A 69,752-nucleotide genomic window follows, 5' to 3' on the forward strand; every position below is an offset into this window, starting at 1 on the left:
ATTGTTTTCTCATGCAGCAAAAAGGTTGACTTTTTAAATATTTCACCACATTACGACAATGACGCACCCTTTACGGAAGATGACGGCTTTAATTAATTTATGTAATGGACCGGGCAGCACGGTTGGAGTGCTTGTGGTAAACATCCCCGTATCAAAGTGATTTCTAGCATTTAAACTTTGAAGAGGGGTCTCGGCAACATTTCTTGTGTTTTAATAACACGGAACGATGCAATCCTCCCTCATAAAAAAAACCTCACTTTTGTTCTAATTGAAATTTTTAATTTGGAAGCAATATTGCAATAATTTTTAATTTTTTTGTTAAGATACCTAAGACTAAGACCAACTAAACCATATAATAACTTGTACTTTGTTTCCGAATCTAAAATGATTTTCAAAAGAAAGATACTCTCAACGAATACGTTGTCCCCTTTTAGAGAAAATGTGCTGATAATTTTATTAAACCTACAGTCTTTCTTGTCCATTGTTTTTGAAGCGTCACTTTTAAGGTCGGTAGTGCTTAAGATACATTGTAAATCCACTATTGATTATATGGGCCCCTAGCAAAAATTTCCGAGAGCACGAAACGGAAGGCGATATTTTAATAGATGAAACCAATCTCTTTATTGTATACGTAATGCGAATAACCTGCAAATCGCATCAAATCAGAGGGACGAATAGCCATTATACCTTCCGACCAATTGAATTCTAATATCGAATTTTAGATTAACGCCGAGTCCAATTTCCTGCGCCCTTTGGATTTCTGTTTTATTAAAGTAGGTACAATTGTAATATCCGAAGGAAATAGGAAGTGTTCCTAAGAAATTCATAAGCTAAATCCCGTCAGTCGTTCCGAATGATTTATTACTTTTTAATGGCAATTTAGCTCGTCGTGTAACAGACGTGGGACGATTTTGATGTGATTCAGAGCAAAAGGTGAGGTACCTACATCTAAATAAAATTTAATTTGTCGTAACGTGATACTATTTCATAATACCGGAATTTAGTTATCCTGAACCGGATGCTAGTAATTTAATCCTATTGTTGGATTTTTAACTCTTGCGGTGCGAGGGTTATCGATTCAATCTCTTGTTCCAGATTTCATTCATAGGTAATTCGAATTCGCCTACTAGAAGCCGCATCAAGGGTTAACTTTCAAAAAGTTAAATATTATCATAATCTAAACTCTTTTTACAGAAATACACACAAAATCAAATTTGGATGGTTTGGTTATGCCTTAATTTAAAAAAAAAAGACCTAAAAAGCCTAGGGATATAATTCCCCTGTCAAATTTCCTTCTAGGAATATCTCTATTTCTGCGGAAATTGGGTGCGATCTTTTCGAAACAAGTGTGGATTTTCTCTCAATTTTTCCTTGAACTGAAAATCTAAAGACACAAACGTAACGAATATTGCAATAATTAAACAAAAATGATAGGTGTCTTTAGTAGAGAAGCAATCTATAGTTAGATGAAAGGTATAGTGCGCTTCACATGAAACGTTTAGAAGAGGACGACTGAATTTTTCTTGGACACCGACACGTGCAAAACCTCAAGTTATATTTAAATATCTGTTGACTTCTAAAATTATGTATTATGAAGGAACGTAATACGAGGACTTGTCGCTTCATAAGCACTAGATCTATTTAAACACATCGCGCGTTTCTTTGGACGGTTTGACTAGTATTTCTTTAATTAAGTTGAAACGCACTTAAAAAACAACAACTGCTAGAACGAAAATAGAACTTCCCAAATTTCCGGGTATCTAGTCCGCTAGGTCATTTATCAGAATGACAAGTAAATAGGATACATATACTCCGTTCACTAGTTATTGTCCAAGTAGTAGGCCATGTTAGGTTGATGAAATTCACTGTGTATATGTGCTGTCACTCATTAGGTTATGTCCATTTTATACAAAATGACAATTTCCTGTCAATGTGCAAAACGTAGTTGCCAGATTTAGTTTTGGATTTTATGGTAATTTTGTTATAGGTTAATACGTATAAATTTCATAAGAAACAACTTGCTCAATACGTTTCATACTTTATTGAGTAGGCAAATGGCTCTAATGAACATTATTAATTACAAAAGGCTGTTGTATATTTACAATTATATGCTTAGTAATAGCTAGATACCTAACTGCGCTTGAGTGTAGTTCTTGCTTCTACGGTGCCATTGGAATGTTCTTCCTTGGGTCTTTTGTTTTCCGTCTGTGCTGTTTGATGATTAGTACATTTCTGTTAATCTTATTTACGGCGGGTAGCTTCCTATTCTTTGGGGAACTTTTTAGTCTTAGAGCAGCTGCCTTACGGAAGTAATTGATTAACCACCCAAAGGGCTGTAACTTTTGAACTAGTAGCCCAATTTTGGAACTGTTTGAAATTATGGATTCTACAGGCCACATTCTATAAGAAAATTTTTTTTCCGGGTCGATCTGAGACAATTTTTTTTTCGGGGCTCAAAAAAAGGCAGTTATAACCTTCCTTTTTTACCAAAAATCGACTGCACCAAAATTTCTCGGGAAAACACTTTTTCTTATTAATTTTGGTGCGTAGAATCCAAAACAATTCGTACTTTTTTCGATCAGACTTCTCAATCAAAAGTTATAGTCTAGAAACCAATTTCGAAAAAAAATTCAAAGGGCTGTAACTTTTGAACTAGTAGCCAATCTTGGAACTGTTTGAAATTATGGATTCTACAGGCCACATTCTATAAGAAAATTTTTTTTCCGGGTCGATCTGAGATAATTTTTTTTTCGGGGCTCAAAAAAAGGCAGTGTATAACCTTCCTTTTTTACCAAAAATCGACTACACCAAAATTTCTCGGGAAAACACTTTTTCTTTTTAATTTTGGTGCGTAGAATCCAAATCAATTCGTACTTTTTCGATCAGACTTCTCAATCAAAAGTTATAGAATAGAAACCAATTTCGGAAAAAAATTCAAAGGGCTGTAACTTTTGAACTAGTAACCCAATCTTGGAACTGTTTGAAATTAGTGATTCACAGGTTATGTTACCTCCAAATTTCAAACCCCTCCGACATTTTTTCGCAAAAATAAGAATAAAAAACGAAAAAAACAGTTTTTCCGGTTTTTCTAGGAAAATTGGAGGTTATGTGAAAATAGTGTAGATACAAAAGTTGCTCATTTTTTTAATCTCTATAACTTTTACATTTAACATTTTCGTCTAAAATCAATAGTTTTACCACAATTTGCAAAATACCACTTTCCACCCCTTTCAACCCCCGTGATTTCACCCGCGGACAAATTCAGCTGTTTTAATTATTTTTTCCCAAATTCTATGAAAAACCCGGTTTCGCCCGGTAACTAATTTTTTCATACAAAAATATTATATAGCCTGGACTAAAAACAAACATTCAGGGGCGGACTGGCCCGGGGGGGGGCGGGTGGCGATTGCCGCCTGGTCTGTACGTCATAATGGCCCGTTAGAAATTTATAAGTATGTGCTGTATTTAGTTTCTTGCACTATTAATAAATTATATTAACACGTTTCTCTAATTGGGGTTGATGTTAGGTTGTTAAAAAATTTAAAAATTCTGTTTTAATTGAAGTGTTTTACAATGAATTTATCATTTTTTGTCGTAGCATGAAAGTGCTGAAATACAATGATAGGCGACGCGCCTCGTTTGGATTGTATATTTTGTTACTTTTAATTATCAGCTGCAATTTAAAAAAAAACTGTATTGTAATTGATTTCCGAAAAAGGAGTACCTTAAAATGAAGCAAAAAATGTTTTTGTGGTGCACCGCAGAGCTACCCCCGCCACCTTCATTACTACACTAATACTTTAATGGCCCGTAACCTATGCAATTCCACCTGGCCCGCCCCTGACTAGAAACCAATTTCGAAAGAAAATTCAAAGGGCTGTAACTTTTGAACTAGAAGCCCAATCTTGGAACTGTTGGAAATTATGGATTCTACAGGCCACATTCTATAAAAAAAATTTTTTCCGGGTCGATCTGAGACAATTTTTTTTTCGGGCTCAAAAAAATGCAGTGTTAATAACCTTCCTTTTTTACAAAAAATCAACTGCACCAAAATTTCTCGGGAAAACACTTTTTCTTATTAATTTTGGTGCGTAGAATCCAAAACAATTCGTACTTTTTCGATCAGACTTCTCAATCAAAAGTTATGGACTAGAAACCAATTTCGAAAGAAAATTCAAAGAGCTGTAACTTTTGAACTAGTAGCCCAATCTTGGAACTGTTTGAAATTATGGATTCTACAGGCCACATTCTATAAGAAAATTTTTTTTCCGGGTCGATCTGAGACAATTTTTTTTCGGGGCTCAAAAAAAGGCAGTGTATAACCTTCCTTTTTTACCAAAAATCGACTGCACCAAATTTCTCGGGAAAACACTTTTTCGTATTAATTTGGGTGCGTAGATCCAAATCAATTCGTACTTTTTCGATCAGACTTCTCAATCAAAAGTTATAGACTAGAAACCAATTTCGAAAGAAAATTCAAAGGGCTGTAACTTTTGAAATGGTAGCCCAATCTTGGAACTGTTTGAAATTATGGATTCTACAGGCCACATTCCATACGACAATTTTTTTCGGGGTCGATCTGAAACAATATTTTTTTAGGGGCTCAAAGAAAGGCAGTGTATAACCTTCCCTTTTTACCAAAAATCGACCAAACCAAAATTTCTCGGGAAAACACTTTGTCTTATTAATTTTGGTGCGTAGAATCCAAAACAAATCGTACTTTTTCGATCGGACTTCTCAATGAAAAGTTATGGACTAGAAACCAATTTCGAAAGAAAATTCAAAGGGCTGTAACTTTTGAACTAGTAGCCCAATCTTTGAACTGTTTGAAATTATGGATTCTACAGGCCACATTCCATACGACAATTTTTTTCGGGGTCGATCTGAAACAATATTTTTTTAGGGGCTCAAAAAAAGACAGTGTATAACCTTCCCTTTTTACCAAAAATCGACCAAACCAAAATTTCTCGGGAAAACACTTTGTCTTATTAATTTTGGTGCGTAGAATCCAAAACAAATCGTACTTTTTCGATCGGACTTCTCAATCAAAAGTTATGGACTAGAAACCAATTTCGAAAGAAATTTCAAAGGGCTGTAACTTTTGAACTAGTAGCCCAATCTTGGAACTGTTTGAAATTATGGATTCTACAGGCCACATTCCATAAGAAAATTTTTTTTCGGGTCGATCTGAGACAATTTTTTTTTCGGGGCTCAAAAAAAGGCAGTGTATAACCTTCCTTTTTTACCAAAAATCGACTGCACCAAAATTTCTCGGGAAAACACTTTTTCTTATTAATTTTGGTGCGTAGAATCCAAAACAATTCGTACTTTTTCGATCGGACTTCTCAATCAAAAGTTATGGACTAGAAACCAATTTCGAAAGAAAATTCAAAGGGCTGTAACTTTTGAACTAGTAGCCCAATCTTGGAACTGTTTGAAATTATGGATTATGGGGGTCATTGTATACATAAATGCAGTACCTCCCTTACTAACGCGCGGGTGGGAAAAAATCGATGACCATTGTTACTGCTGAGGGGTATTCCATAACAACAAGACCTACCGGTGGTATGTTCTATGCAATACTTCTTTGGAGAAGAGGATGTGATAATTTCTTTAAAAAAAAGCATTATGAGAGTCCTGAAAGCGAAACGTTTTGTGGGGGAAGTGTTACCGAGGGGTCTGGGTGGTATGGAAAACCCCCCACCCCCCGTATGCGATATTTCGATTGTCATTTACTGAAAACCCCCATAAGAGTACAAAGGGATCGATGGTGAGGAGTTATCGAGTCGTACTGTGTCGAATACTCTTTCTGCTGGGGGGGGGGGGGTATTCCATACCCCCCAGACCCCTCGGTATTATGTTCTATGTAATACTTGTTTGCATAACGGGATCCGATCATTTTTCAAAAAACTGTTGTGAGAGTCCTGAGGGCTAAACGTTTTACAAGCGAAAGTGTTACCGGGGGACCCGGGGGGTATGGAATACTCCCTCAATATGTACTGGCTCTATTGACATTTCCAGAACCCATGAGACTACCGAGGGTTAGAGAGAAAATGTTTATCTAGTCGTCCCTTTTCGAAGGCTCTCATCGGGGGGGTACACCATACCCCCAGACCCCCCCCCCCCCGTACTGTGATCTATGCAGAGAGAGTCCTTTACAGAAGAGAATGTGATAATTTTTTTTTGCAAACAAACTATGGCGCATGACGAGTCTTAAAAGCTAAACGTTTTGTGAGCAAAAGAGTTACCGAGGGGTCTGGGGGGGGGGGGGAGCACTAAGAGCGCTCGGAAAGGAACCACTAGATAAATCTTTTCCCGTAACCCTCGGTATGGAATTGGTATTGTCACTTCCAGAACCCATGAAGGCTACCAAGTGTGAGAGGGAAAAGATTTATCTAGTGGTCCTTTGCCTGGGGGCTATTCCACAACCCCTCCACGGTCGCCGGTACGATGTCCGATGCAATGCTTCTTTCACCAGAGCTTTGTAGGAACTTCAGGAAATCTTCCAGAGATACAAAGTGATTTTGCACCTTTTTAAAGACGTTCAGCACTAGAACTCAAGAAAATCTCTCAAGGAACGATTAAAACCCCCTCCAACCCTTTAAATTTTCATGAGGTTATTAAGCTCTCAAAACCTTGGGATCCCGTTCATAATTTTTGGCAGATTTTTTAGAAATATTCCCGAAATTCCCCCGAAACCGTGGAACTTTCGAAACTTTTGGAAATTTGGAACCTTAATTTCCTGGAATCCCTCTCTTGAGAAACCCGTGAAGTTCTTGTGACGCTCTAAACCTCTCTTGATACCTTTAAAATTATTTCGAAGATTCCTGCTTTACCGACACGTGCACTTGTGTCGCCAACTACCGGGAAAACGAACAACTCATCAAGTAATAAGATTTACTAAATCAGCTTTAATTACAGAACAAAGGCGCATTGTACCAAAAATGTTTCTCTTCCGCAACCGTTAAAAAGTGAACACAGCAATTTCTAGAGAGATTTGAAGAACAAATTCCCCTACGTCAATTTATTGTTACTTAATTTTCTAATATTATATCCATCGCTATTCGTTCAAAAGTACGAAAAAACGGTCTTGCTAACAATACTTCTCGGTGCAATTAATTTACATTGTGTCAAAAGTAAATTTGATTTAATTACCTAATTAATTATTAAAAGTATCACATGAGTGCACTCTGCTACTAAAAATTACTAATAATTATCAACGTTAAAACGTAATCCGATCCTATTCGCTATTGTTCACCTCGTCGTACTGCGCGAACTTGAGGAAGACCTGCTCCAAGGTGGTCTGGCTGAAGCAGTACTCCTCAACGTCGAGCTCGGTTTTGACTGCAATAGAGGAGTGAGGGTGAGAGTGGATTCGCGGAGTAGCTTACCTTGCTCTAACTCCGAAAAGCAGTTTGCTAAAGAAGGAACACTTTGTTGTGGAACACTGAAGACCAAGCGATCGATGAAGCTCTCCTGGAGCACCGCCGAGGGGAAGAGGCCGTAAACGAACTGCTTCAGGCTCTTCAGGCGGTCGACGGACGAGGAGGTCGGCGTCCGATCGCCTCCCTTCAACTTCATTTCCAAGGTGTAACCGGCACCGTAGAGGTTCTTCAAGTGTTGCGTCGAGCCCAAGCATCTCAGCTCGCCCTTGACCATGATCCCGACGCGTGAACACAACGCATCCGCCTCCTCCATTGAGTGCGTGGTTAGAATCGCACCTCTGCTCCCCTTTAAACCAATCAGTGAAGCCTACCACCTTGAAGATCGCACCTACCTGGAAGCTGGCCAGGATTGTGTCCCACAGGAACCGCTTGCTGCGCGGGTCCATCCCCGTACTGGGCTCGTCTAGGAGGACGATCTTGGGATTGCCCACCATCGCCATGGCGAAGGATAGCTTGCGTCTGGTGCCTCCAGAGCAGTGCTGCGTTTGCTTGGACGCGTGCTCTTCGATCTGCAAGCCGGCGAGGTAGAGCTCGACGACTCTGGGTATGTCCTTGAAGGGCACGCCGCGTATCGCCGCGTAGCACTCGAGGTGCTCGCGCACCGTTATGTTCTTCCATAAGGCGTCGTGCTGCGGGCAGTAGCCGAGGAGTTGAAAGGCGTTGTCTAAGCTGCACGTTATGTTATGGCCTCCAATTTGGACCTGTCAACGATATAATTACTTAAGGTCGAACTGGGAAAAGGTAGAGAGCTATGAAGATTCGGAAGCATCCGAAGAAACCGAGGGAGCACGTCAGAAGCACTAAGAGTTTCTAAAAATCACGAGCTCCTAGAACCAAAGTACAAGAACCGGAGGGAGTATAAGGAGCCGAGGTCGTACAGCTAATCGAGCAAAAGAAAATGAATAAGCAAATAATGACGTGAGCCTTAAGGTTTGAAAATCGAAATCCAAGCCTAAAGGCTCAATTCCAATGTCAGCAATTGAAGAATGAACCTTTCGATTTTCGATTTCGGGCTTGGAAATTTGAACTAGGTCAGTTAAGGTTCGAATTTAACGTTTTATGTTTGAAATTAATGACGGAACAATTGGAATTATAATTGCCAAGTCAAAATCGAAGGTTCAAGGCCTCTATTTAAAAAAGGCCCAGTTTTTTTCGTTTTTTCCAATGTCTGCAATTGGAAGAATGAACCTTCCGATTTTCGATTTCAGGCTTGGAAATTTGAAATAGTTCAGTTAAAGTTCGAATTTAACGTTTTATGTTTGAAATTAATGACGGAACAATTGGAATTATATAATTGCCAAGTCAAAATCGAAGGTTCAAGGCCTCTATTTAAAAAAGGCCCAGTTTTTTTCGTTTTGAGTTCAGAATTACAATTCTGTCATTGAAACGTGACCTTTAAGGTTTGAAAATCGAAATCCAAGCATAAAGGCTCATTTCCAATTACTGCAATTGAAGAATGAACCTTCCGAATTTCGATTTCGGACTTGGAAATTTGAACTAGGTCAGTAAAGGTTCGAATTAACGTTTTATGGTTGAAATTAAAGACGGAACAATTGGATTTAAAATTGCAAAGTCAAAATCGAAAGTTCAAAGCCTCTACTTCAAAAAAACGCCAGTTTTTTTCGTTTTGAATTCAGAATTACAATTCTGTCACTAAAAAACGTTACTTTTAAGGTTTTGAAAATCGAAAGCCAAGCCTAAAGGCTCAATTCCGTCTGCAATTGAAGAATGAATCTTCCGATTTTCGATTTCGAGCTTGGAAATTTGAACTAGGTCAGTTAAGGTTCGAATTAACCATTTTAGGTTTGAAATTGAAGACGGAACAATTGGATTTAAAAATTGCAAAGGTCAAAATAGAGGGTTCAAGGCCTCTACTCCTAGAAAGGCTCAGTTTTTTTTTTGAATACAGAATTACAATTCTGTCATTAAAACGTGACTTTTAAGATTTGAAAATCGAAATCCAAGCCTAAAGGCTCAATTCCAATGTCTGCAATTGAAGAATGAACCTTCCGATTTTCGATTTCGAGCTTGGAAATTTGAACTAGGTCAGTTAAGGTTCGAATTTAACGTTTTATGGTTGAAATTAAAGATAGAACAATTAGATTTAAAATTGCACAGTCAAAATCGAAGGTTCAACACCTGTGCTCCAAAAAAAGGCTCAGTTTTTTTCATTGTGAATTCAGAATTTCAATTTTGTCATTAAAACGTGACCTTTAATGTTTCAAAATCAAAATCCAAGCCTAAAGGCTCAATTCCAATGTCAGTTAAGGTTCGAATTTAACGTTTCATATTTGGAATTGAAGACGAAACAATTTGATTTAAAATTGCAAAGTCAAAGTCCAAGGTTCAAGGCCTGTACTCCAAAAAAAGGCTCAGTGTTTTCATTTTGAATTCAGAATTTCAATTTTGTCATTAAAACGTGACCTTTAGGGTTTCAAAATCAAAATCCAAGCCTAAAGGCTCAATTCCAATGTCTGCAATTGAAGAATGAACCTACCGATTTTCGATTTCGGGCTTGAAAATTTGAACTAGGACAGTTAAGGTTCGAATTTAACGTTTTGTGTTTGAAATTGAAGAAGGAACAATTGAATTTAAAATTGCAAAGTCAAAATCGAAGGTTCAAGGCCTCTACCCCAAAAAAGGTTTCATTTTGAATTCAGAATTACGATTCTGTGATTAAAATGTGACTTTTAAGATTTGAAAAACGAAATCCAAACCTAAAGGCTCAATTCCAATGCCTGAAATTGGAGAATGAACCTTCCGATTTCCGATTTCGGGATTGGAAATTTGAACTAGGTCAGTTAAGGTTCGAATTTAACGTTTTAGATCTGAAATTAAAGACGGAACAATTGGATTTAAAATTGCAGAGTCAAAATCGAAAGTTCAATGCTTCTATTCCAAAAAAGGTTTCGTTTTGAAATCAGAATTACGATTCTGTCATTAAAACGTGACCTTTAAGGTTTCAAAATCATCCAAGCCTAAAGGCTCAATTCCAATGTCTACAATTGAAGAATGAACCTTCCGATTTCGGATTTTGGGCTTGAAAATATGAATTAGGTCAGATAAGGTTCGAATTTAACGTTTTATGGTTGAAATTGAAGACGGACTAATTGGATTTATAATTGCAAAGTAAAAAATCGAAGGTTCAAGACCTCTGCTCCAAAAAAGGCTCAGTTTTTTTCGTTTTGAGTTCAGAATTACAATTCTGTCATTAGGTAAAACGTGGCCTTTAAAGTGTGAAAATCGAAATCCAAGCCTAAAGGCTCAATTTCAATGTCTGCAATTGATGAATGAACCTTCAGATTTTCGGTTTCGGGCTTGAAAATATGAACTAGGTCAGTTAAGGTTCGAATTAAACGTTTTATGGTTGAAATTAAAGACGGAACAATTAGATTTAAAATTTCATTTTTTCATTTTGAATTCAGAATTTCAATTTTGTCATTAAAACGTGACCTTTAAGGTTTCCAAATCAAAATCCAAGCCTAAAGGCTCAATTCCAATGTCAGTTAAGGTTCGAATTTAACGTTTTATGGTTGAAATTAAAGACGGAACAATTGGATTTAAAATTGCAAAGTCAAAATCGAAGGTTCAAGGCCTGTACTCCAAAAAATGACTACGTCTCTTTCGTATGCATTTAAAATTACAATTATGTCATTAAAACGCGACCTTTAAGGTTTCAAAATCGAAATCCAAGCCTAAAGGCTGAATTCCAATGTCTGCAATTGAAGAATGAACCTTCCAATTCCGATTACGGGCTTGGAAATTTGAACTAGGTCAGTTAAGGTTCGAATTTAACGTGTTATGTTTGAGATTGATGACGGAAGAATTGGATTTATAATTGCAAAGTCAAAATCGAAGGCCTCTACTCCAAAAAAGGCTCAGTTTTTTTCGTTTTGAATTCAGAATTGCAATTTTCTCCTTAAAACGTGACCTTTAAGGTTTGAAAATTGAAATCCAAGCGTAAAGGTTCAATTACCAAGGTCTGCGATTGAAGATTGAACCTTTTTATATCCGCATTTCCAGTTTCTAATTGAATTTGGGAGGATTGGATTTAAAATTTTAGAAATCAAAATTTCAAATTTAAAAACCCTCCATTTTGAATTTAAAGTTGTAGAAATAGAACCTTTTTGATAATTATTAATTAATTACAGAATGCACACTTGATTCTAATTATGTATATAAATTAGTAAGGAGGGGGAAGTTTCCTTACCCTTCCTCTCGTCGGCGCTTCTTCCGCAATAATAATCTTCATCGTCGTCGTCTTTCCCGCACCGTTATGGCCGAGCAGCCCGAAGACCTCCCCCGCGTCGACCGCCAGCGACAAACTCTTGACGGCCACCTTCGTCTTGCACTCCTCGTCGTTATTGCAAAATCTCGCGCAGATCTTCGACTGCCTCCTCTTGTACTCCTTGTGCAAATTTTGCACGACGATAACCGGAGGACTCTGCGTCGTGTTCCCGATCAGCTCCTTCACCTTTTGCCTTTCGATCTTGACGTCGTCGTCCTCGTTCTCGCCGATGTCGCTCAGCTCGCGTAGGTCGTCGTACCTCTCCTTCTTTTTCGTCTTGAAGACCTGGAACGCGTCGGAGACCTTGCCGCCGTTCTTCACGATGTCGACGACCAGAAGGACGAAGAACCAGATCGGGAGGTGGAGGATGATGCCGACTATCATCACGATGATTTCGTGCGTCATGTAGTCGGCGAGGCTGATGTTCGTGCAGCCTCGGTACTCGGTGCACATCTGGTAGACCCGCTGGATGTAGTAGACTGCCCCGTATGGTATGTACATTGTGTTAATCAGGGAGAAGAAGATGTGAAGGATGTAGGCCGATTTTCCTCCTGGAATGTTGGGATATTACGCGAGTCTGCGAGTAGAGACTTACCGATGCCGAACATGTCCAAGCCGAACACGAGGAAGAATGGTACCATTCCGAAGAGCGTGGCGATGTTGGGCAGGATGGAGAGGGCCGAGTCCATCTTGTCGAAGATGTAGCTGATGCAGGTGACGAAGAGAATTGAGGCGGGGCAGTGGAGCAGGAGGAGGATGGCAAGGATGCTCAACGCGGGTAGACCCCTGAGCGAGGGGATGTCGAAGATTAGTATGATCAGGAGGAGCGCGGCGCATATCAAGAGCATCAGCGCGACCAGCACGACGAAGTACGTGACGAAGTACATCGAGAACGTCAGACCGTTGACGCGTAGCTGGTTTTTGGCCTTGATCTACGAACGAGGGGGATCAGCGGAAGTCTGTGGGGTTCGCACGTACCTCTCGGTCGTAAACCATGTCGACCGCCAAGCTCACGGGGACCAACACGAACATCATGCCTAAGAAGATGGAGGTCGAGAATACCCCGATGTTGAACTCTTCGGGCTGGCTCGTCTGCTGGAAGGGGTAGACGCCGATCTCGATCGGTCGCCACCTCATGTGCTGCCCTCTCATGAGATATCTGCGGAGATCTGGATGAGTAAAGGTGGCAGTTAGTGTTTTGAGTTACCTGTAGATGGTGTTGTCCACCAGGTTGATGATGATCGGTAGACTGTGCTGAAGGGTGTCGTTGTAGATCACAGTTATGTTAACGTTCGGCAAATCCAATTGGTTAATATTTAAGGCCGCCATATTGGGCGCGATATTTAAAAGTAGCGAGAAGTTACCGTCGTACATGCTAACCCTCCCGTGACTGACCTGGCGTAACGTGTCGATGAAGAGGTCAATGTTGCCGTCGGTGCCGTTATAGACGAGGATGGTGGTTTCGTTGCCGTAAGTCCTCGAGTTTAGGTACAGCACGTTCATTTTGCTGTGCGTGCTCTGTATACTATTTAAATATAGGCCAATGGCGGCGAGTCCTAGCGGTAGCATTATCATAAAATATAATTTCTGTATGTCGCGTATTAAGCGAAGTAATCTTAGGCTAAGTAAAGCTATGAACGTTTGCGGTATGTTCGGTTTCGTTTCGATCTTTTCTAATCCTAAACCTATTATTGGCGATTTGGTCTCACATATCACCTCCAGGCCGTGAAGTTGAAGGTCTCCACCACCTGAAAGAAGTTGGAATTTCACATTCAAGTAGTAGATTATGTTTTCCATTTGATATTTGGTATTACGAGAGAGGAATTTAATTAAATCGTTTTGAGCCGTCATAGAGCTCAGGTCGGGGCAATTCACATTTTGAAATTTGTTACAGCGCAAGTCGAAACTGTAATTAAGATTAGCGCTCAATCAGTCCAAATTCGAAGGACTGAAAGTAAGCAAATTCAAAAAATTCCTCGAGTTCTCAGTACGAAGGTGTTGCGGATTAAATTAAAATTCGAGACTTTATGTAAAATACATCCACCAAAAAATGGCAGTAAGTAATCCCTATGTGGACAGGTAAATTAAGTGCACGTGCAAATTCGTACTCAAAAGTACTGAACAATTATAAAGTTACCCCCCCCCCTCCTACCTCTCAGTCCCTCAACCCCATCCTCAGAGTATACTTTGGTTTTACGTGCAGATGCTGATCCCAATTGAAAGGTGGTGACCAATTTCATGTTATTACCTTAAAGTTCACGCAAAAATCCCTGTCCCTTCCAATGGAGAAATAAAAAACTTCTCCCCCCCCTCCTCCTTAACACTTCCATAATTCTTTCACTGTTCGTGGTGTAGCCAAAGCGCAACACAGATGGGTGACCTTTGGAAGTGTTTAAGAAGGTTTCAATCGTAACAGTTACAGATCCCCCCCCCCCCTTTCAGAACGAAAGAAATATAAATGGAACGTTAGAGTTCTGCAGTGACAAGCCACTTTCGAAAGACAGTACTTAACTAAAGTTCAATGCCGTGGCTCCTTCACCCCCCCCTTCCTTCTCCCCCCGGTTCCTGTTTGGTTTACCCTTGTTCTTTTAGCGCTTGACACGAACAGTCTCAAGCGCCTCTCGTTTTTTTGCTGAGCTGAAAACAAAAGGTGTGGGACTCAGTGTCCTTAGAACTTATGCTTAAGCCTTACTGTAGCCTCCCTCCTCAAAATATATTTTGGGTGCCGATACCCATCGCAGTTCCAACCTTATCTTATTCCCAGAAAGTTTGCTCAAGGGTCCCTACCCCTCTCTATACGACCCCCCCCCCATTTTCTTTGGGATAAAATGTGTAACAGAACGGTAAATGCAACGTTGGCGGCCTTTTCACCTCCATCTAGTGATAATTCATTTATGGTGAACGACCCACGATGTGTTCTCGATCCTAAAAAACTGAAGGGAAGGGAGGTGGAGTAGATTAAATGACATCGACGTACGGTACGACCTCCGCCCCTGGGACCACGGAATTGTTATGCAGCTTCCTAAAGCAAACATTAAAACGATGTTTCGCACACTCTTTGCTGTATGCGGGATTTGTGTTATTCCCCTAAATTCCCATGAAGCATAACTGCCCCCACCCCCCTGCATAGATTTTGTGTGATTTAAAAAGTTCATCAAGGTTGGCACGAGTCATCGTAGGGGAATAAGTCATGCACAGGCACACCCGCCACCCCACCCCCTCCCAAACACAATTTTTCCATACCAAAGCTCATAATATACCATTCAATGTATCGTCGTGTCCAGAGTTGTCTCCAATCCCCCCCGCCCCTTTAAGCCTATTAATGGACTTCACGCGTTCAGACTCGCACTCGCACTGTCATCAATGTCAATAAGATTCGTTGTAAGGAAATTCAACTGCCGTTATTCAACAGCCCCCCCCCCCCCACATACCACAAGTGCCACCTTAGTGCGTATTTTTAATTAAAGATGAATTAAGAAAATGCCGCCCATATCGTGTGAGGTCGGCATCCGCTTTAGTTCCTTGTCACCAACTTTGGTGAGCTGCCATTTTTGAGCTTTTATAAATCTTTCTACCCACATACCCACCAGCACCAGCAGCCGCCCCGATTACCATCCCCCCCCCCCCCGAATCGATATTTTCTTTTTGTAATACTTTCATTATAGGTTCACCAATTCATGAGAGACCAATACATTTCACTCCCCCCCCCACACACACACCATACTGCAACTGGAATCGAGTGGGAACAAAAAGCACGTTGAAAGAAAGACTGAACAAAAAGGAGAACGAAAAGAAAGAAACGAGCCGGAAATGCGAAAGAAAGAGTATCAAAAGGAAGTTTGACATGAACCACATGGCTCAGAGAAGCGAAGAAAGATGGAGAAACGAAAAGATCTGAAACGACGTGTTGAAAAAACAAAACTAGGAAAAAGATGTAAGTGAACATTGTCAACGGTCTGAGATACAGAGAAAGAGAGAGAGAGAGGAACAAAAATATTTGAGGAACAAGATCAGAAAGAGCGAGAAGATTGGGAAAAACGGGGAAAGTGACGAAGAAAAGAGGGTTGTGTGAGAAAAGAAGGGTGGAGAAAGTGCAAAGGAGGGAAAGGAGCAACAGAAGCGATTGAAAAACACGGAAAGAGAGAAGACCAAGGAAAGAACGCAACAAAAGTAAATAGCGGAAAGGAAGAAAAACGATGAAAATAAATATAGCGAGGAAACAAGATAGCAATTAGATAAAGCAAGAACCAAAAGACGCAAGAGCGAGAGAACGATTGAAGAAGGGAAAGAAACGGAAACATTAAAAATACTAATGGGAAAGAAGCAAAAATGAGAGAACGGAAAATCGAGAAGTGACAAAAAGCAAGAAAAGCGGACAAAAATGTAAAGAAAAAGGAGAAAAACGACTGGACGAGAACAAGAGAAATGGTAAGATCCAGAAGAACCAGTAAGAAGTACATGTAAATCAGGAATAGCAATTAAATATGCGCCAGAAGAAAGGGCATAACGCTAACGATCAATAATATAAAGAAACGACTCATAGAAGGGAAAATGGCAAAAAAAAGAAAAGCGAGGACAATGAAAACGAGACCAGTGAGGGCTGTGGAGCAAGCAATACGAGAGAGAACAAGAGATGATCGTAATGAAAGGAAGGCGCAGGAAGAGCAACAAGGACGAATACACCTAAACAGAAGTACGAGTTACAAAAAAAAAACGATAAAGACGACAAAGTGTGGGAATATCCACAAGTGCAAGAAAAGCAGGAAGAGCAAAGAAAAGAATGCGAAGTGAAAAAAACCAGAAGAACTGGTAGAGCAATAGCAGTGAAAAAATGGGTAACACGCGAAATATTGGAAGAGCATGATAAATAGAAAAATGACAAGCATAAATAAGGATAAACAGGAAAAATATAGGACAAAAACAAAAATATAAAACAAAAATCGAAATAGGTTAGAAGAGATTAGAGACGAAAAAAATAGGAACAAAGGACGAAAATAGAAAAAGGAAACTAATGAAAAACAGAACAATGGAGACGGTATGGTAAAGTTGAGAACCAAAAAGAGACCAAAAATAAAACAAAAAAAAAGAAGAGGCTGAAATAGAGGAGACACATGCGCACAACAAGAAAGAAGGAAAATACAGAAACAAAAAACGGTACAATAAAAGATAAAAAAGACAAATATGAATAGGTAGGGTACAAGAAAGAGAAATGCGAAATGGACTTGAACGTTTTGGGTGATGGTAACCAAATCTCTCTTTTCCTGGGGGGAATTCCCTTACCTCTCGCATCCTGATGGTTCGCGTTATTTTCGTTCTGCAACGACTGATAGCTCGTGCTCTTGCTCTGCAAGCTTAAACTTCTACTAAGCGCCCGACTACGCACCATCTTCTTCGACAAATTCTCGACGGAATCTTCGACTTCCTCGTCTCTCTCCAGGTGCAGGAACACCTCCTCCAAGGTCGTCATCGACACCCCATAACTGGATATGCCTGAAACTCCGAGTTGATGGACGTAATCGGCGAATCGGTCTACGTACCCAGCTTGCCGCAGCTGTTGATCTCGTGCTCTATGGCGGAGAACAGCGGAGCGAAGCTGGTGACTGCGTTGTGGGGTAGGATGAAGCTGAGCTCGCGCCCGTGACGTCGCGCCTTTTCCGCTTTGGGCACGTGGGACATCACGAGCTTCGCGATCGCGTGCTCTCGACTTATGCCTACAAAATGGCGTGTCAGCCATCGGCCATCATTTTGGAAACTTACCGTCCAAGACCAGCGTCAAGTGGTAACCGATCCCGAACTTGTTCTTCAAGAAGAGCGAGCTCCCGCAGCAGCGCAATTTGCCTTTGGAGACCACCGCCTTTCTGTCGGCTGAACGAAGGTTTTTAATTTTATCAGCTCGCCGTTGGTTACATACCTAAGATGTCCGCCTCGTCCATGAAGTGCGTGGTCAGCAAGATCACCTTGCCGTGCCTTCGGTTTTGCAAGACAGACCACATGTGGCGTCGCGAGTAGGGGTCGACGCCCGCCGTCGGTTCGTCTAGAATGATTATCTGAAACAGACAGAGGTTCGATGACGACGCCGACGGCGACGGTCTCACCTTGGGATCGCCGATCACCGCGATGCCAACGGACAGCTTCCTCTTTTGCCCACCGCTCAGATGCTTGGCGAAGCTGTCCGCCTTGTCGCTCAGGTCGATGTCCTTCAAAGTGCGCGTCACCTCGTAGTCCCTGATATTGGCCGGGATACCTTTCACCGACGCGAAGAACTCCAGGTGCTCTTTCGGCGTCAAGTTATCGAAGAGTATGTCGTGCTGCGGGCAGACGCCCGTCATCCGGCGGATCTGGTCCAGGTCCTCAGCGTCCCTAGAATGTTCCCGCCGTGAGTCTCCGCCGGCATTACGTGGTGCGCTCTCACCTTATGTCGTAACCGAAAACGTAAGCGGTGCCCGACGACGGCGCCGTGAGGCCTGTCAGTATGTTGAACAGGGTCGTCTTTCCGGCACCGTTGTGACCCAAAATTGCCGTTATTTGGCCCTCGTAGATCGTTAGATTGATCCCATTCACAGCCTTTATTTCCGGTTTTCGGCAGTGCTAAAATTCAAAAATGTGATACAATGACATAGGTGGCGCGCTATCGCGATTTCTTGAATTCCATTCTCCGAATTTTTGAGTGTCCCCCGAAACTGTCCCAACCCCTTGAATTTTCAGTCTTTAGAACAATATACATTTATGTTTAACAACACCCTGTATATAAATCTTGTTAGACGAATCAGCACTGTTTCAAGTAACTTTGCAATTTTTGATTTTATACAGGGTCCTGCAATAGTGTGTCGGACTTTCCTGGCTCATACCTGGTAAAAAATTAAAAAAATACAGATGTCTGCGCATCTACAGAAACTATTTTTGAATACAGGGTGTCCCACTATTATCGTGTATTCGTGTCACCAAAAATCGACTGCACCAAAATTTCTCGGGAAAACACTTTTTTTATTAATTTTGGTGCGTAGAATCCAAAACAATTCGTACCTTTTCGATCAGACTTCTCAATCAAAAGTTATGGACTAGAAACCAATTTCGACAAAAAATTCAAAGGGCTGTAACTTTTGAACTAGTACCCTTCGTATTTTTAGAGTCAAAGGTGCATTTTACCCTTTTTATGTGCAAGCGTTTCATACATTTGTTTAGAACTCAAGGGCTGTTTTCACCCTTTTAGGCCATTTTTTGAAGTTATAGAACCCGAAGCTTTTCGGTCTTATCTTATCGTATGGGTGGTGTTTGATGAATTTTTTTAAAACTTAAGAGCGGATTTGACCCATTTAGATATTTTTAGACATTAGCATTCGAAACTATCTGTTGCAAATGTTTTGTGCATTTTTTTAGACCTCAAGGGCGGATTTTTTTAGTCACTAGAATTTGAAACCTTTTTGGGCAAGTTTTACATGTACTTTTTTATACTTCAAGGGCGGATTTGGCCCCTTTAGACATTTTTTAAAAGACATCAGAATGTGCAACTTTTTTGCGAAAGTGAATTTTTTAGACCTCAAGGGCGAGTTTTACCCCTTTAGACATTTTTTTAAAAGGTAACAGACTTTGAAATTTTTTTGAGCAAGGGTTTCATAAATTTTTTTAGACTTCAAGGGCGGATTTCACCCCTCTAGGTATTTTTAAAAGTTATTAGCATTCGAAACATTTTTGGGCATGTGTTTCATGAATATTTTTAGGCTACAAGGGCGGATTTCACCCCTTTAAATATTTTTAGATATTAGAATTCGAAACTTTCTTGTGCAAAATGTTTCATGAATTTTTTTAGACCCCAAGGGCGGATTTTTTAGAGGCACTAGAATTTGAAACCTTTACCCCTTTACCCCTTTGTTACAAATGCCATTTGAATTTGAAACTCTTTGTGCAAGTGCTTGTGAATAGTTTTAATGCTCAACAGCGGATTTTACCCTTTTAGACGTGTTATAAAATTTCACCCCTTTAAACCTTTTTTAAAAGGCAACAGCATTTAACACTTTTTTGAACAAGTGTTTTATGAATTTTTCTAGACCTCAAGGGCGTATCTCACCTCTTCAGACCGTTTTTAAGAGGCAACAGAATTTGAAACTTTTTGATAAAGGATTCCATGAATTTTTTTAGACCTCAAGTGCGGGTTTCACCCCTTTACCCCTTTGTTACAGAAGCCATTTGAATTTTAAACTCTTTGTGCAAGTGTGAATAGTTTTAATCCTCAAGGGCGTATTTCACCCCTTTAGACATGTTACAAAAGCCATTAGAATATGAAACTTTTTGTACAAGTGTTTATTTCACCCCTTAAGATATTTTTAGACATTGGAATTCGAAACTTTCTTGTGCAAGTGTTTCATGAATTCTTTTAGACCTCAAGGTCGGATTTCACCCCATTTGAATTCGAAACTTCCTTGTGTAGGTGTTTCATGCATTTTTTAAACCTCTAGGGCGCATCTCACCGCTTCAGGCCTTTTTTAAAAGGCAAAAGAATTTGAAATTATTTTGATCAAGTGTTTCATGAATATTTTAAGACCTCGAGGGCGGATTCCATCCCTTTAGGCATGTTAGAAGAGCCATTTGAAATTTTTTGTGCAAGAGTTTTATGAATATTTTTAGATCTCAAGGGTTAATTTCACCCCTTAAGATATTTTTAGACTTTGGAATTCGAAACTTTCTTGTGCAAGTGTTTCATGAATTTTTTTAAGCCTCAAGGCTGTATTTCACCCCTTTAGAAATGTTTAAAAGATATTAGATGTTGAAACCTTTTTGTGCAAGTGTTACATGAATATTTTTAGACGTCAAGGGAGGATTTTACCCCTTTAGACATTTTTTGTTGGCACTAGAATTGGAAACTTTATTGTGCAAGTGTTTCATGAATTTCTTTAGAGCTCAAGGGCGGATTTCACTCTTTTAGATATTTTTAAAGGACATTACAATTCGAAACTTTCTTGTGTAGGTGTTTCCTGAATTGAATTTTTTTAGACCTCTATGGCGGATCTCACCCCTTCGCACCTTTTTTAAAAGGCAACAGAATATGAAACCTTTTTGTGCAAGGGTTTCATAAACATTTTAAGAACTCGAGGGCGGATTCCACCCCTTGAACCGTGTTAGAAGAGCCATTAAACTTTGAAAAATTATGTACAAGAGTTTCACGAATATTTTTAGATCTCAAGAGCTGATTTCTCCCCGTAAGATATTTTTAAAGGGTATTAGAATTCGAAACTTTCTTGTGCAAGTGTTGCAGGAATTTTATTAAGCTTTAAGGGCGGATCTCACCCCTTTAGACCTTTTCTAAAAGGCAACAGAATTTGAAACTTTCTTGAGTAAGTGTTTCATGAATTTTTTTAGAGTTCAAGGGTGGATTTCACCCCTTTAAACATGTTATAAGAGCCATTAGAATTCGAAACCTTTTTGTGCAAGAGTTTCATAAAATTTTCTTGACATCAAGGGCAGATTTCGCCCCTTTAGACATGTTACAAAACCCATTTGAATTTGAAACTCTTTGCGCAAGTGTTTTGTGAATGGTTCTAGTGCTCAGGGGTGGATTTCACCCCTTTAGACGTGTTATAAAAGCCATTAGAATTTGAAACTCTTTGTGCAATTGTTTCATGAACATTTTGAGATTTCAAGAGCGGATTTCACCCTTTTACGTATTTTTAAAGACATTAGAATTCGAAACCTTCTTGTGAAGGGCATATTTTGAGACCCAAAGGGCGGATTCCATCCCTTAAGATATATTTTGAAACCCCAAAGGTGGATTTCACTCCATAAGACATATCACAAAGGTCATTAGAATTTGAAACTTTTTCGTGTGAGTGTGTCGTGAATATTTTGAGACCTCAAGGACGGATTTCACCCCTTTAAACATGTTACAAAACCCATTAGTATGTGAAACTCTTTGTGCAAGTGTATCATGAATTTTTTAGGCCTCAAGGGCGGATATTTCACCCCTTTAGGCTTTTTTAAAGGCAACAACATTTGAAACTTTTTTGAGAAAGGGTTTCATGAATATTTTTCAGAACTCAATGGCGGATTTCACCCCTTAGGACGTGTTCCAAAAGCCATAAGAATTTGAAACTTTTTTGTGTAAGTGTATCGTGAATATTTTGAGACCTCAAGGGCGGATTCCATCCCTTAAGACGTAATTTGAGACCTCAGGGGTGGATTTCCCTCCTTAAGACATGTTATAAGAGCCATTAGAATTCGAAACCTTTTTGTGCAAGAGTTTCATGAAATTTTCTTGACATCAAGGGCAGATTTCGCCCCTTTAGACATGTTACAAAACCCATTTGAATTTGAAACTCTTTGCGCAAGTGTTTTGTGAATGGTTTTAGTGCTCAAGGGTGGATTTCACCCCTTTAGACGTGTTATAAAAGCCATTAGAATTTGAAACTCTTTGTGCAATTGTTTCATGAACATTTTGAGATTTCAAGGGCGGATTTCACCCTTTTACGTATTTTTAAAGGACATTAGAATTCGAAACCTTCTTGTGAAGGGCATATTTGAGACCCCAAGGGCGGATTCCATCCCTTAAGATATATTTTGAAACCTCAAGGGTGGATTTCACTCCATAAGACATATCACAAAGGTCATTAGAATTTGAAACTTTTTCGTGTGAGTGTGTCGTGAATATTTTGAGACCTCAAGGACGGATTTCACCCCTTTAAACATGTTACAAAACCCATTAGTATGTGAAACTCTTTGTGCAAGTGTATTATGAATTTTTTAGGCCTCAAGGGCGGATGTTTCACCCCTTTAGGCTTTTTTAAAGGCAACAACATTTGAAACTTGTTTGAGAAAGGGTTTTATGAATTTTTTTTAGAACTCAATTGCGGATTTCACCCCTTAGGACGTGTTCCAAAAGCCATAAGAATTTGAAACTTTTTTGTGTAAGTGTATCGTGCATATTTTGAGACCCCATGGGGGGGATTCCATCCCTTAAGACATATTTTGATACCTCAAGAGTGGATTTCACTTCTTAAGACATGTTACAAAGGTCGTTAGAATTTGAAACCTTTTTGTGTAAGTGTATCGTGAATATTTTGAGACCTCAAGGGTGGATTTCACCCCTTTAAACATGTTATAAGAGCCATTAGAATTCGAAACCGTTTTGTGCAAGAGTTTCATGAAATTTTCTTGACATCAAGGGCAGATTTCGCCCCTTTAGACATGTTACAAAACCCATTTGAATTTGAAACTCTTTGCGCAAGTGTTTTGTGAATGGTTTTAGTGCTCAAGGGTGGATTTCACCCCTTTAGACGTGTTATAAAAGCCATTAGAGTTTGAAACTCTTTGTGCAATTGTTTTATGAACATTTTCAGATTTCAAGGACGGATTTCACCCTTTTACGTATTTTTAAAGGGCATTAGAATTCGAAACCTTCTTGTGAAGGGCATATTTTGAAACCCCAAGGGCGGATTCCATCCCTTAAGGTATATTTTAAAACCTCAAGGGTGGATTTCACTCCATACGACATGCCGCAGGGGTCATTAGAATTTGAAACTTTTTCGTGTGAGTGTATCGTGAATATTTTGAGATCTCAAGGGCGGATTTCCCCCTTTTAGACATGTTACAAAACCTATTAGTATGTGAAACTCTTTGTGCAAGTGTATCATGAATTTTTTAAGCCTCAAGGGCGGATATTTCACTCCTTTAGTCTTTTTTAATAGGCAAAAAAATTTGAAACTTTTCTGAGCGAGAGTTTCATGAATTTTTTTAGGTCTCAAGGGCGGATCTCACCCCTTTAGGCTTTTTTAAAAGGCAACAAAATGTGAAACTTTTTTGAGCAAGGATTTCATGAATTTTTTAGAACTCAAGGGCGGATTTCACCCCTTAAGACATGTTACAAAGGCCATAAGAATTTGAAATTTTCTCGTGTGAGTGTATCGTGAATATTTTGAGACCCCAAGGGCGGATTCCATCCCGTAAGACATATTTTGAGACAAAGGGTGGATTTCACCCCTTTAGACATGCTACAAAAGCCATAAAAGTTTGAACCTTTTTTGTGTAAGTGTATCGTGAATATTTTGAAACCTCAAGGGCGTATTTCATCCCTTAAGACATATTTTGAGACATCAAGGGTGGATATACCCAAGAACCTTCACGAGATTCCTCGAAACATTTGTAATATGGAGGATTTTTTGAGAATTTCCATGAGGAATACTTGAGAATTTCAGGAGACTCACAGAAGAACCTTAGAAAATGATGTTGTGACCTTTAGGCACTTTGAGAAATATTAAATGTTTTTTTGGAATATTTTGGGAACAATGGCAGGAATGTTCCAGGGAATGTTTAAAGCCCTTAAAAAGATGATTCTCAAAAAAAAACTCGTATACAAATACAAGACTTACCTGGAACGATTTGAATAGATCGACAATTTTGATCGCCTCACGACCTTTCATCTCCCTCGACACTTGCTCAATGTCACAATTTGCGTCGTCGCCATTAAGCAGCGATCCAGCCGAAGTCCCATTGGCTAACGGAACCTGTAATTGCCTTTTTTAACAATTAGACGCTTTCGCCCGTACAAGCTTACCCTGATCACCCTCTTTCTGCACCAATAGGATAGCTTGAAGCAGAAGAACGGCGACCTCTTCGTTCCGTGCTCACCTGAAACGAGTACCTACGTTGACTCTGAAGCCGGAAATCACCTGGAACTTACTCGGTATCACGCTGTCGAGGTAAAAAGCCAAAAACCCGTACAAGACAATATCAAAGGCCATCATTATCAGACTGCCGCCGAAGGGCATACCCGGCCCCGACCACAAATTGTGAATGTTGACGCCTTCGCCGGAAAGGTCCATTACCAAGGCCTGTAATGGAACTAAACAAGGGTGGACACCGACGCGTCACCTACCTTATCCATCGCCAAAGCGAAACCGGTCGAGCTTATAACCGAAACAATCCAGAAAACTAACGAACTGGAATGATCAACAAAAACTTGAATGAAGTAAAATAGGCTTAAAATGTTTACCATAAAGTTCCCCAAAATACCGGCGGTCTAAAACGTTAGGACTTACTTACGCCCGACGGCCGTCGTGCTACTTACGCGCGATTTGTCGAAGAACGGCGTGATCATGAAGCCGAACATTATTATCGAGAGCGAGTAGAGCAGGACGAGGAGGAAGATGAGGAGCAAGTTCGTGTTTTGGAATACCTTCAACGCGTAGAGGAGTATGCAGCATACCGCCGACAGGAAAAGGACGAAGATGCCGTAGATGACGAACCAGGACAACCAAAAGACCGAGTCTTTGAGGCCCATGATCTTCATCCCCTCCTTGATCTTGTTCTCCTTCTCGCCGACGATTAGAATGAGGAGGTAGGCGACGAACTGAGAGAGCGCCATTACCATGTAAAGTGGTATGACTACGCGAAACGCCACCATCCAGTTGCCGGTGAAGGCCTCCTTCGGGAACATCTGGAGGAGGAGGTGGGGGACTACTGTGTCGTTTCGTCCGGTGCGACTCTGAAAGCGGATGGGTGACTCGGGGGGCGCGCAAAGAGCTCGGGGCTCACCCTTATCTTCGTGAAGTCGAGGAGCGCCTGTAGGCCTACGAAACCCGAGAAGTAGTACTCGTTCACTGGGCACGTGCCTCGGTTCTCCTTCGAAAGTACGGCGGACCAGTGCCCGTGCGACTGCCTGCACAATGCGGGCGAGCCGTAGAGCATCGTGGTGGACGGCGTCTCCGAGTGCGACGGATTAGTACGAATCTCGTATCTGTAAGCGATTGAATTAGTGGCCATGGTCGAGAGCCGGGCCAACTCTACTTAAAGGCGTCGCTCAACGGATTTGTCGTGTTGAAGATTACCGCGATGGGAATAGCCTTGGGTTCCAACCAGTACGCGGTCAGCAGCTCCTCCCTCGTCGCATAGTACGACCACGAGAGTTCCGAGTCCAAGTTCAGCATTTGCCAAACCTCGTTTACGTTGTTGTTAATAAAATCCTAGAATAGAGGTCATTCCTCCAGCAAGCTCGTCCGGCACTTACCCTAATTTGCGTACTGTTAGGAACAACGGCAATTGTGTGCTTCGTTAAATTGCTAAACAGGTCGTACAGCTTCGCCTCCCCTCTCGGTGTGTCCATTACGGGAAAGTTGGGGTTCGGTATTAGAATTTTCATAACAATCAATACGCCTAACGAGTACAACGGCAGTAGCACCTCCTACGAAAGAAGATCATATATTAGTATAACCCTAGACGGAGGAGGAAGACCAATAATATCATAATACAATAATCCTGGATCATTTTAGGACTTTGAACAACCAGAATTCAATCTCTTCTTCGGGGTCACGGAATGAAACGTTTACACAGCAGTTTTAACAATGGTTCTTAGCAAAATATATTAGCGCGCCTAGTTAAATTGTCCTTGACCAAAGGCAGCAGTTGCTTTATCTCCCTACTCAACTCTAATTGTCTATTACGTCCTTTTCATTTTCGCGATAATCCGCACTATGGCTAACCGGAACTCGCGTTGTTATATTTTACGTTCCAAAAATCGAATTAAATTTTTTTAAGGGTCCCGCACTAGTACCAACGACTTTCCAAGCGCGAATCTTTTCCGTATTCCACCAGGAATCGCGCGATACTATTGGCTCTCCTGCGATCAAGACGCGAATTAATTAACCACTTGATTTTCAGACTACATCGTTAGTAAAAACCCGAATAGATCTCCCCTAAAACTAATTCCCACTATTATTTTTACCAAGCACTATCCCTTTTTGATGCCACGTGTAATAACCAAGTCCGTTAAATTCATGAAAGCACAGAAGAAAGAGGTGGGGCCAACTATCTTGCCGACCTCCTGAGGAGTGTGACCTAATTCTTGAGCTAGCAATTGTAACCTACTAATTAAGTAGACAAAATGTGACATAAATCCCAGAGATCTGGACTCGAGTGGCTTCCGAAACCTATTAAGAAACAATGTCCTATAGAAATTAAAAGACCAAAAAAAATTAATCATCATCATTATAAATCCCATTAAACAAAATTCCTCGTCTATCATGTTCTCCTAATATTCAGAGAGGCACTGATATTCAGTGTTTTAGGAGAAGCACATTTTCCCACACTCTGTCCTCCTGAGACACTATTTCACGTGGTGATATAAAAAGACCTCCTCGTTTAACGTATTCTCCTACCTTCTTATCCTTTTAGAAGGGCGTGTATTAAGAGCACAGCGCCCCTTCGCGCATTACATTCTTCCGATAAGTTTCCATAAGTTTAGACCAAAGCGACGTGTTTCTGATGGTGACTTTCTCAACCATCATGTTCTCCTTATAGCTAAAGAAACTTTAAAGGCGTTGTTTTGGTAGCAGGGAACCTCCTCGCACATTGTATTTTCATGATACATGCGTTGAAGTATTTCTCTTGGTGATAAAAGATTTCCTTGATCTTGATGTTCTCCTGGTAGGTATGCAAAGTAGCGTGTTAAAATGTTTCTCGAGGTGGCGGAAAAAGACATCCTTCTCCACTATGCTTTCCTAGCAGCCAGAAGAATTTTACATGCGTTTCCTAACTTATGTTCTCCTGGTAACCAGAGACATTTTAAAAGTCCAGTTTATTAATGGAGTAAACACCTTCTCGCACGTGACATCCTGTGATACGTAAAAGCTTAAAGGAAAATATCGTGTTAAAATATTATGTTCTCCTGTTAACTAGAGAAATTTTACAAAAGTTTCGTAATTGATACTCTCTGTTCCAGGATCAGAAACACCTGTTCGCACATTATACTCTCCTGACAAGAAGTTCTCCCGATATAGAGTTTATTCCAAAGGGGGGAATCGAAGTGCCATTCATGGTAATGCTCTCCCTCCCCTCCCCTCTCGTCGATCATACTATCCTGGTACTGATACTACTAATATTCAAGCTAAGGTGAAGTGCTGAAGTTTCTTCTCATGGGGACGGAAGACCTCTTCGTCAATCACGTTCTCCTGGTGCAAAATAAAGTTTCTCAGAGCTTTTTTGTTGATACTCCACGTCCTCACACTGTATATTCTCCTAAAGATCTAAGCCATTTCTCATGGTAATTGTATAAAGCATCCTGGGCCATCATGTTCTTCTGGTAGGCAATGCAATTTTTCAAGCGTTTATTTGGATCAGAAACAGCTCCTCGTGAATGATGTTCTCCTGATACGAGATTTGTAGCAATGAAGCTAAGGTAGGATGCTGAAATATTTCTCATGGTAATGGAAAGAGAGCTTCTTATCTATCATGCTATACTGATAGACAAAAGAATTAGAATGTTTCACATGGCGATGGACTCTATCATGTTCTCCTGATACCCAGAAGAATTTTATAAGCGTTGGCTAACATTTACTCGGTGTAGGAAAACCTTCTCGCCCATTGTATACTCGTGATACAAGATTTTAACTAAATTAGAGGGTTGAAATATTTCTCCTAGTAATGGACAAAGACCTCCTTCTCTATCATGCGCTCCTGGTAGACGAGGAAGTCTTTGAAAACGTTTCCTAATCAGATACACCTCCTCGCGCACCGCATTCTCCTCATACAGGGTTTGTAAAAATTAATACACGATAGGGACAAAAAAACCTCCTCATCCATCATGTTCTCTTCATAGCCAAAGGCATCTTATTAGATATATACTGCTTGTATGAGGAGCAAAATCACCTCCTTGCACAGTATTTTCTCCTGATACTGTGGGGGAGCTAGAATGCTTCGTATGGTAACGGAAAGAGACCTCATCGTCATTCATGTTCTCCTAGTAGCTAGAGAATACAATTATTTGCTAACTGATACTCCGTGTATTAGGTTCATAAACACCTCCTCACGCATTACAGTCTCCTGATACGGACAGTCGAGGGAAGCTGCCCGGCATGTTCTCCTGGTGCACAGAGAAATTTTCTAATAGCTTGCTAACTGACAGACCATGCATCAGAAGCCAAAACCGCTCCTCGATGACATATTCACCTGATACAATATCGCCTGGCTCTCCTGATAGCCACAGAATCTTTTGAATTTTGAAGAGATTTGGAGAGATTTGGAAGAGATTTTGAAGAGGTTTGGAAGAAATTTCATGGTAATGGAAAAAAGCATGCTCGGCCGTCATGTACTGCTAGCCAATGAAATTTTATAAGCGTTTGATGAGTTATGCCCAGTGTATTAGGATCAGAACCAGTTACTCTTGAATTATGTTCTCCTGATACAGGATATGTAAGAATGGAGCTAAGAAAGGGTGCTGAAACATTTCTCATAGTAATAGAGAATAAACTCCTTATCTATCATACTATCCTGATAACCAGAAAAATTTTATTCGCGTGCCCTAACATATACTAGGAGCAAAAATACCTCCACTCGCATTATGTATTCCTGATACAAGCTAAATGGAAATATTTCTCATTATCATGCTCTCCTGGTAGACAAGGAGGTCTTTTACAAGCATATACTAACATACACTGGTGTATTAAGATCAGACACACCTCCTCGCACATTACTTTCTCCTACAACTACAAGGTTTGAAAATAAACTAATATACGGTAGGGTGATTACAAAAGAAAACCTTTTTATCTAAAGTTCTCTTCACAGACATTTTACTCGAGTTTGCTAATAATCATACTCCGCGTACCAGGCGCAAAATCACCTCCTTGCATACTCTCCTGGCACATGATTTATAAAACTTAACCCAATGTAGGGTGTTTCTCATAGAAAAAAAAACATTTACACATTGTACTCTCCTGATATAACAGTTTAATCTAATGAAAGGTGTTGAAATATTGCTCGTCTATCATGTTCTCCTGGTAGCCAGAAAAAATTGACACTACGTTCTTAACTGATACTCCGATCAGAAGTAGAAACATGGTTTTAAAAAAAGGATGCTCGTCCAGCATATTCCCCTAATAGACAATTTGTTACCCGGTACTTCGTGCGAAAAACACCTCTTCGCGCACTATATTCTTCTGGTACATAGTTTAATAATGGTTACTAAAGAAGACCTCGTCGATCATGCTCTCCTGGTACACAGAAAAATTTTTCGACAGGTTGTTAACTGATTCTCTGCGTATCAGGAGCAGGAACACCTTCTCGCACATATATTCTCCTGTTACAGAATATTCTCACGGTGATGGGAAAAGATCTTCCCCTGATTTTCATGATCTTGTCTTTCCCCGTTCCCGTGGGAATTTCGGGAAATGCTTTGTGAGTACACCTTAGCGTTTTCAAAGAAACTTGCCTTGTAACTGACAAGTCTCTATCTTGCACAGTTTCGACTTCAAAACGTAAAATCCCGTTACCGCTCCCGTAGGAAATCTCTTAGTGCTCTCCTACAATCCCCAAGGAACTAAATGTCAAATTTCAGTTTTCTGCGCTCCCAGTAGTTTTAGCTGTGCTTTGCTTGACAGTAACTGAAGAGTTTTATATACATACAGTGATATTTATTAAGAAGTAGACATAGGGATTTACTTGTATTGTTCTCCCCTAAGTCTACTATTAAAAGACAACACTTTTTCTGAAGGGCGCCTAATTTGATTTTGCATTAGTACATTCCACACGTTTATTGATTAATTTTGTGCTCCTCTTAAAATTTCACTGTTTCAGCAAAAGTTTAAGAATTCATTCATACCTTTCTGCCAAAGCAACAATACTCAAATTAGTTAATATGAGAGCCAGGACTTTATTTGTTTTAATTTATTTTGGTGGCATAAAATTAGGCGCCTTTCAGAGGAGGTTTTGTCATTCAAAAGTAGACATAGGGAAATACTGTTTTAGCGAACAGGTTCACGACCCTATAAATTGAAAAAAATCTCCGTTTCCGCAATACAAACGAACATAATGAGCCAGTGTCCATAATTCGTTCGTTGCAAATACAGTTTTTAATGAGTCTCGCTCTCGGCGTTTGTTAAAACCGAATGGAACCCCGCTACACAATTTTTTCGTCTCCCAAACCGTAGATTTCAATATTGATTTACACTATAGCAGCTTGTAAGCGTTGAAAACGGTTTTGGGGGTAGCATCCCCCTATCTCTCGTTACATCAATTTTTACTATAAAATGGAGACACCGGGACAACGTTGCGGTACAGGATCGATATGGCACCGGCAAGCCTCGAAAATGCATTTGTTATAATTAGAAATCGTAGTAGCGGTGTCACGTCGGTATTGATTGGACAATCCCCCGGTCGAAAGGGGTTTTATTTGTGAATCATAGGTAGTTATTGTTACTCGCGCTTTGAATGGACGAATAAAATTGCATTTTTAGTTTCACGCGTCAGTTATTTCCAAATCGACGCTTTTAAAGGGGTAAATAAATGGGGATTTTCAATTCTACCACGCAATGTGTATTGTGTAACAACTTTGCTTTCCTTCAAAATCGGTGTATTTTGTTGAAAGACCTCTCCCTCTCTCCCTCTCTCCCTCTCTCCCTCTCTCCCTCTCTCCCTCTCTCCCTCTCTCTCTCCCTCTCTCCCTCTCTCCCTCTCTCTCTCCCTCTCTCCCTCTCTCCCTCTCTCCCTCTCTCCCTCTCTCCCTCTCTCCCTCTCCTCCTCTCCCTCTCTCCCTCTCTCCCTCTCTCCTCTCTCCCTCTCTCCCTCTCTTCCCTCTCTCCTCTCTCCCTCTCTCCCTTCTCTCTCCCCTCTCCCTCTCTCCCTCTCTCCCTCTCTCCCTCTCCTCTCCCTCTCTCCCTCTCTCCCCTCTCTCCCCTCTCTCCCTCCTCTCCCCCTCTCTCCCTCTCTCCCTCTCTCCCTCTCTCCCTCTCTCCCTCTCTCCCTCTCTCCCTCTTTCCCTCTGACCAAAAGAGATACAGAACTAAACAGTGAAGAGGTAAAATACTTACAGCAGTCGTTTTCCGCTTCTCCCTCCGCTTTAAGAGGATGTTCCGCTTGAGCATCGCCCTCAATTGCGTGCAGTAGAGAGATAGCGAGTTCTCCATCTTGATTTTCTCCTGATACTATGACTTCATCGCGAATACAAAGTATGTTGGTGGTTTACTGCAACAAAAGAAGGACGAAATTAGTTCCCCGAGGTAAATAAAATAAATTGTACGAATACGAGCATCGCTGTAAGGGACGATCGTCAATCATCCGAATTTATGTCGATACCCTTTTCGCGCACCTGAGCACTTTAATCTTTCGAGAAAATTGAAAATAATATTCCTATCGATTTGTGTCATGTTGACAGAACCGTTTTTAAAATAGGAAAGCGAATCGGGAAAGCATAATATAATTTTCTACGGGTATTCAGTTTCTGTGATCCTGATACAACAATTTCTAAAATAAACGTCTTGCGTTTCTAAAATCTGGATAGAACAGATTTTAGGTTAGACGAGTATATTATAGGGAAGGTGCCTGTCACTGAATCCTACACGTACTCAGTTTCTGTAACCCTGATATAACAATTTTTAAAAAAAGGCTTCTTGCGTTTATTAGGACTTACTGGAGCAGTTTGCTTTCTCTAAATTCTAGACGTGCCCATTTTCTGCTACAACAATCTTTAACATACCTCTTGCTTTTCTATGATCTTGATAAAACAGGCACATCATTTTGAAAAATAAGTTTACATCAGGGCTGCATAACACGAAGGAAAATATTTGCAATTAAGGTTTGCAACAGTCTTTGAGACGTATATTCCCCTAAGAGTGAAAAAGATTCCGGATTTTCTGTGTCCCTGATTTTTTAAGGGGAAATGTTTATCAAGAGAACATGCTTAGTTACAAATTATTCGCGCTTCTTGGTCTATATGAACCTAACAATAACCAACGACTCAAAAAAAGGAAAGTGTATCAGGGTAATGAGATTTATATCAGGAAGGCATAATACTAAAGAGGTTTAAGTCGCATACTCGTGTTGCATGTATCGGGAAAGCGTAATAAATAACGCGAGTTGTATACCAATAGTGTACCAGCATCTTGCGGTTCTGTGGTCCTGGTACAAGATTTTCGGGACATTTTTTTACACGTTCTTGTTACGCTCACGTATCAGGAGAACGTACCTAATACGAGAAAATACACACAATCCGTTTCCACACTTCTCGTCTTCTCCTGGTCCGATTTCACTCCCAAATTATTGTTCCAAGGGGATAGTAAAAAACCAAAGAAGGTGAACAATGTACTGAAAGAATGTCATAAGGCCTTCTCTAATTTTTTGTGTCAAAAATTGGGGTATCAGGGTCACATAAATGCGTTGAGAGACAATTGTAAAATTGGGAAAATTTATTATCCAGGCCTGCGAAAAACTGACATAACATTTTTCGTGCTGGTCGGTCTCCCAATAGTCGCAGGAATTCTAAAAACCTGAGGTATCTGAAGGCCTGTAAATTTGGGGGGGAAGGATTCTCGTGATCTATAGAACCTCTGAAGAACATAATGATAGGAAGGGGAAATAATAAGCAATCGGAAAATGGGGACATTAAAAATTTTAAATGTGGAATTTAAAGAAACTAAAAAAATCCAAAAAGATCACAATTACTTGCTTTCGAATTTAAAAATTTTTAAAAATGAGTCAAAAACCAGAGTCGAGAATATTAAAGATCCTAAAGTTTTAATGGGGATCTGAGAAATGTTGAATGTGAATTAAAGAAACTCAAAAATCTTAATGATCCTAAAGATCCCAAAGCTCTAATTACACATTGAATTGAGGAACGAAGGATTCAAAGAAATGTGATGCTCTCAAGGATCTTAAAGATCTGAGGGTTCTAATTACGGACCTGAAGAGTATAAGAGTATGAGATCTCTGATTACAAATCCGAAAAATTTTAACTGTGGAATTTCAAGAAACTAAAAAATCCAAAAAATGTTATGTAATGGAGTATGGAATACCTCTCAACCAATGCCATACAACTCCTTTTCGACAGAAGATCACTATACTGCTCTGACCCCCCCCCCCCCAACGGTACAAATTCTCCTCCTAAAACGTTTAAGATAATCGCCATGAATGATTATTTTGTTTTGAGTGTCATCAAATCTCCTCTTTCCGGGAGGTATTCCATACAAGAGATTTCCAAGGACTAGTGAATGTAAACACGGGAGGGGAGGGGGGATTATGGAATACCATTCAGCCAATACTACCCTGCACAGGAGGAATCGATTATTTTGCCAGAAAACTAGCATACCACTTATTTTCAAGAGACGTTTCTTCCTTTGCTAGGGTGTTCCATACCCCTAGGTCCCTCCGGTCCTCAGTTCTCCAAATTTCTTCTTCTGAGAGATATTCCATACATGTGATCTCCAAGAACTGAACCGCCTAATGGAGAATGTATAACCGGAGGGTCTGGGGGGATGGAATAACCCCCCCCCCTCCCGCCAGTACCACCTACTACAAGAGGAATCGTTGAGTGTGATCAAATGTTTGTTCTCTTTCTGGGAGGTATTCCATACATGACGATGTAACACCGGTGGGTTTAGATGGTATGGAAGCCAATACCAGCCAACACAGAATGAGTCGATCAGTGTTTTTTTCCAAAAACTACCATGAAATGTCATTTCGAAAGAAAGTCACGCAATCTCTTTTTCTTGGAGAGTATTCCGTACATGAGAATATAGCACCAGGGGGTCTGGGGGGTAGGGAATACCCTGCAGGAAAAGGACATTTGGTAACCTTCTTTCGAATGGAAGTAGGGAAGTAGCATAGTAGTTTTTGGACAGAGGTAACCGATTCCTCTTGTGCTATGTGGTTTTGTCTGGGGAGGGGGGTATTCCGGCTCCCCAGATTCCCCGGTTTTATATTCCACATTAAACCGTTTAGTCCTGGAACTCACATGTATGGAATATCTTCCAGCCGATACCACCCAGCACGGGAAGGGTCGATTACCTTTCTCCAAAAACCATCATACAAGTTCCTTTTCAAAGAAGGTCACTTAATCTCTTTTTTCTGGTGGGTATTCGCATACCCCCCAGACCCCCAGGTAGGTAGTAAATTCTCCCCCAAAATGAATAGGACACATGTATATGTATATGATTATTTTGTTGTAAGTACGATCTAACTTTCTCTTCCTGGAAGATATACCGTCCATGGGAATTCCAAGGGTATGGGGTAGTCTGGGGTAGTCTGGGGGGTACGGAATATCTCCAAGCGCAGGAGGAATCGATTAGCTTTTAACAAAAAACTGTCATACAACCTCATTTCAAAAGAAGGTCACACAATCTCTTTTTACTAGGAGGTATTCGATACCTTGAGGAGTCTGGGTGGTATGGACCCCCCCCCCTCCCCAAGCCAATACCACCCAGCACAGGAGGGTTGATTACATTTTTCCAAAAACTACCATAATAATCGCTTTCTCTTGGGTGTATACCCCCCAGACCTCCGGTACTAAATTTTCCCCCAAAATATTTAGGATAATCAGTATGTTTATGATTTTTTGTTGGTAGTATCATCAAAGTTTCTCTTTCTGTGGGTATTCCATACGTGAGAGTTCTAGGGCTGAACGTCTTAATGGAGATTGTAACACCAGGGGCTCTCTGGAAGGAGGTCCCTTTTTTCAAAAGCTACCATACAACTTCCTTTCGAAAGAAGGTCACACAATGTATGGAGTACTCCCCACCATAGGAGGGATCGAGCCATCACATCCCAAAAACTACCATACAACCTCCTTTCGAAAGAACGTTTTTCCCCCTGGAGGTATTCCAAACATGAGTCATTTGATTGTTGAACGTTTTGAATTTGAATTTGAAATCTAATGAAACGACAGAACTAGGGAATGCAATACCGGGATTGCGGGATCCCGAAATACCGGGATCCCGCAGCATTTTTGCGAGATTAGTCCCGCACATAAATGGAGCGGGATCCCGCGGGATTTGCGGGACTGAGGAATTTGTCGACCAAGGGGACGACTCTGTTTACTTTGTTAATGAAACTGATAACGGCGAATTATTTTTTAAATAATTGTTAAACTTTTTTTGTTAAAAATGTACTATGATTTTTGAAACCCTAAAAAGACAGGTAATTTTTTTTTAGGGCCTCAAAAAAAGGCAGTGTACAACCTTCCTTTTTTACAAAAAATTGACTGCACCAAAATTTCTCGGGAAAACACTTTTTCTTATTAATTTTGGTGCGTATAATCCAAAACAATTCGTACTTTTCGATCAGACTTCTCAATCGAAAGTTATAGACTAGAAACCAATTTCGAAAGAAAATTCAAAGGGCTGTAACTATTGAACTAGTAGCCCAATCTTGGAACTGTTTGAAATTATGGATTCTACAGGCCACATTCTATAAGAAAATTTTTTTTTCCGGGTCGATCTGAGACAATTTTTTTTTCGGGGCTCAAAAAAAGGCAGTGTATAACCTTCCTTTTTACCAAAAATTGACTACACCAAAATTTCTTGGGAAAACACTTTTTCTTATTAATTTTGGTGCGTAGAATCAAAAACAATTCGTACTTTTTCGATCAGACTTCTCAATCAAAAGTTATAGACTAGAAACCAATTTCGAAAGAAAATTCAAAGGGCTGTAACTTTTGAACTAGTAGCCCAATCTTGGAACTGTTTGAAATTATGGATTCTACAGGCCACATTCTATAAGAAAATTTTTTTTCCGGGTCGATCTGAGACAATTTTTTTTTCGGGGCTCAAAAAAAGGCAGTGTTACCTTCCTTTTTTACCAAAAATCGACTGCACCAAAATTTCTCGGGAAAACACTTTTTCTTATTAATTTTGGTGCGTAGAATCCAAAACAATTCGTACTTTTTCGATCAGACTTCTCAATCAAAAGTTATAGACTAGAAACCAATTTCGAAAGAAAATTCAAAGGGCTGTAACTTTTGAACTAGTAGCCCAATCTTCTTGGAACTGTTTGAAATTATGGATTCTACAGGCCACATTCTATAAGAAATTTTTTTTCCGGGTCGATCTGAGACAATTTTTTTTAGGGCCTCACAAAAAGGCAGTGTACAACCTTCCTTTTTTACCAAAAATCGACTGCACCAAAATTTCTCGGGAAAACAATTTTTCTTATTAATTTTGGTACGTAGAATCCAATACAATTCGTACTTTTTCGATCGGACTTCTCAATCAAAAGTTATACACTAGAAACCAATTTCGAAAGAAAATTCAAAGGGCTGTAACTTTTGAACTAGTAGCCCAATCTAGGAACTGATTGAAATTATGGATTCTACAGGCCACATTATATAAGAAATTTTTTTTCCGGGTCGATCTGAGACAATTTTTTTTGGGGGCCTCAAAAAAAGGCAGTGTACAACCTTCCTTTTTTACCAAAAATTGACTGCACCAAAATTTCTCGAGAAAACACTTTTTCATATTATTTTTGGTGCATAAAATCCAAAACAATTCGTACTTTTTCGATCAGACTTCGCAATTGCTTATTTGCCAATTTATTTAAAGTTTTGCGAGATCCCGCAAATACCGGGATCCCGCGGGATTAACACCTAACAATCCCGCAAATACCGGGATTGAGATTTTGCTGCGGGATTGCATTCCATTTAGGAATTTGGAAGATTTGATTATTCTGGGTCAGGGGATTGGTTTGACAGCATCTGAAACCCACAAAGGCTGAAAGTTTTATGGGATATCTGGGAGGTACCATTTTCCAAAAACAACCATAATAGTATCATAAGGAGTATTCTGTACCCCCAGACCCCCCGGTACTAAATTCTCCACGAAAATATATACATGAAAATTCCATATCGTGACCTATTTAATGGAGAATGTAACACCTTGGTGTCTGGTGGGTAACTGGAACGTTTTAATGAAAAATGTAACATCATGGTGTCTGGGGAGGTATGGAGTACCTACTGCGAGCCACCAGCACCCAGCACAGGAGGAGTCCCTGTCCCATTGAACCTGATGCTAGAACTTGCCTTGGTTTACCTAGGGATTTCGTAACTGAAATTTTAGAAAGCGATCCGATTGACTAAAAGCCTTTCCACCTTTGGAAGCCCAAGAAGACATTGGGACATTTCTCTTGCCCAACTTCCGTGCCCTTTAAAGCATATCCGATGCCTTACAATACCAACATTAATAAAATTAGCTCAAAGGTCACGACTACATTCCAAATCCGTTATCCGATACCGATCAAGCTTCCAGTTTTTTTTCTTGTAAAAACCTTCGAACGAGGTCAAGGTGGGGAAAATGTGACGGGAATAGAAAATCAATATTAATATCGTTTGTTTATTTATATATTAATTATTAATTTCCCTCCCCTTCGATCTACTATCGCAAACAACAGGAGGCGGAAACGCGCGTAACCCGCCGCAATAGTGCGGAAACGCCTGATACTACTCATACATCCCTTTACCGTAATAATAAGGGTTTCATTCCCTTAAAGGGTATGAGTCAGAAAAAAAAGCGTAATTTCACCCTCGTTATTCGCGGCGGGAAATTATCGATCACAATCAAACAAGCCATCAGAGATAGATACTCACCCCTAAATTTGTAACAACTATTGACTTTAATTAATTATTTATTAGTTCTCTAAATTCGTTTCTAATTTACGCCAACTGATTATGAACGCACAGCCGCCGTCGAAATTTGTACCGGAAAGTAGGTAATTCGCCGCCATTTTGAACGCTTTAATTTCATTGTTTACGCGACGCGATCGAAAGACACGTACATCGTTCGCTGTAATTATCGCGATTTAACGCAAAACCGTCGACCGTTTTCAATCACTAGCATTCTTCTGTCGAGTTTAGGCTTGTCGCGGGCTGAAAGGCGAAGCGAGCGGCGTCTTTCCCGGTGGAAAAGATCGACTGAAAAGGGGTGATTGCTACAATGTTCTGCGCATACACTATACAAATGTATTGGGGTAAATGCGTGTCGCGCGAGAAGGGATGGAATTGATGCCCTTTTTTTTCTGTAAACAAATTGTCATGGACGTTTGGACGCGCGTTTCCGAAAATTGAGTTTGGCTTCGGCTCGTTTGTTCTAGTTTCGCTTTTGGGGAGGATGAGGCAGTCTGCACGTCTGGGTCGTTAAACCGAAACGTGTCGGGACAAGTTAATTACAAACTATGAGCACAACCGGGGGGGAATAATTCGCTAAGCAGTTGCAAGAGGGTGTACTCTAGTTCAAGGAGTACTAGATGCGAAACGTACAACAGGTGGTGCGGTTTCCCTGTAGAAACCGCTTGCTGAAATATGGTGTAATTGTTACAAAATCCCGGTTTCAAAACCAAAATGAAAATTCGCTTGAGTGGAGGACATAAGGTGAGCACAAACAACTTTGAGTTGAGGTGTGAAAGATCCCTTTGTACTACCTCCCTGCCTAGAGTCGTCCAACCTCTCAACTTCTTTTTTTTTATCTTTATCTACTTCTTATTCTGATGCTTCCGCTCCTTTTGTCCCTCCTTGCAAGGACTCCTCTTCTTGCCACTATATTTTGTTTCTGATTTTATGTCTTTTGTTTTCTTTACTTCTCTTTCAATTTTTTCGATATCGTCCTTTATCGTCTACGGTGCTCTCTTTGCTTTTTTCTACTTTGTCTGCTTTCTTCTATGCGTTTGTCGATTCCAAAAGCTTCTTCCAAAAATCCCTAAGATTCCTTCCTCTTCATCATCTTGCAGTGACTCATTTTCTTCTACTTCAGTGTCCTCTGTTTCACCTTAGAAAGTTTTTCACTTGATCAACTTTTCCTTGAGAATAGAATTTCTTCATCAACCACCAAAGATAATCCACCACAGCACCATGGAGGAACGTTCCCCCACCACCCATCTACACTGGTCCTCCCACGTGACTTGACATAAGTACATTCAAAATCCTCGGGCGCCATGATCTAGGTCATGACCTAAAGGATTTTCCCACAATCAGATGGCCCCACACCTATCTCGCAAAATGTCAAATTTGGTGACACTAATTTCGCTTTCATTTCGCAAGGGCGTACCGGGCGACGCGAACCTGCCGGTGAAGATGAACAACCTTTACCCCCAAAACATGGACCTGCTTGAAAGTCCTTTGGTCATTAAGACTACTCCCTCGCAAGTTAGGTACGTGTATAATTTCAGGATAAGATGATACATTTCTTGCACCGCCTCTGTGTACCCAGTTTCTGATTTTTTGTCATTCTCAATTGCTTCCTTGTATCGCCTCCAGCGCCCTCTATATCTTTTTTTACTTTGTCTGTCTTTATTCTATGCATTTCTCGATTCCATAAAACCTTCTAAATGTTCTTAATACTCCTTTCTCTTTGTCATCTTCCTGTGTTTCGTCGTCTTCTACTTGAGTGTCCTCTGTTTCACCCTAGAGAGTTTTTTCGAAAGGTCAAAACACTCGATTAGCTTTTCCTTGATAATGTGTAACCTGAACATAGAAGTTCGTCTGAATTTCTTTACCAACCACCAAAGATAATCCACCGCAGCACCACGGAGAAACGTTCCCCCACCACCCATCTAAACTCGTCCTCCCACGTGACTCGGGATAGGTACATTCAAAATCCTCGGGCGCCATGACGTAGATTATTTTCCCACAACCGGATGGCCCAACACCTCTCTCGGAAATTGTGATATTTGGTGACAGTAATTTCGCTTTGACAATGCAAGGGCGTACCGGGCGACGCGAACCTGCCGGTGGAGATAAACAACATTTAACCTCAAAACAGGGACTTGACCATTAAGTCAGTAGGTCATTGAGACGACTCCCTCGCAAGTTACGTAAATAATTTCAGGATATGGTGAGAAATTTCCTGCACCGCCTATGCGTTCTCAGTTTCTGATTTTTTGTCATTCTCCTTGGCTTCCCTTTATTGCCTCCGGCGCCCTCTATATCTTTTTTTACTTTGCCTGTCTTTATTCTATGCGTTTCTCGATTCCAAAAAACCTTCTAAATGTTCTTAGTACTCCTTTCTCTTTTTCATCTTCCTGTGTTTCGTCTTCTTCTACTTGAGTGTCCCCTGTTTCACTCTAGAAAGTTTTTTCGAAAGGTCAAAACACTCAATCAGCTTTTCCTTGAAAATGTGTAACCTGAACATAAAAGTTCGTCTGAATTTCTTTACCAATCACCAAAGATAATCCACCGCACCACCACGGAGAAACGTTCCCCCACCACCCATCTAAACTCGTCCTCCCACGTGACTCGGCATAGGTACTTTAAAAATCCTCGGGCGCCATGACCTAGATTATTTTCCCACAACCGGATGGCCCAACACCTATCTCGGAAATTGTGATATTTGGTGACAGTAATTTCGCTTTGACAATGCAAGGGCGTACCAGGCGACGCGAACCTGCCGGTGGAGATAGACAACTTTTAACCTCAAAACAGGGACTTGACCATTAAGTCAGTAGGTCATGGAGACGACTCCCTCGCAAGTTACGTAAATAATTTCAGGATATGGTGAGAAATTTCCTGCACCGCCTATGCGTTTTCAGTTTCTGATTTTTTTGTCATTCTCATTTGCTTCCCTTTATTGCCTCCGCGCCCTCTATATTTTTTTTTCCTTTGCCTGTCTTTATTCTATGCGTTTCTCGATTTCAAAAAACCTTCTAAATGTTCTTAATACTTCTTTCTCTTTGTCATCTTCCTGTGTTTCGCCTTCTTCTACTTGAGTGTCCTCTGTTTCAACCTAGAAAGTTTTTTCGAAAGGTCAAAACACTCGATCAGCTCTTCCTTGAAAAGTTCGTCTGAATTTTTCTAGAATTTCTTTACCAACCACCAATGATAATCCAGCGCACCACCACGGAGAAACGTTCCCCCACCACCCATCTAAACTCGTCCTCCCACGTGACTCGGCATAGGTACTTTAAAAATCCTCGGGCGCCATGACCTAGATTATTTTCCCACAACGGGATGGCCCTACACCTATCTCGGAAATTGTGATATTTGGTGACAGTAATTTCGCTTTGACAAAGCAAGGGCGTACCAGGCGACGCGAACCTGCCGGTGGAGATAAACAACATTTAACCTCAAAACAGGAACTTGACCATTAAGTCAGTAGGTCATTGAGACGACTCCCTCGCAAGTTACGTAAATAATTTCAGGATATGGTGAGAAATTTCCTGCACCGCCTATGCGTTCTCAGTTTCTGATTTTTTGTCATTCTCAATTGCTTCCTTGTATCGCCTCCAGCGCCCTCTATATCTTTTTTTACTTTGTCTGTCTTTATTCTATGCATTTCTCGATTCCATAAAACCTTCTAAATGTTCTTAATACTCCTTTCTCTTTGTCATCTTCCTGTGTTTCGTCTTCTTCTACTTGAGTGTCCTCTGTTTCACCCTAGAAAGTTTTTTCGAAAGCTCAAAACAACTTAATCAGCTTTTCCTTGAAAATATGTAGCCTGAACATAGAAGTTCGTCTGAATTTCTCTAGAATTTCTTCACCGACCACCAAAGATAATCCACCACAACACCATGGAGAAACGTTCCTCCACCACCCATCTAAACTGGTCCTCCCACGTGACTCGGCATAGGTACATTCAAAATCCTCGGGCGCCATGACCTAGATTATTTTCCCGCAACCGGATGGCCCTACACCTATTTCGGAACGTGTGAAATTTGGTAAAACTAATTTCGCTTTTACTTTGCAGGGGCGTACCGAGGACGATTGCAGATATCCTTTCCTGCTGGTGGACCAAGATGTTTTATTCTCCTTCCACTTTACTTTGTGTAAGCTTGCCCTAACACTACATGTGGTCCTTTGATCCGTATAGTGTACATTAAGACAGCTCTCATGCTACAATTGGTGCTTTGGCGCGTTAAACGAATCGGTGCCGCGTTAACACAAGGGTTCCGGTCCAAGTAAAAGCTACATTGGATCCTTCGAGCCTGATTGACATGAGACCTTAGAACCCTGATTGGTGGAAAGGAAATTGAAAAAGAAGGGCGGTGTATATTGCAGTATTTTCGAGAATTTTGATGTATTAGGAGCGCAAAAGTTTATTTCCAATTGAACCCAACTTCGTTTCATTTACAAAAATCTATCAGGCGATCAGCTTCTCGATGACCTGTTTCGATGGCACCGTGAACGGTCGAGTAGTATTTAGCGTGAGTCGCTTCACCGGCGAACAGAACCCTGGGTTTTCCGCCAGCGCTCAAGAGCGGTTGTCTTAGGACGCTCGCCTGAGACCGCCCCAGCTTTTGAGATTGTACCGTTTGGAATGAATACGTCCCGTAAAAGTGAGGATGTGAGTACCATTTTTCCCTAGAAATACCAACTGGTTGACCGCTCACTTGCCGACGGTGACTTACCGAATAATCGCGTCCGGCGAGTGTCTTTTCCCTAGGAACTTGTGTAGGATGTACTCAATACCGCTGATGATCTCCTGGTCGGTACGTGTCTCAATTTCTGGTACAAATTCGCCACTGGCCCATGCCAGGAGCAGGTTTGGGCTGCCTAGCACTGTGTGAATCGCGAAAATTCCCGTAACCCAAGAACGTCCCTTCTGAAACTGAGTTACAGAGAAATTTTCACAGGGAAATTCCTCGGCGCTCTTTTTCAAATCACTTTCGCTCCAGACAAAGTTAATGTTGGTAAAGTTCTGGTCCCACCACTTATTTGGGAAGTGAAGGAAGATTTTGCCAACAGCATCGAAACCCAGCGTCTCGATCGCGATGACCTTTTCGAGGGGGAGTTCGGGGTGAAACAAGGTTTTGTGACATTTCTTTAGCACGCCAAGAGATGGGGTTACGATGACGTGGTCGGCAGAGTAAGTGGTTCCATCGAGACAGCTCACTACGACTTGGTCCCCCCAAGTGATCTGGTACACCTCCTTACCGAGCAGCAGTTTCGACTCCAACGCATCTGGGAATTTTGACATGAGTACTTTTAAAATTGTCTTGTACCCGAGTCCATTCCAGCTAAGGTGTCCCTCCCCTTCGCACTCCTCAAAATCTTCGCATCCGGAAACGTTCAACCACGAAAACGCACCGTCGTACGAAAGCGCGCTCTTTCGCAACCACTCCAAACACTCCCCCACCAACTCCTCATCCTCCCAAACCTCCCGTTGGAATCTTAAACAAAACAATTAACACGTCTCCACTGCAGCACCGCTGTTGGGAAATCACCTTTCAACGATCCTCTGCGCTAAAGACTCGGCCCCATCCAAATCGTCAGCCACAGCCAAAAACCTCCGCTGGAATGCCTCCTCGATCACCTTGGAGCTTGAGTGGTACAACTTCGGGCTCAGATCCTCCTCCTTCAATATACCTAAACCATTGACCAATTCGTAAACCACGTTCTTCTTCTCGCCGTGACACCACTGCGCGCCGAGATCAATGTACGACCCTTCGAAGGGCACGCTGTGAATACGACCGCCGATCCTACTCCCCGCCTCCAAAATGGTTATATCCTCAAAACCGTTGGCGTACAGTCTGGAAGCGGCGGCGATACCCGCGGCGCCCGCACCGATAATTATCACGCTCGGATTATTGCGGCCGATAATCGACATAGTTGTAGGAACAATGATGAGAGTTTAGTAACTTATCACTGATCTGATTTCCTATCTAAACGTTTGAGTGCTCATTAAGTCTACTCGTGTAACGAGATTAAATTTAATTTACGCTGCCATCTAAGTTTGAATATAGTGGCGCCAAAGGTACAACAGGATATTGATAAAATTGAGGAAGACAAAGTAGCTGAAGACCCAGTGGCTTCAGGATCTTCAGAACACTCAAAAACTTCGGCATATTCAAAAGTTTAGGAATGTAAAGGTATACAGAAACTTCAGAAAAGCTCCAAATCTTTCAAAACTTTTACAAACCCCGCGAACCAGAAGTATATCTACAACGTCCAGAACCTGCAGATCCTACTAGATGAAGTTAAACGAAAATCTTCCGTTTTTCACTTGAGATAAACCAATAATGATAATGATTTGCGTACCCAAATTGGTACGTGTTCGTTCTCGAAAATTAGCTTAAAATCATCGCTTTCTCACTTCTCTCGCCCGCTACAAAAATCGAAACGAGCCTTCCTTTATGAACGCAATGACCCCAACTGAACACAACTTTTAGTTCCAAAGAGATGCTTGTTATCGCCGAACATACTTTTATACACGTTCACTATGAAGCGGTATATGGGGAAATTTTCTCAATGAATGATATGACGATTTGCCGGTGGCTATTCATACGGTACACACTTTAACTTTGGCAATAAGGGATCCTTGACAGAAAGCCGCACCAAAAAACGCGTGCGTTAATTAAATCACGTCCGATAACAAAAACTCTTATCGAAAATGGCCAGATGTGCCTACACTTAAACATGTTATTTCACGTTATACGCAATTACAAACCATTCTAAAAGGAAAAATAGCTAAAAGAGTACCGATTCTGTGCTTATTCGTAAAAAAACTGAGATTTAATATACTAAATTGATATACGTCTCATACACAGGGTGTCCCTCACCATTTTAGGTGCTTAAAGCGAAATAACGTCTCCAAGACGCCTCATACAAAAACCATGGGCATACAAGGAACGAGTAAGAGGTCTCAGGCCGAAAGAGTTCGTAAGGATGTTCGCAGGGTCTTTAACTAAGTTGCATGCGGACTGGGAAGGTCATAAGACCGCTCGGCGCAAGTATAAGAACCCTATTCGAAGGTCTAAATGAGGATCATGGAGGACCTTCTGTGGTAACATGAGGGTCTCCTCCTTTCGTAAAATCCTTTTAAAAGACCCGGGGCAAAAAAGAGGCTCCCATGCGGCAAATATAGGTATACCGTGGGTGAAGTCCTAGAAAAACACTTTCCAAGCTTTGGGAAAATTTCAAGGAAATTTTAAGAAGATTTCAAGATTGGAAGAAGATTACTAGAAGCAGATTTCGAGCAGATTTCAAGGAGAATTCAAGAAAATTGTAAGAAAATTTCAAGCAGGTAATTGCAATAGGATTTCAAGATGTCAAGAAGATTTCAAGAAACATTTCAATAAAATTTCAAGATTTTAGGAGAATTTTAGAGGGATTTTAAGAAGATTTCAAGGTGATTTCAAGAAAATTTGAAGAAGACTTGAAGGAGAGTTGAAGAAGATTTGAAGATTTAAAAAAAGATTGGAACAAGATTTGAAGAAAATGTAACTAAGATTTGAAGAAGATTTTAAAGAGGATTGGAAGAAGATTTGTAGAGGTTTTGAAGAGGATTTGAGGAAGACTCGAAGAAGATTTGAAGAAGATTGGAAGAAGATTTGAAGAAGATTTGAAAAAGATTTGAAGTAGATTTGAAGAAGATTTGAAGTAGATTGGAAGAAGATTTGAAGAAGATTTGAAGTAGATTTGAAGAAGATTTGAAGTAGATTTGAAAAGGTTTGAAGGAGATTTGAAGAAGATTTGAAAAAGATCTGAAGACGATTTGTATAAGATTGGAAGCAGATTTGAAGAAGATCGAAAGAAGATTTCAAGAAGATTTTAAGAAAATTTCAAGAAGGTAATTCCAATAGAATTTCAAGATGTCAAGAAGATTTGAAGCAGATTGAAAAAGATTTGAAGGACATTTGAAAGATTTGAAAAGGATTTGAAGAAGGTTTGAATAAGATTTGGAGCAGATTTGAAGAAGATTGAAAGACGATTTCAAGAAAATTTTAAGAAAGTAATTCCAATAGGATTTCAAGATGCCAAGAAGATTTTAAGAACATTTCAAACACATTTCATGATTTTAGGAAAATTTTAGAACGATTTTAAGATTTCAAGATGATTTGAAGAAGATTTGAAGAGGATTTGAAGAAGATTTGAAGAAGATTTGAAGATGGTTTGAAGAAGGTTTGAGTAGATTTGAAGAAGATTTGGAGTAGATTTGAAAAAGATTTGAAGGAGATTTGAAAGATTTGAAAAGGATTTGAAGAAGATTTGAATAAGGTTTGAAGCAGATTTGAAGAAGATTGAAAGAAGGTTTCAAGAAGATTTCAGGAAAATTTCAAGAAGGTAATTCCAATAGGATTTCAAGATGTCAAGATAATTTCAAAAACATTTGAATAAGATTTCAAGATTTTAGGAAAATTTTAGAACGATTTTAAGAGGATTTCAAGATGATTTGAATAAGATTTGAAGCAGATTCGAAGAAGATTGAAAGAAGATTTCAGGAAGATTTCAAGAAAGTAATTCCAATAGGATTTCAAGATGCCAAGAAGATTTCAAGAAGATTTAAAATATGATTGGAAGAAGATTTAAAATATATATGATTGGATGAAGATTTGAAATATGGTTGCAAGAAGATTTGAAGAAGATTTGAAGAAGATTTGAAGAAGATTTAAAAGAAGATTGGAAGAAGATTTGTAGAAGTTTTGAAGAGGATTTGAAGAAGACTTGAAGAAAATTTGAAGAAGATTTGAACAAGATCTAAAATATGATTGGAAGAAGATTTGAAAAGAGTCAAAGTATGATTGGAAAAAGATTTAAAATATGATTGGAAGAAGATTTGAAGAAAATTTAAAAGAAGATTGGAAGAAGATTTGTAGAAGTTTTGAAGAGGATTTGAAGAAGACTTGAAGAAAATTTGAAGAAGATTTGAAGAAGATTTATAAAAGATTTGAAGAAGATTTGAAAGAATATTTCAAGAAGATTTCAAGAAGATTTCAAGATTTCAAGACCAGATGTGCCTAAACTTAAACTAAACTTAATTCACGTTTTACAATTAAATATACAAACCCAAATAAACAATACGCAACTACAAACAAATTTAAAAGGAAAATACAAGAACACAAATTCAAATGAAATAAACCAATTCTGTGCTTGCTCTTAAAGAAACTTCAGATTTAAAATTTTAAAATTTTAAGACTTCAAGAAGATTGGAAGAAGATTTCGAGAAGATTTCAGGATTTCAAGGAGAATTCAAGATTTCAAGAAAATTTCAAGAAGATTTCAAAAAGATTTCAGGAAGATTTGAAACAGATTTTGAGATTTGAAAAATATTTGAAGAATATTTGAAGAAGATTTGAAGAAGGTTTGAAGAAGAGCAGTTCCTTGAAAGATATCTTAAAGAATTCGTTTAATGAAAGGTTCCTTTAAAAGCTTCTATGAAGAATCATTGATTTCCAAGAGAATATTCCAAAGATCACCCAAAAAATCGTTGGGCTGAGATTTTTGGAATTGATCTACAAGACAAAGGTTTTTCTAGTTGTCTACAAACCAGAACCGATTCATAATAGACTTCAAAAAAGGATCTGAGTGGAATGGAAGAAGAAAGGAGTGTTACATGTCATACTTATCATCCTTTTTGCTTTATTTCTAAAATTTTTGTTTGACATTAATTGCTTCCCGAATGCCGGTGGCAATTTGTACATTGAAATACAAAATATGCATTGTAATAAGCAACGACTTACTGTATGCAATAAATCTGTCCGGAGCCCATTCGCCCACTAATCTCGATTCTCGACCCAAAACAGGACGACGCAGTTTATTGATTTAACGCCGCACAGACTTAGTAACGAATTCCAACCGGTAACGTCAATTTAATGTAATGACAGTGACACGCCGAACGAGCACGTTGGTTTTGTATTCCAAACTGCTCCAAACAAACGAGATATCATCAATTTATCAATCGGATGACCTCATTCTGACATGTTTGTGAACTCGTATCATTTGCGGTTGTACGCAATTGAAATTATTGTTTTTTCTTTGCCCCCTTCCGCTCCCCCAAGTCTGTAATTTCAAGCGAAGGGGATCAAAAGATTTCTTGGGAAGTTTCTGAATTCGAGAGATTCCTGAGAGACTGCTTTAGAGAATGTTCAAGTGTCCACTTCAAATTCTTCGAGTGGTTTTCCCCTACACTGTCTAAGAAACTCCTTAAAAAGCTCTATAGCACATTTTTAAGAGATACTTTAAAGAACTTCCAAAAAAATTCTCAAGTGAACTTTCACCACGATAATTTCCAGACAATTTTTCAAAATGTCTTTGGAAGATACTTCAAGAAACCCATTTCTTTTTAATTTTCTTTAAAACTGCAGACTGGGAAGTGTAGACTGGGAACTGTAAACTGGAAATCGTTGATTAAAAATTGGAGCCTTTAAGTCACTTAAAAGTCTTTATCAACCCCCAAGAACTTTTAGGAGCCTTTAAACGTTTTTAAAACAACTTCATGTGACTAGTTCCTACAAGGGTTTCTAATGGTCTCCACAACCCTTTAGCAGCCCGTAATGCTTCAAACGTATTTTTGAGGGCCAGTAGGTGACCAACATTAGAATCTGCAAGAGCCTTTGTCCCTTTTGTAGTCTTTAAAGATCTTGAAGCGAATGTAGAGGCTTTTTTGAGCTTTTAAAGGTCACAAACAGCTCCTAAAAACTTCAAAAGAGTTCGAAAAGTTTTCAAGAAGATTTCGATAAGATTTCAAGAAGATTTCGGGAAGATTTCGAGACAATTTCGAGAAGATTTCGAGAACATTTCAAGAAGATTTCAAGAAGATATCAAACAGATTTTAAGACCCTTCAGGGAATTCCCTACATTATGGCATAGGTTTTTCAAAATATACCCCCAAATGAGCCTCAGGAGTCCTAAAAAATCTTTGATGCAATGCTTTACTCGATTATTTAACAGGTCAATCAAGAACCTTTACAGATGTCCTTTAAACTACTTGTTAATATAATTTTTTATGGGATTTCTTGTGGATCAAATCCAAAAGTAATGGAGTGGAAACGTTCGAATACAATGGATGGTGAAAGGGCCAGAGGAAGAAGGGATTTTTAAAAGATTTGATATTGTCATTGTTATGATACAACTGTGATTCATAAACTCGCACGCTGTCATTAGCCCAAAAATATCTTTCCTCACTCTCCTGGCTCAATTAAGTACTGCGTCTTTTATCTCAAACTAAAAATTGAAATGTGAAGCGTGACCACTCTATCGGAATTGTGTTGATAACCTCTCGGTATCAAAAATCACGTTCCACTCCATACAAATCGCTTAGTTACCAAAAATGATCGCCCACGTATTGTTGATTTCTCTTGCCGTGACTTACGCGACGAGCCCTCCACAGCCCCCTCGTCCAGAACCGTCAAAATGTCCCCACGACGAGTCCTTCCCCGGCTTGGACATGACAAAGGTGAGAATAATGCACACCGACCTATCTAACGCCCTTTCCAGATGAAGGGCAGATGGCACGTTGCGGCGGCTAGCACTACCATTCCCTTAGGAGACAGGGGGTTGGTTAAGCCTATCCAAGGGCAGACGGTTACCATTACCGGAAGGCCGGGAGAAAACCGTCTCATCCACTCAGTTGGGAAGAGGCAACCGTTCACGCACGAGTACACGATCGTGCAAGAGGAACGAGAGATTAACGCCTACACTCGTAAGTCACGTACACGGGTTGGATTGACTTCTCACCGACTTTTTTCAGCCGAACGAGTCAACGAATTGAAATTTGCCGTTGTTGCCACCGATTACGATAACGTCGCCTTGATAGTAACATGCGAGCAACACTTTACAGATAACCGAGTCGCACGCGTTCTGGTCAGGCACTCTGCCAGAGATAACCAAAGGTATCTGGATCAGGTAATGAGTGGCCATTCTGTAATTTGAACACCAAGCAGTTGTTTTTTTTAGATGTATGAGCATTTGCCTGGGCGTGGCTTTCAGATTGAGAACATGGAGAAGGTGGAGATGTGAAGCTTTGCCTTTCCTTTTCAATTTATGTGAAAAATAAATGCCTTTCACTCAACATGAAAATTCGTTTTCCCTGTACCTTATTTTTAGTAACGACCAATTGGACCAGAGCAACTTCTTGAGGGGCTTAAATCTAAATTTTGTTCAAAATAGGAAAATTTATACATACGCCGCTTCATAGCGCATGTGAACGAAAGTATGTTCGCAAATAAAAGCGATAACAACGTGTGATTTTTGGATAATTTCTTAAACGATCCTTTGGTCTCTAAAATGTCTCTGAAAAAACCTCCCAAAAATTCTCTTGAGTAACTAGGATCTCTTGAACTTCTTGACATAGCTCCTTACAGGGTTTTTTTGCACTTTCATTTTCTGGAAAGATTCCTTAATGGATTTTTCAAAAGCACGGTTTTGTTAAAAGATTGCCTACAGAAACTGTAAAGGGCCTGCAGAGAAAATTAAACAAGCACCTTTACTGGGGAGTTGTAATATTTTTCAAGGTAAACCTTTTAAAAATGTTTCTCAATCAAGTTCACAGCTGAGAAGCCTTTAATAACACTACTTTCGTAACTTCTTAAACAACGAATATTCTGTTTGTTGGAGAGACTCTTGCACGATATCTTAGACCTTCGGAAGGATGACTTTGAGAGTCCCTTAAAGAACTTGAAATCCCCTGGAAGAACTAATTTAAAATTTTCTTTACCAAAACCTGAGTCTCTGAAGAACCCCTTGCAGATGTGTTAGGGATCTTTTATGTGAAAACATACCCCCTAAAAATTACTAGTTGAGAAGAACGTCTTACAGAGCCCACAAAGGAAGATTTTTTAAGATTCTCCGAATTTTGATTGAGACGTCTCACAATTGCCTGTAGACCTGTTGCATCTCTCGTAGAAGTTTACTGCAAGATCACTCAAAACGCGTCTCTTACTCATTAACGTTTCAAGGAATTTCAAAAAAGATCTAAAACGTTAAAAAAAGTATCTCCCAAGAGATCTATTGGGTAATCTGATAAGTAATCTACCGCACGATTTATTGTTTCGTTAATCAGCTTCAAGAAACCCTTTTAGCCGTTCCGTAAAGATGATGATTTTTATGGAATTCTTCAAAAGTTTCCTTAGAAAACAAGTTGAAAGTTCCTCGTTACGTTTTTTAAAGAAATGTTTGATATGTTTAGTAGCTTTGCCAAAGAGTCCTACTAGATCACCTTTCCCGTAAGAGATCCTCAAGAAATTACAAATTTGTAATAACAATTTCCAAAAGATTTTTTGGGTTTCTTTTCCATCTTTTCTATTTTTGTAGAACACTTCCAAGTTACTTGCGAGTTTTTCCAGTTACCAGACACTCTAGTTGGAACTTTTCTTTCGAAATTGAAATCCGTTTTCCCTGTATCTCATTTTTACTGAAGTTCATCGACAAATCTAAGACGAATTTGGCAGATCCTTTAGGAGACTCTTCGAATGATCCTTAAAAACCCTTCAAGTGGTTTTTCCGTACAGTTTTTAAGAATCTGTTTCTCCCGAGTCGAAATCTGCTTGACTCATCATTTCCCATAATCTTCCTCGGGAGTTTTCAGTCCCTTTTAAAGAACTGTAGATAGAAGCACCCACTTCATTCTAACTTTTCCGCTCGAAATTGACAAACTTCTACACGAGAGTATTAGCGCACCTACGATGGTATGTCGCTATGCGATATGAACTGCGAAATGATCGCATTATGGAAGAATAAATTTCTTTTACACACAAATAATATGTGCTAGTTCCTTGAAAGTCTAACCTCGACTGCCCAAAACCCCTTACAATCCGATTTAACCAACGTTTTATGTCTAAAATGCAGGCGTTGTTACCTTTTTTTATTTCCAGACATATTTTCGTTCACGTTCGCTATGAAGCGGTTCGCTCTTCCCGAGATTATGCGATTTAAAAAAAAAAGACAACTGTTTAAAGGTCTATGAGGAATTCACTAAATCCTTTAGAGATTCTTACAAAAATCCTTTACGGAGTCGCTTGAAGGATTTTTTAAGAAATTCATCTGGTACTCTTTTTAAATGATTCCTCAATCTGTCAATTTTGGATACTTTTTTAAGCTGTGAAAAGAATCTGCTGGAGCATCTCGATTCTTCCGAAGAATTCCGTCTAGAATCTCTAAAAGAATATCCCAAAATGACATGAAACGTTAATAGTGTCTTGTAAGATCATAAGTAATTTACTACTGTCAGCATTTAATTACTAATCTTCAAGAAATACTTTGAGTAACTCCTTACGGAGGTTTCTCAAAAGATGCTCTTAGACCGTTTCTTTTTATATCTTCCATAAGATTTTCAAGACACCTTTTTTTCGGGGAATCAACACACCCAAAAAAACCTTCAAGGAAGTTTTGAGAGAGATTACCTGTGATGCTGTTAAAGATCCTTTATGGGATAACCAAAAACATCTCTGAAAATTCCAAAAGAAGATTCTTCAGGGTATGTCTATGAAGCCCCCCTAGAAGTTCCTCAGCTAATTTTTCAGATTGCATGTTGCTATGGTCGACAGCAGCAATTTCCGACGCAGATCTTCATATTTCTGTTCCATTTCTCATTTGAAGGATCTTTTATAGAACCGTAGCTTTTGAAGGATCATAACAGGAATCTGGGAATCAAGGACTCTCTAGGGTGTATTGTTGGAACACCAAAAAAGCATATTTGAAAGAGCTTATGAAGAATCTTGTCAAGAATCGTTCGAAGATTCTTCTGCTGAAATCGTCTTCACTTTGTCAATGGTCTTTATTAAAAATGAGGTACAGGTAAAACGAATTTTCATGTTGAGAAAAAGTTCAACCCTTAAACATTTATTTTTGACATACACTGAAAAAGAAGGACAATGCTTCACATCTCCACCTTCTCCATGTCTTCAATCTTAATGCCACGCGCAGGCAAATGTTCATACATCTAAAAAACAACTGTTTGGTCTTCAAATTACACAATGGCAACTCGTTACCTGATCCAGATGTCTTTGGTGATCTCCAGCAGAGTGCCTGACCAGAACGCGTGCGACTCGGTGATGCGTGTAGCTTTGCTCGCATGTTACTATCAAGGCGACGTTATCGTAATCGGTGGCAACAACCGCAAATTTCAATTCGTTGACTTGTTCGGCTGAAAATTCACCGTGACTGTGAGATCGACCCGACTACGTGACTTACCAATGTAGGCGTTAATCTCTCGTTCCTCTTGCACGATCGTGTACTCGTGCGTGAACGGTTTGCTCTTCCCAAGTGAGTGGACGAGACGGTACTCTCCCGGTTTTCCGGTAATGGTAACCGTCTGCCCTTCGATAGGCTTAGCCTGCCCCCTGATTTCCAAGGGAATGGTAGTGGTAACAGCCGCCACGTGCCATTTGCCCTCCATCTGGAAAGAGTGTTAGATCGGTCGGCGTTAATTATTCTCACCTTTGTCATGTCCAAACCGGCGAGGGACTCGTCGTGGGGACATTTTGACGGTTCCGGACGTGGAGGGTCTACATGTGGAGGGCTCGTCGCGTAAGTCACGGCAAGAGAAATCAACAATACGTGGGCGATCATTTTTGGTAACTAAGCGATTTGTGTGAAATAGAAAGTGCGTGATACTAAGAGGTTATCAGCCAAACCCGATATGGGGGCCATGCTTCAAATTCCAATTTTTCGTTTGAGATAACAAACGAAGCTTACAATCGAGTGGAGGAAGGGAGAAAAAATATTTCTGACACATGGTGCTATAAATCACAGTTGTATCATGACCATGGCAATGAATGACGATATGAAATCTTAAAAAAACTCCTCCTGGTCTCTGGCTCCTCCTCCTTCCATTGTACTTCAACGTTTCCGCTCCCTGAACCCTTTTGGAACTTGGTTCCCAAGAAATCCTAAAATCTTCTAATGTAGCTCTTGAGAAATTTTTTGAAAGAATTTTACAAGGATGAATCACTTTTCAGGAACATACTGGAAGATGTTTCGTAGGACTTTAGTGAATTAAAGTATCCTGTGATAAATGGCTTGTTAAACCCCGAGGACTCTGTTGGAGAGTCTCTAGAGTAATCCCTAAAGAAATATCTTGAGCAATAGTGTAAAGAGTCCCACTCAAGAATGTTTTCAGGATTAATGGGTGTTGTTTTTGAAACTCCACAAATTTTTTAGGAGATTCCTAGTAGATTCTCTCAAGACCGTCTCAAGACCGTCAACACTTCTTAATGACAACACTTCTTTACAAACTTCCTTTACGGAGCCTTCTGTGGAACTCTCCAAAGGGACAGTTCGACGGATACTGTGCCACACCCTCTAAACTACACTTCATGATCTCATTCAGAAAATGTTTGTCAAGAGACACCGAAAAAATTCTCTGAGCGGTTTTAAAAATCTTTTCAATAGATCTTTGAGAAGGCACGTAGAGCAATTCTTCAAAAAAATTTTCAAAGGCCTCTTCAAGTTGACCTATGAAGGTATATGATAGTTATTGATATGCGACGCCCTTTTAAAGGCTTTGGTTTTTGTTTTCCAATATGAACTAACGTTGACCCAACTTCTCTTCTTTTCCTCAAACATTGGGACACACCTCCATCATCAGTTCACTTACGTCCTCGTCTCTCGCCCGCTCGCGTGCGGTCTCGTCTTCGTCCTCTTGTTCGCATTCTTTTACGCTGCGCTCTCGCACTCTTTTCCCCAACGCCCCCTCACCCTTGTCCTTTCGCTACCACTGCTCCAGAAAACCAGTTGAAAGTTTTCCGTTACGTTTTTTAAAGAAATGTTTGACATATATAGTAGCTTTGTCAAAGAATCCTACTAGGAACCCGAGATCTCCTTCCCCTTAAGAGATCCTCAAGAGATGTTCACAAATGTTTAGTAACAAGTTCCAAAGGATTCTTTGGGTTTCCTTTTCCTCTTTTCTATTTTTTTAAAACCCTTCCAAGTCACTTGTGAGTTTTTTTCAGTTACTAGACGCTCTAGTTGGAACATTTCTTTCGAAATGAAAATCCGTTCTCTCTGTATCTCATTTTTACTGACGTTCATCGACAAATCGAAGACGAATTTGGCAGATCCTTTAGGAGACTCTTCGAATGATCCTTAAAAATCCTTCAAGTGGTTTTCCCGTACAGTTTTTAAGAATCTGTTCCTCCCGAGTCGAAATCTGCTTGGCTCATCATTTCCCATAATCTTCCTAGAGAGTTTTCAGCCCCGTTGAGAAAGCACTGATCTGATCTGAATCTTCCCGCAATCTCCCCGAAATTAAGATATTACCGAAGGTGGCAACGGAAAAGGAAGATTTTGGTGAGGTCCTATACAATCCTTAAAGGGCTATGGGGAGTCGTCCAAAGATATTTTGAAAAGGGGTGAATGCAAGGGCAATAGGGAGCGGGTGGAAGCGAGGGCAAACGAGGGAGGGCGTGGTAGCGAAAGGACGAGGGCGAGTGGGCGCGGGGGAGAAGAGTGCGAGAGAGCAGCATAAAAGAACGCGAACGAGAGAGTAATGACGAAGAAGAGGCCTCCAGAGTGAAAGCGAGGGATGGAATCAGAGTACAAGAGGCTGAAGGAAAGACGTATAGGGGGCGAGCCGAGAGCGAGGGCGTGGCCGTAAGCGAGCGGGCGAGAGCAAGGGCGAAAGTAAACTGACGAGGGAGATTTGGTCAAATATTTGAGGAAAAGAAGAGAAGTTGAGTCAAAATTAATTCATATCACTTTGGAACACAAAAAACCAATGTATTTAAAGGGGCGTCGTATATCAATATCTTCACAGGTCAACTTGAAGCGGCCTTTGAACATTTTTTTGAAGAATCGCTCTTCGCCCTCCTCAAAGATCTATTAAAAAGGTCTTTAAAACCGCCCAGAGGATTTTTTCGATATCTCTTGGCAACAATTTTTCGAATAAGACCATTAAGTGTAGTTTAGAGGGTGCGTAACAGTATCCGTCGCACTGTTCCTTATGGAGAGTCCCACAAAAGGCTCCGTAAAGAAATTTCGTAAAAAAGTTTTATCATTAAGAAGTGCTGAAGGTATTGAGTGAGGAGTCTACTAGGGATCTCCTAAAAAATGTGTGGGATTTCAAAAACAGTCCCCATAAAATCCTGAAAAAAATCCTTGGATGGGACGCTTAACACTACTGCTCAAGAGATTTCTTTAGAGATTAATCTAGAGACTCTCCAACAGAGTCCTCGGAGTTTTTCAAGAAACTTATCACGGGATTCACTAGAGTCCTACACAACATCTCCCAATATGTTCCTGAAAAGAGATTTTTGAGATTCTTGAGTTTCCTGAGATTCTTGAGATTCTCGAGATTTTTCAGATTCTTGAGATTCTTGGGTTTCCTGAGATTCTTGAGATTCTTGAAATTCTTGAGATTCTTGGGTTTCCTGAGATTCTTAAGATTCTTGAGTTTTTTGAGATTCTTGAAATTCTTGAGATTCTTGAGATTCTTGAGATTATTGAGATTCTTGAGATTCTTGAGATTCCTGAGATTCTTGAGATTTTTGGGTTTCCTGAGATTCTTAAAATTCTTGAGATTCTTGAGATTTTTGAAATTTTTGAGATTCTTGGGTGTCCTGACATTCTTAAGATTCTTGAGATTTTTGAGATTTTTGAGATTCTTGAGATTGTTGAGATTCTTGAGATTCTCGAGTTTCCTGGGATTTCTAAGATTTTTGAGATTTTGAGGTTCTTGAAGTTCTTGAGATACTCGAGATTCCTGAGATTCTCGAGATTCTTAAGGTTCTAGAGATTCTTGCGTTTCCTGAGATTCTTGATATTCTTGGGATTCTTGAGATTCTTGATATTCTTGAGATGCTTGAGATTCCTGAGATTCCTGAGATTCTTGGGTTTCCTGAGATTCTTGAGATTCTCGAGATCCTCGAGATTCTTGAGATCCTCGAGATTCTTGAGATTCTCGAATTCTTGAAATTCTTTAGACTCTTGAGAGTCTTAAGACCTGAGTTTCATGAGATTCTTTAGACTCTCGAGATTCCTAAGATTCTCGAGATTCTTGAGATCCTTGAGATTCTTGAGGTTCTTGAGATTCTTAGGATTCTTGAGATTTCGTAAAAAAGTTTTATCATTAAGAAGTGCTGAAGGTATTGAGTGATGGAGTCTACTAGGGATCTCCTAAAAAATGTGTGGGATTTCAAAAACAGCCCCCATAAAATCCTGAAAAAAATCCTTGGATGGGACGCTTTACACTACTGCTCAAGAGATTTCTTTAGAGATTAATCTAGAGACTCTCCAACAGAGTCCTCGGAGTTTTTCAAGAAACTTATCACGGGATTCACTAGAGTCCTACACAACATCTCCCAATATGTTCCTGAAAAGTGATTCCCTGTAAGATTCTTTCATAAATTTCTTCTAGAGACCCTACCAGGAGTTTCTCAAGAGTTTCATTAGAAGATTCTTCGAGGGTTTCGGATTTTTTGGGAACCAAGTCCCAAAATGTTCAGGGAGCGGAAACATTGAAGTACACTGGATGGTGGAGGAGCCAGAGACCTGGAGATGTTTTTTAAGATTTCATATCGTCATTTATAGCCATCGTCATGATACAACTGTGCCAGAAATATTTTTTCTCCCTTCCACCACTCGATTGTAAGCTTCGTTTGTTATCTCAAACGAAAAATTGGAATTTGAATCGTGACCCCTATATCGGGATTGTGCTGATAACCTCTCAGTATTAAGTACCTTTCATTTCACACAAATCGCTTAGTTACCAAAAATGATCGCCCACGTATTGTTGATGTCTCTTGCCGTCACTTACGCAACGAGCCCTCCATATGTGGAACCGCCACGTCCAGAACCGTCAAAATGTCCCCACGACGAGTCCCTCGCCGGTTTGGACATGACGAAGGTGAGAATAATTCACACCGACCGATCTGACACTCTTTCCAGATGGAGGGCGGGTGGCACGTGGCGGCTGTTAGCACTACCACGCCCTTGGGAAACAGGGGGTCGGCTAAGCCCATCGAAGGGCAGACGGTTACCATTACCGGAAAACCGGGAGAGTACCGTCTCGTCCACTTACTTGGAAAGAGCAAACCGTTCACTCACGAGTACACGATCGTGCAAGAGGAACGAGAGATTAACGCCTACATTCGTAAGTCACGTAGTCGGGTCGATCTCACAGTCACGGTGAATTTTCAGCCGAACAAGTCAACGAATTGAAATTTGCGGTTGTTGCCACCGATTACGATAACGTCGCCTTGATAGTAACATGTGAGCAAAGCTACAATCATCACCGAGTCGCACGCGTTCTGGTCAGGCACTCTACTGGGGATAACCAAAGATATCTGGATCAGGTAACGATTGGCCATTGTGTAATTTGAACATCAAACAATTGTCTTTTAGATGTATGAGCATTTGCCTGGGCGTGGCTTTCAGATTGAGAACATGGAGAAGGTGGAGATGTGAAGCTTTGTCTTTCTTTTTCAGTTTATGTCAAAAATAAATGCTTAAGGGTTGCATTTTTCTTTCAACATGAAAATTCCTTTCCCCTGTATTGTGAAACTTTTACTTTTGTCGTTGAAATGACGATCTTTGCAAAACATGTTTATTCCTGAAGTGGAAAATTTACAGTCATAATGCTACAATTGTTTAAATTATTTATGTAAGCGTCTTTACGCGAATGGGCTGGGCTGTAATCCTTTTTAGCTAAACTTACACCTCTTCGTTAAAACGTTTCTTTTTAGGATGTGCCATATGTGTTACTTGCATTACATGGCTTTGTTTTTATCTATATCGCAATCCGAATCCCATTTATTGGTGGAGTACGTTCGAATTAATTGCATTGGTGCACTGGTGCTCGAGGATTCACAAAGCTTCTTACTTTAGACTTCGCCTGTAATTGTTGTAAAGGAACCATCAACCATAATTTCCGTGGGGGCAAGACCACGTTCTGAGCGGGTGTGTTCAGAGGCACGTCTCTAGGCGGCTGTGTTGTACGGGCTCTGTGCACACGGAAAAACAGATCAAGGAAAGAGCACGAAAACTACAGTGACTCTATAAAGGCAGTGTGGCCACGTTTTTTCCGATTTGTCATTGAGCTGATTGGTTTAACCGAATTAGTAGATTTCACTATTACAATAATGTTGCCACAATTGGGTTCAGCAAGATCAATTCACCACTTTAGCTTCCACCAATCCGGTGGCGGATCTCCCAACTACCAATAGAGAATAACACCACCGTATGACCACACTGTCTATCTCTCGTTTCTCCGAAAAAGACTATTCAAGGCTCTGCTAGGTTCTTGAAGACATTTTAGAGCCTTGAGAGAACATTTACGATTCAGCTTTCTGAATTTTTTTGTGAATTGTTAAGGTCCTTCCACCTTTGTTACAGGCTCAAGCCTATTTAAGATCTTGAGGTTCTTGAAACTCTCGAGATTCTTGAGACTTGAGATTTCTTGAGATTTTTGAAATTCTTGAAGTTTTTGGGGTTCTTGAGATTTTAGAGATTCTTAAGATTCTTGAGATTCTTGAGGTTCTTCGGGTTGTTGAAAATCTTGAGATTCTCGAGATTCTTGAAATTATTGTCTTGAGATTTCTGTAGATTCTTGAAAATCTTGAGGTTCTTGGGGTTCTTGAACATCTTGAGATTCTTGTGATTCTTGATTGTTTTGGTTCTTGAGATTCTTGAAAATCTTGATTCTTGAAATTCGCGCGATTCTTGAGATTCTTGAGATTCTTGAGATTCTTGAGATTCTTGAGATTCTTGAGATTCTTGAGATTCTTGAGATTCTTGAGATTCTTGAGATTCTTGAGATTCTTGAGATTCTCGAGATTCTTGAGATCCTTGAGATTCCTGAGATTATCGAGAGATTCTTGAGGTTCTTGAGATTCTTGAGATTCTTGAGATTCTCGAGATTCCTCAGATTCTTGAGATTCTTGGGTTCCCTGAAATTCTTGGGTTCCCTGAGATTTTTGAGATTTTTGAGATTCTTGAGATTCTTGAGATTCTTGAGATTCTTGAGATTCTCGAGATTCTTGAGATCCTTGAGATTCCTGAGATTCTCGAAATTCTTGAGGTTCTTGAGATTCTTGAGATTCTTGAGATTCCTGAGATTCCTCAGATTCTTGAGATTCTTGGGTTCCCTGAAATTCTTGGGAACCCTGAGATTCTTGAGATTATTGAGAATCTCGAGATCCTCGAGATTCTTGAGATTATCGAGTTCTTGAAATTCTTCAGACTCTTGAGAGTCTTAAGACCTGAGTTTCATGAGATTCTTTAGACTCTCGAGATTCCTAAGATTCTCGAGATTTCTGAGATCCTTGAGATTCTTGAGGTTCTTGAGATTCTTGGGTTTCCTGAGATTCTAGAGATTCTTAGGATTCTCGAGATTCTTGATATTCTTGATATTCTTGACATTCTTGAGATTCTTGAGATTTTTGAGATTCTTTAGATTCTTGAGATTCTTGAGATTCTTGAGATTCTCGAGATTCCTCAGATTCTTGAGATTCTTGGGTTCCCTGAAATTCTTGGGTTCCCTGAGATTTTTGAGATTTTTGAGATTCTTGAGATTCTTGAGATTCTTGAGATTCTTGAGATTCTTGAGATTCTTGAGATTCTTGAGATTCTTGAGATTCTTGAGATTTTTGAGATTCTTTAGATTCTTTAGATTCTTGAGATTCTTGAGATTTTTGGGTTTCCTGAGATTCTTAAGATTCTTGAGATTTTTGAGATTTTTGAGATTCTTGAGATTCTTGAGATTCTTGAGATTCTTGAGATTCCTGAGATTCCTGAGATTCTTGGGTTTCCTGAGATTCTTGAGATTCTTGAAATTCTTGAGATTCTCGAGATTCTCGAGATCCTCGAGATTCTTGAGATCCTCGAGATTCTTGAGATTCTCGAATTCTTGAAATTCTTTAGACTCTTGAGAGTCTTAAGACCTGAGTTTCATGAGATTCTTTAGACTCTCGAGATTCCTATGATTCTCGAGATTCTTGAGATCCTTGAGATTCTTGAGGTTCTTGAGATTCTTGGGTTTCCTGAGATTCTAGAGATTCTTAGGATTCTTGAAATTTCGTAAAAAAGTTTTATCATTAAGAAGTGCTGAAGGTATTGAGTGAGGAGTCTACTAGGGATCTCCTAAAAAATGTGTGGGATTTCAAAAACAGCCCCCATAAAATCCTGAAAAAATTCCTTGGATGGGACGCTTTACACTACTGCTCTAGAGATTTCTTTAGAGATTAATCTAGAGACTCTCCAACAGAGTCCTCGGAGTTTTTCAAGAAACTTATCACGGGATTCACTAGAGTCCTACACAACATCTCTCCAATATGTTCCTGAAAAGTGATTCCCTGTAAGATTCTTTCATAAATTTCTTCTAGAGACCCTACCAGGAGTTTCTCAAGAGTTGCATTAGAAGATTCTTCGAGGGTTTCGGATTTTTTGGGAACCAAGTCCCAAAATGTTCAGGGAGCGGAAACATTGAAGTACACTGGATGGTGGAGGAGTCAGAGACCTGGAGACGTTTTTTAAGATTTCATATCGTCATTTATAGCCATCGTCATGATACAACTGTGCCAGAAATATTTTTCCTCCCTTCCACCACTCGATTGTAAGCTTCGTTTGTTATCTCAAACGAAAAATTGGAATTTGAATCGTGACCCCTATATCGGGATTGTGCTGATAACCTCTCAGTATTAAGTACCTTTCATTTCACACAAATCGCTTAGTTACCAAAAATGATCGCCCACGTATTGTTGATGTCTCTTGCCGTCACTTACGCAACGAGTCCTCCATATGTGGAACCGCCACGCCCAGAACCGTCAAAATGTCCCCACGACGAGTCCCTTGCCGGTTTGGACATGACGAAGGTGAGAATAATTCACACCGACCGATCTGAAACTCTTTCCAGATGGAGGGCAGATGGCACGTGGCGTCTGTTAGCACTACCAAGCCCTTGGAACTCAGGGGGCTGGCTAAGCCTATCGAAGGACAGACGGTTACCATTACCGGAAGACCGGGAGAATACCTTCTCGTCCACTCACTTGGGGAGGACAATCCGTTCACTCACGAGTACACGATCGTGCAAGAGGAACGAGAGATTAACGCCTACATTCGTAAGTCACGTAGTCGGGTCGATCTCACAGTCACGGTGAATTTTCAGCCGAACAAGTCAACGAATTGAAATTCGCGGTTGTTGCCACCGATTACGATAACGTCGCCTTGATAGTAACATGCGAGCAAGGCTACACGCATCACCGAGTCGCACGCGTTCTAGTCAGGCACTCTGCTGGAGATCACCAAAGACATCTGGATCAGGTAACGAGTGGCCATTGTGTCATTTGAAACTAAGCAGTTGTTTTTTAGATGTATGAACATTTGCCTGCGCGTGGCATTCAGATAGAGGACATGGAGAAGGTGGAGATGTGAAGCTTTGCCTTTCTTTTTCAGTTTATGTCAAAAATAAACACTCAAGAGTAGAAGTACTCTATCAAAATCAAAATTCCCTTCCCCTGTATTGAGAAAGATATCACTTTTACTTTTTTCGTTGAAATGACAGGTCGGTCTTTGCAAAAAATGTTTATTCCTGAAGTGGAAAATTTACAGTCATCATGCTACAATTGTTTAAATCATTTATGTAAGCGTCTTTACGCGAATGGGAGGGCTGTAATCCTTTCTAGGTAAACTTATTCCTTTTTGTTAATACGTTTCTTTTAGGATATGCCGTATGTGTTACTTTCAATACATGACTTTGTTTTATCTATATCGCAATCCGAAACCCATTTATTGATGGGGTACGTAAGTTCGAATTAATTGCATTGGTGGACTGGTGCCCGAGGATTCACAAAGCTTTTTAGTTTAGACTTCCCCTGTAATTGTTGTAAAGGAACCATCAACCATAATTTCCGTGGGGGCAAGACCACGTGGCGTGGTTCAAAGGCACGTCTCTAGGCGATTGTGTTACATGGGCTCTGTGCACACGGAAAAACAAATCAAGGAAAGAGCACGAAAACTACAGTGACTCTATAAAGACAGTGTGGCCACGTTTTTTCCGATTTGTCATTGAGCTGATTGGTTTAACCGAATTAGTAGATTTCACTATAGTTACAATAATGTTACCAAAATTGTGTTCAGCAAAATCAATTCACCACTTTAGTTTCCACCAATCCGGTGGCGAATCTCCCTACTACCAATAGAGAATAACACCACCGTATGACCACACTGTCTGTCTCTCGAGAGAGTCACTGCACGACCTGTAGCGGAAAAATAAAGAACTAAAAAAATAACATCGATAAAATAAAAGTTGTACGTGAAGTACACAGATGGCGTAAGAATGTCGAATTGGAATATAAATTTGAAATTTAAATAAAAAACTTTACATGGAAACTAAAAATGATCCTTTTATTGAACTTTTTAAAAAGTTATGAAACGTACTTCAATTTTTTACAAGTTCTGAAGCGTATTTCGAATACAACCCGGAGTGTTGATGTCAAATTTTTCTTTTCACATCCAAAATTTATTTCAAGCCTTCCAGTGCTTTGAGAAGACCTTCATAGGCCATAATGACCCTTCTCATAGGCTATGTAGGTCTCCCGAAAAGACCCTTCAATAAACCTTTTGAAGGCCTTGGGAGGACCTCCATGACTCTTATGAGCCACATGTCTCCCGAAAAAACCTTGAAATCCCCTAAACATTATTAAGGCTTTTAACGGACCTCATAGGTCATAATTATAGGTCACCCTAAAAGACCCTTCAAACCCATTTTTACGGTTTCTTAAGACCTTTAATGACTCCCATAGGTCATATAGGTCTCCCGAAAGGAGCCTTCAAAGCTACGTTACACTTTTTATAGACCGTCACGGCTCTTATAGGCCATGTGGGTCTCCAGAAAAAACCTTCAAACCTCTGATATACTTTTTTAATGCCTTCACAAGACCGTCACGAGTCTTATGCGCCATATAAGTATTCCGAAAAGACCTTTCAAAATTCGGCTAAACCTTTATAAGACCTTGAGAAGACCTACACGACTCTTTTAATAGCCCACATAAATCCCCAGAAGAAACTCTTGAAAGTTACCCCAAACTTTTTTTGAGGTTTCTCAAAACGTTTTCGTGCCGTGAGAAAACCGTTAAGACACGGTCCCTGCATTACCTATGCTTTGTGGTCTTTCAGCGCCGTTTAATTTAGTGTCCCTTAGGAACCTCGACTGAAAGACACAGAAACCCTACACAAATCCCCAAAGAACCCCTTAAAGTCCCGCTACACTTAGCTTTTTAAAACCTTTTAGTGTACTGAAAAGCCCCTTAAAGCTCTTAAACTCCATATGAGTTTCCGAAAAAGATTTTTTAAAACCTCGCAATTCTCCGAAAAAGACTATTCAAGGCTCTGCTAGGTTCTTGAAGACATTTTAGAGCCTTGAGAGAACATTTACGACTCAGCTTTCTGAATTTCTTTGTGAATTGTTAAGGTCCTTCCACCTTTGTTACTGTTACACAGTTCAAAACTATTTAAGATCTTGGGATTCCTGAAATTCTCGAGATTCTTGAGACTCTTGAGATTCTTGAGATTTTTTGAGATTCTTGAGATTCTTGAGATTCTTAAGGTTCTTGAGATCCTTGAGATTCTTGATATTCTTAAGATTCTTTAAATTCTTAGACTTTGATTCTCCAGATTCTCGAGATTCTTGAGATTCTTGAGATCCTTGAGGTTTTGAGATTTTTGGGTTTCGTGAGATTCTTGAGATTCTTGTGATTCTTGAGATTCTTGAGATTGTTTAGGTTCTTGAGATCCTTCAGGTTCTTGATATTCTAAAGATTCTTTAGATTCTTTAGACTCTTTAGACTCTTTATACTCTTTAGACTCTTTAGACTCCTTAGACTCCTTAGACTCCTTAGGCTCCTTAGGCTCCTTAGACCCCTTGGACTCCTTGGACTCCTTAGACTCCTTAGACTCGTTAGACTCGCTAGACTCGTTAGACTCGTTAGACTCGTTAGACTCGTTAGACTCTTTAGAATCCTTTAGATCCTTTAGATCTTTAGATCCTTTAGATCCTTTTGATCCTTTTGATCCTTTAGATCCTTTAGATCCTTTAGATCTTTAGATCCTTTAGATCCTTTAGATCCTTTAGATCCTTTAGATCCTTTAGATCCTTTAGATCCTTTAGATCCTTTAGATCCTTTAGATCCTTTAGATCCGTTAGATCCGTTAGATCCGTTAGATCCGTTAGATCCGTTAGATCCGTTAGATTCGTTAGATTCTTTAGATTCTTTAGATTCTTTAGATTCTTTAGATTCTTTAGATTCTTTAGATTCTTTAGATTCTTTAGATTCTTTAGATCCTTTAGATCCTTTAGATCCTTTAGATCCTTTAGATCCTTTAGATCCTTTAGATCCTTTAGATCCTTTAGATCCTTTAGATCCTTTTGATCCTTTAGATCCTTTAGATCCTTTAGATCCTTTAGATCCTTTAGATCCTTTAGATCCTTTAGATCCTTTAGATCATTTAGATCCTTTAGATCCTTTAGATCCTTTAGATCCTTTAGATCCTTTAGATCCTTTAGATCCTTTAGATCCTTTAGATCCTTTAGATCCTTTAGATCTTTTAGATCCTTTAGATCCTTTAGATCCTTTAGATCCTTTAGATCCTTTAGATCCTTTAGATCCTTTAGATCCTTTAGATCCTTTAGATCCTTTAGATCCGTTAGATCCGTTAGATCCGTTAGATCCGTTAGATCCGTTAGATCCGTTAGATTCGTTAGATTCTTTAGATTCTTTAGATTCTTTAGATTCTTTAGATTCTTTAGATTCTTTAGATTCTTTAGATTCTTTAGATTCTTTAGATTCTTTAGATCCTTTAGATCCTTTAGATCCTTTAGATCCTTTAGATCCTTTAGATCCTTTAGATCCTTTAGATCCTTTAGATCCTTTAGATCCTTTAGATCCTTTTGATCCTTTTGATCCTTTAGATCCTTTAGATCCTTTAGATCTTTAGATTCTTCAGATTCTTCAGATTCTTCAGATTCTTCAGATTCTTCAGATTCTTCAGATTCTTCAGATTCTTCAGATTCTTCAGATTCTTCAGATTCTTCCGATTCTTCAGATTCTTCAGATTCTTCAGATTCTTCAGATTCTTCAGATTCTTCAGATTCTTCAGATTCTTCAGATTCTTCAGATTCTTCAAATTCTTCAGATTTTTCAGATTTTTCACATTCTTCACATTCTTCACATTGTTCACATTGTTCACATTCTTCACATTCTTCAGATTCTTCAGATTCTTCAGATTCTTCAGATTCTTCAGATTCTTCAGGTTCTTCAGATTCTTCAGATTCTTCAGATTCTTCAGATTCTTCAGATTCTTCAGTTTCTTCAGATTCTTCAGATTCCTCAGATTCCGCAGATTCCTCAGATTCCTCAGATTCCTCAGATTCCTCAGATTCCTCAGAATCCTCAGAATCCTCAGATTCTTCAGATTCTTCAGATTCTTCAGATTCTTCAGATTCTTCAGATTCTTCAGATTCTTCAGATTCTTCAGATTCTTCAGATTCTTCAAATTCTTCAGATTCTTCGGATTCACCAGATTCACCAGATTCTTCGGATTCACCAGATTCTTCAGATTCTTCAGATTCTTCAGATTCTTCAGATTCTTCAGATTCTTCAGATTCTTCAGATTCTTCAAATTCTTCAGATTTTTCAGATTTTTCACATTCTTCACATTCTTCACATTGTTCACATTGTTCACATTCTTCACATTCTTCAGATTCTTCAGATTCTTCAGATTCTTCAGATTCTTCAGATTCTTCAGGTTCTTCAGATTCTTCAGATTCTTCAGATTCTTCAGATTCTTCAGATTCTTCAGATTCTTCAGATTCTTCAGATTCTTCAGATTCTTCAGATTCTTCAATTCTTCAGATTATTCAGATTCCTCAGATTCTTCAGATTCTTCAGATTCTTCAGATTCTTCAGATTCTTCAGATTCTTCAGATTCTTCAGATTCTTCAGATTCTTCAGATTCTTCAAATTCTTCAGATTCTTCAGATTCTTCAGATTCTTCAGATTCTTCAGATTCTTCAGATTCTTCAGATTCTTCAGATTCTTCAGATTCTTCAGATTCTTCAGATTCTTCAGATTCTTCAGATTCTTCAGATTCTTCAGATTCTTCAGATTCTTCAGATTCTTCAGATTCTTCAGATTCTTCAGATTCTTCAAATTCTTCAGATTATTCAGATTCTTCAGATTTTTCAGATTCCTCAGATTCTTCAGATTCCTCAGATTCCTCAGATTCTTCAGATTCTTCAGATTCTTCAGATCCTTCAGGTTCTTCAGATTCTTCAGAGTCTTCAGATTCTTCAGATTCTTCAGATTCTTCACATTCCTCAGATTCTTCAGATTCTTCAGATTCTTTAGATTCTTCAGATTCTTCAGATTCTTCAGATTCTTCAGATTCTTCAGATTCTTCAGATTCTTCAGATTCTTCAGATTCTTCAGATTCTTCAGATTCTTCAGATTCTTCAGATTCTTCAGATTCTTCAGATTCTTCAGATTCTTCAGATTCTTCAGATTCTTCAGATTCTCAGATTCTTCAGATTCGTCAGATTCTTCAGATTCTTCAGATTCTTCAGATTCTTCAGATTCTTCAGATTCTTCAGATTCTTCAGATTCTTCAGATTCTTCAGATTCTTCAGCTTCTTCAGATTCTTCAGATTCTTCAGATTCTTCAGATTCTTCAGATTCTTCAGATTCTTCAGATTCTTCAGATTCTTCAGATTCTTCAGATTCTTCAGATTCCTCAGATTCCTCAGATTCCTCAGATTCCTCAGATTCCTCAGATTCCTCAGATTCCTCAGATTCCTCAGATTCCTCAGATTCNTTAGATCCTTTAGATCCTTTGGATCCTTTAGATCCTTTAGATCCTTTAGATCCTTTAGATCCTTTAGATCCTTTAGATCCTTTAGATCCTTTAGATCCTTTAGATCCTTTAGATCCTTTAGATCCTTTCGATCCTTTAGATCCTTTAGATCCTTTAGATCCTTTAGATCCTTTAGATCCTTTAGATCCTTTAGATCCTTTAGATCCTTTAGATCCTTTAGAGTCTTTAGATTCTTCAGATCCTTCAGATTCTTCAGTTTCTTCAGATTCTTCACATTCTTCACATTCTTCACATTCTTCACATTCTTCAGATTCTTCAGATTCTTCAGATTCTTCAGATTCTTCAGATTCTTCAGATTCTTCAGATTCTTCAGATTCTTCAGATTCTTCAGATTTTTCAGATTCTTCAAATTCTTCAGATTCTTCGGATTCACCAGATTCACCAGATTCTTCGGATTCACCAGATTCTTCAGATTCTTCGGATTCTTCGGATTCTTCAGATTCTTCGGATTCTTCAGATTCTTCAGATTCTTCAGATTCTTCAGATTCTTCAGATTCTTCAGATTCTTCAGATTCTTCAGATTCTTCAGTTTCTTCAGATTCTTCAGATTCCTCAGATTCCGCAGATTCCTCAGATTCCTCAGATTCCTCAGATTCCTCAGATTCCTCAGAATCCTCAGAATCCTCAGATTCTTCAGATTCTTCAGATTCTTCAGATTCTTCAGATTCTTCAGATTCTTCAGATTCTTCAGATTCTTCAGATTCTTCAGATTCTTCAAATTCTTCAGATTCTTCGGATTCACCAGATTCACCAGATTCTTCGGATTCACCAGATTCTTCAGATTCTTCAGATTCTTCAGATTCTTCAGATTCTTCAGATTCTTCAGATTCTTCAGATTCTTCAAATTCTTCAGATTTTTCAGATTTTTCACATTCTTCACATTCTTCACATTGTTCACATTGTTCACATTCTTCACATTCTTCAGATTCTTCAGATTCTTCAGATTCTTCAGATTCTTCAGATTCTTCAGGTTCTTCAGATTCTTCAGATTCTTCAGATTCTTCAGATTCTTCAGATTCTTCAGATTCTTCAGATTCTTCAGATTCTTCAGATTCTTCAGATTCTTCAATTCTTCAGATTATTCAGATTCCTCAGATTCTTCAGATTCTTCAGATTCTTCAGATTCTTCAGATTCTTCAGATTCTTCAGATTCTTCAGATTCTTCAGATTCTTCAGATTCTTCAAATTCTTCAGATTCTTCAGATTCTTCAGATTCTTCAGATTCTTCACATTCTTCAGATTCTTCAGATTTTTGATTCTTCAGATTCTTCAGGTTTTTGATTCTTCAGATTCTTCAGATTCTTCAGATTCTTCAGATTCTTCAGATTCTTCAGATTCTTCAGATTCTTCAGATTCTTCAGATTCTTCAAATTCTTCAGATTATTCAGATTCTTCAGATTTTTCAGATTCCTCAGATTCTTCAGATTCCTCAGATTCCTCAGATTCTTCAGATTCTTCAGATTCTTCAGATCCTTCAGGTTCTTCAGATTCTTCAGAGTCTTCAGATTCTTCAGATTCTTCAGATTCTTCACATTCCTCAGATTCTTCAGATTCTTCAGATTCTTTAGATTCTTCAGATTCTTCAGATTCTTCAGATTCTTCAGATTCTTCAGATTCTTCAGATTCTTCAGATTCTTCAGATTCTTCAGATTCTTCAGATTATTCAGATTCTTCAGATTCTTCAGATTCTTCAGATTCTTCAGATTCTTCAGATTCTTCAGATTCTTCAGATTCTTCAGATTCTTCAGATTCTTCAGATTCTTCAGTTTCTTCAGAT

General features: G+C 39.7%; 6 protein-coding genes across 6 annotated transcripts; 3 read left to right on the top strand and 3 right to left on the bottom strand.

The window, feature by feature from the left end:
- Window positions 1-6,883: 6,883 nt before the first annotated feature.
- Window positions 6,884-38,395, bottom strand: LOC116160901 (ATP-binding cassette sub-family A member 5-like). The gene is made up of 23 exons (XM_031474043.1): window positions 38,057-38,395; window positions 31,518-31,671; window positions 25,727-25,900; window positions 25,507-25,682; window positions 25,255-25,456; window positions 24,788-25,204; window positions 24,596-24,739; window positions 24,401-24,551; window positions 24,275-24,348; window positions 24,090-24,224; window positions 18,146-18,321; window positions 17,829-18,093; window positions 17,645-17,780; window positions 17,491-17,598; window positions 17,271-17,444; window positions 17,014-17,223; window positions 12,941-13,481; window positions 12,712-12,892; window positions 12,329-12,665; window positions 11,656-12,284; window positions 7,778-8,146; window positions 7,392-7,731; window positions 6,884-7,344 (listed from the first exon to the last, which is right to left on the bottom strand). The coding sequence occupies exons 2-23, from the start codon at window positions 31,611-31,613 to the stop codon at window positions 7,241-7,243; spliced, it is 5,139 nt and encodes a 1,712-aa protein (XP_031329903.1). The 5' UTR covers window positions 31,614-31,671; window positions 38,057-38,395; the 3' UTR covers window positions 6,884-7,240.
- Window positions 38,396-42,519: 4,124 nt separating this feature from the next.
- On the bottom strand, window positions 42,520-45,484 carry LOC116160902 (spermine oxidase-like). The gene is made up of 3 exons (XM_031474044.1): window positions 43,621-45,484; window positions 42,805-43,566; window positions 42,520-42,757 (listed from the first exon to the last, which is right to left on the bottom strand). Exons 1-3 carry the CDS (start codon window positions 44,001-44,003, stop codon window positions 42,520-42,522), a joined length of 1,383 nt encoding a protein of 460 aa, XP_031329904.1. The 5' UTR covers window positions 44,004-45,484.
- Window positions 45,485-49,420: 3,936 nt separating this feature from the next.
- Window positions 49,421-50,186, top strand: LOC116160907. Its single transcript, XM_031474048.1, has 4 exons — window positions 49,421-49,571; window positions 49,613-49,817; window positions 49,866-50,020; window positions 50,072-50,186. The coding sequence occupies exons 1-4, from the start codon at window positions 49,446-49,448 to the stop codon at window positions 50,132-50,134; spliced, it is 549 nt and encodes a 182-aa protein (XP_031329908.1). The 5' UTR covers window positions 49,421-49,445; the 3' UTR covers window positions 50,135-50,186.
- A 2,752-nt stretch (window positions 50,187-52,938) lies between these two features.
- LOC116160906 lies at window positions 52,939-53,709 on the bottom strand. The gene is made up of 4 exons (XM_031474047.1): window positions 53,552-53,709; window positions 53,306-53,510; window positions 53,104-53,258; window positions 52,939-53,054 (listed from the first exon to the last, which is right to left on the bottom strand). The coding sequence occupies exons 1-4, from the start codon at window positions 53,681-53,683 to the stop codon at window positions 52,992-52,994; spliced, it is 555 nt and encodes a 184-aa protein (XP_031329907.1). The 5' UTR covers window positions 53,684-53,709; the 3' UTR covers window positions 52,939-52,991.
- A 4,086-nt stretch (window positions 53,710-57,795) lies between these two features.
- On the top strand, window positions 57,796-58,567 carry LOC116160903. The gene is made up of 4 exons (XM_031474045.1): window positions 57,796-57,956; window positions 57,998-58,202; window positions 58,250-58,404; window positions 58,454-58,567. Exons 1-4 carry the CDS (start codon window positions 57,825-57,827, stop codon window positions 58,514-58,516), a joined length of 555 nt encoding a protein of 184 aa, XP_031329905.1. The 5' UTR covers window positions 57,796-57,824; the 3' UTR covers window positions 58,517-58,567.
- Window positions 58,568-61,764: 3,197 nt separating this feature from the next.
- On the top strand, window positions 61,765-62,809 carry LOC116160904. Its single transcript, XM_031474046.1, has 4 exons — window positions 61,765-61,920; window positions 61,962-62,166; window positions 62,214-62,368; window positions 62,417-62,809. Exons 1-4 carry the CDS (start codon window positions 61,789-61,791, stop codon window positions 62,477-62,479), a joined length of 555 nt encoding a protein of 184 aa, XP_031329906.1. The 5' UTR covers window positions 61,765-61,788; the 3' UTR covers window positions 62,480-62,809.
- Window positions 62,810-69,752: the final 6,943 nt, after the last annotated feature.

This window comes from Photinus pyralis, unplaced genomic scaffold (genome assembly GCF_008802855.1).
Source record: "Photinus pyralis isolate 1611_PpyrPB1 unplaced genomic scaffold, Ppyr1.3 Ppyr1.4_LG10, whole genome shotgun sequence".
NCBI lineage: Eukaryota > Metazoa > Arthropoda > Insecta > Coleoptera > Lampyridae > Photinus > Photinus pyralis.

Excerpts from the sequence above, each read along its gene's own strand:
- LOC116160901 (XM_031474043.1), bottom strand. The coding sequence starts at position 31,613 with ATGGAGAACTCGCTATCTCTCTACTGCACGCAATTGAGGGCGATGCTC. Across the intron at positions 25,683-25,726 it reads CTAACAGTACGCAAATTAGG|GATTTTATTAACAACAACGT; the intron begins GTAAGTGCCGGA and ends CCTCTATTCTAG. Across the intron at positions 17,224-17,270 it reads CAACAGCTGCGGCAAGCTGG|GCATATCCAGTTATGGGGTG; the intron begins GTACGTAGACCG and ends TCGGAGTTTCAG.
- LOC116160902 (XM_031474044.1), bottom strand. The coding sequence starts at position 44,003 with ATGTCGATTATCGGCCGCAATAATCCGAGCGTGATAATTATCGGTGCG. Across the intron at positions 43,567-43,620 it reads GCGCAGAGGATCGTTGAAAG|ATTCCAACGGGAGGTTTGGG; the intron begins GTGATTTCCCAA and ends GTTTTGTTTAAG. Across the intron at positions 42,758-42,804 it reads TCGCCGGACGCGATTATTCG|GGAAAAATGGTACTCACATC; the intron begins GTAAGTCACCGT and ends TGGTATTTCTAG.
- LOC116160907 (XM_031474048.1), top strand. The coding sequence starts at position 49,446 with ATGATCGCCCACGTATTGTTGATTTCTCTTGCCGTGACTTACGCGACG. Across the intron at positions 49,572-49,612 it reads CCGGCTTGGACATGACAAAG|ATGAAGGGCAGATGGCACGT; the intron begins GTGAGAATAATG and ends CGCCCTTTCCAG. Across the intron at positions 49,818-49,865 it reads AGAGATTAACGCCTACACTC|CCGAACGAGTCAACGAATTG; the intron begins GTAAGTCACGTA and ends GACTTTTTTCAG.
- LOC116160906 (XM_031474047.1), bottom strand. The coding sequence starts at position 53,683 with ATGATCGCCCACGTATTGTTGATTTCTCTTGCCGTGACTTACGCGACG. Across the intron at positions 53,259-53,305 it reads AGAGATTAACGCCTACATTG|CCGAACAAGTCAACGAATTG; the intron begins GTAAGTCACGTA and ends GTGAATTTTCAG. Across the intron at positions 53,055-53,103 it reads ACCAAAGACATCTGGATCAG|ATGTATGAACATTTGCCTGC; the intron begins GTAACGAGTTGC and ends GTTGTTTTTTAG.
- LOC116160903 (XM_031474045.1), top strand. The coding sequence starts at position 57,825 with ATGATCGCCCACGTATTGTTGATGTCTCTTGCCGTCACTTACGCAACG. Across the intron at positions 57,957-57,997 it reads CCGGTTTGGACATGACGAAG|ATGGAGGGCGGGTGGCACGT; the intron begins GTGAGAATAATT and ends CACTCTTTCCAG. Across the intron at positions 58,405-58,453 it reads ACCAAAGATATCTGGATCAG|ATGTATGAGCATTTGCCTGG; the intron begins GTAACGATTGGC and ends ATTGTCTTTTAG.
- LOC116160904 (XM_031474046.1), top strand. The coding sequence starts at position 61,789 with ATGATCGCCCACGTATTGTTGATGTCTCTTGCCGTCACTTACGCAACG. Across the intron at positions 62,167-62,213 it reads AGAGATTAACGCCTACATTC|CCGAACAAGTCAACGAATTG; the intron begins GTAAGTCACGTA and ends GTGAATTTTCAG. Across the intron at positions 62,369-62,416 it reads ACCAAAGACATCTGGATCAG|ATGTATGAACATTTGCCTGC; the intron begins GTAACGAGTGGC and ends GTTGTTTTTTAG.